This window comes from Scyliorhinus canicula, chromosome 13, assembly GCF_902713615.1.
Source record: "Scyliorhinus canicula chromosome 13, sScyCan1.1, whole genome shotgun sequence".
Taxonomy (NCBI): domain Eukaryota; kingdom Metazoa; phylum Chordata; class Chondrichthyes; order Carcharhiniformes; family Scyliorhinidae; genus Scyliorhinus; species Scyliorhinus canicula.
The window spans coordinates 14,790,539-14,855,068 of NC_052158.1; the positions used below are offsets into that span (position 1 = coordinate 14,790,539).

The following is a 64,530-nucleotide window of genomic DNA, read 5'->3' on the forward strand; positions in this document are numbered from 1 at the left end:
TGTAGTGACTAATTTAAGTCACCCAATCTATATGCAGATTAAAGTCACCCATAATCACAGATGTTCCTTTTCATCTCTGCGTTCCTGTCTAATGTTAATCCCATTGCAATTTGCAATTTTGAGCTCTGTATACCACCCCTACAAATGTTTTTTGCCTCTTGCTGTTCCTTAACTCGATCCAGACAGATTCCACATCATCTGTGATAATATCTTCCCTCAATATTGTATCAGTCAACATAAAATTTTCGATTCACGGATCTTCAAGGAAATAAAATATGGATGGAGGGCCAGGCGATATGTTCCACCTGCACCGTGTGGGAGCTTGTGGACCCCCATTCTGGTTCATAGCGACCATTTCTGTAGGAAACTTTGGTTGATTGCGGAACTTTGGCTCAGAGTTAAAGAGCTGGAGCCTGAGCTTCAGACATTGCGGGAAGGGAAGGGGAGGAGAGTTACCTAGATGTTATGTTTCAGGAGGCAATCACACGCCTTAGATTCAGTTCGTGGTCAGGGGCAGGAAGATGTGACTATGAGTGAGACAGATAGAGGGATGCAAGAGGTAGCAGTGCAGGAGGCACAACCCTTGCCCTTGACCAACAGGTTTGAGATTCTTGCTCCCTGTGTAGACGAAAGTGGGGACTATAGAGAGGATGAAAAAACTGATGTAGCATCATTGTATAGGGAGCCATTCAAGTGGTGGGTGGAGTAAAGAGAAACATAGCCATAGTTGGGGATAATATAGTTAGAGGCATAGACACAGTTCTCTGTCGCAAGTATTGTTGCCTACCTGGTGCCAGGGTTAAGGATATCTCAGTGGGCTGCAAAGGAACCAAGAGTGGGAGGGGAAAGATCCATTTGCAATGGCCCACGTAGGTACCAACAATAAAGACATAGACATAGAACAGTACAGCACAGAACAGGCCCTTCGGCCCTCGATGTTGTGCCGAGCAATGATCACCCTACTTAAACCCACGTAACCCATATCCCAACAATTAACCTTACACTACGGGCAATTTAGCATGGCCAATCCACCTAACCTGCACATCTTTGGACTGTGGGAGGAAACCGGAGCACCCGGAGGAAACCCACGCACACACGGGGAGGACGTGCAGACTCCACACAGACAGTGACCCAGCCGGGAATCGAACCTGGGACCCTGGAGCTGTGAAGCATTGATGCTAACCACCATGCTACCGTGAGGCCCCCAAAGGTAGAACAAGGACAGAGTTCTGTGGAGGGAATAAGAGGAGCTAAATTAAAAAGCAGAACCTAAAAGTGAATCGTCAAGAGATTACTACTTGAGCCACAAGCTAATTGGCATTGGGTCAATAAGATTAACGAGGTAATTGCATGGCTCAGATATTGGTATGGGAGAAATGGGTTTGAATTCATGGAACATTAGCACCATTAGGGAAAGAGAGAGCTGTTCCATTGGGATGGGCTCCACTTGACTCATGCTGGGACTAGTGCCGGCAGTGCCATGCCGGCAGCACGGTAGCATGGTGGTTAGCATAAATGCTTCACAGCTCCAGGGTCCCAGGTTTGGTTCCCGGCTGGGTCACTGTCTGTGCGGAGTCTGCACGTCCTCCCCGTGTGTGCGTGGGTTTCCTCCGGGTGCTCCGGTTTCCTCCCACAGTCCAAAGATGTGCGGGTTAGGTGGATTGGCCATGCTAAATTTCCCGTAGTGTCCTAAAAAAAGTAAGGTTTAAGGGGGAGGGGGGGTTGTTGGGTTACGGGTATAGGGTGGATACTTGGGTTTGAGTAGGGTGATCATTGCTCGGCACAACATCGAGGGCCGAAGGGCCTGTTCTGTGCTGTACTGTTCTATGTTCTAGTGTCCTGGCAAATAACTTGGGCTGTAGATTGGGTTTTAACCTAAATAGCGGGGAGGAGAGTTGAGCTGCATGGAAATTTAAACAATCAAAATGCAAATGCATTAACGATGAGGCTAATTGTTACCTTATAATGAAAGGAAAGGACAGAGCATGTGAACTTCATATCACACCAGGGAATCATACAAGAGTAGGGAACATTGTTAATAGGACCAACTTAAAGGCTTGATATTTGAATGCATGTAGCATTTGGAATAAAATTAATGAGTTAACAGCACAAATTGAGACAGCAGAGTATGATTACTGAGACAAAGTGGAGACCAAATCTGGGAGTTGAAGGATACAGAGAGTTTCAGAAGGGTAGATAGAAAGGAAAAAGGTGGTAAAGGGATCAGTACGTGACTGTGTGGAGTTTTCACATTCTCCTCATGTCTGCGTGGGTTTCCTCTGGGTACTCCCGTTTCCTCCCACAGTCCAAAGATGTGCAGGTTAGGTGGGGTTGCAGAATTACAAGTATAGGGTAGGGTAGTGGGCTAGATAGGGTGTTCTTTCAGAAGATCTGTGTGGGCTTAATGGGCCAAATGGCCTCCTTGTGCACTTTGTGGATTCTATGGTTTTAATATTTATTACACAGTCAAAATCACAATTTAAAAATAAATAATCTGGTCATCGTCAAGATTGCAGTGCGGGAGCTTGCCTTGCGCAAAATGGCTGCTGTGACGATACTTCAAAAGCCTTTTATTGGCTGAGGTTGTGACAGATCCTATACAAACACAAGCCTTTCAGTTGGTATCTTTAAAATAAATGGAAAACACTGCGCTGACCCTGTCTTCATGTTTTTCTCCTTTATTCACAATTCCATTTCCTCCTGTTGTTATTAATGCGTGAAACCTTTATTGAGGCTTTAACTAAAACTCCTTTTCATTTATATAAGGGCCAGAATATGCCATGAGTTTCTCAGGGCCTGGACTACAGGAAAGGCTAGCAATGATGTTCATCTCATTGTAAAATAGATACCAAGGCGACCCACTTGGCATCATAAAGCTTGTGATTGGTCACAGGACAGCCGCACTTTTTTTTAAGGGAATGACAATCCCTCGCTCTTAATTAGTTCCACTGCTGAGTGGATGCATCCGTTGGTGAGTTGATGGAGCACAATTTCATCAGTGGTGACATTCCAACTTGCAGCTCACGCAGGCAACAGTCAATTCAAATCCCTGCCACTAGAGGAGAGGTTGAATGTGTTGGGACTGTGCTCAATGCAGTTTAGAAGAATGAAAAGCGACAATATTGAGACGTATCGGATTCCCAGGGGACTTGACAGAGTAGTTGTTTCCCCTTGTGGGAGAGTCTAGATCCAGAGGGCATAATCTCAGAGTAAGAGGTCGCCCATTTAAATCAGAGATGAGGAGGAATTTCTTCTCCCAGAGAGTAGTGAATCTGTGGAACTCTTTACCATAGAGACTGAGATAGACAGATTTTTAATCAGAGGGAATCAAAGGTTTTGGGGATTGGGCGGGAAACTGGAGTCGAGGATTATATCAAATTAGCCATGATCTCATTGAACTGAGGAGCAGACTGAATGGGCCGAATGGCCTACGTCTGCTTCGACGTCCTATGGAAGCGAGGGTATTGGTCTGAGAATACCAGGCCGCCCTCCTGGTGAGATATCTGCATCCAAAGGGAGTTCCAACCTCTGCACAGCCCACGCTGGTCTCCTAATGACCTGTCCAGATAGAAGTGTACTTTTCATGTGGACATGGCTGGCAGGCCAGCATTTGCCGTCCATAATTGCCCTCAAGATGTGCAGCAGTTTGGTACAACTGAATGGCTTGTGCAGACATTTCAGGAGACAGGAGTCAACCACACCGTCTTGAATCTGGAGTCACGTGTGGGCCAAACCTCAACGGTTATCAGTGACCCAGATGGGTTTTTACAGCTAACGATCTTTATTGCACACCCCCATTGCTTGAATGTGGGTATCAGAAACGTCATGACCATTTGGCTTTATTTTCATGGGATTCTTTTTCAATTTGTTCACGGGTTGAGGGTGCCATCGGCTGGGCCTAGCATTTATTGTCAATCTCGAATAGCCCTTGAACTGATTCGCTTGCTGGGCCATTTCTGAGGCAGTAGTTAAGAGTCAGCCGCATTGCTGTGGATCTGGAGTAACGTGCACGCCAGCCTAGCTAAGGACGGCAGATTTCCTCAGTGGACCAGATGTTTTGTTTTTTCCAATTGATAAGTTTCAGGTCGCCATTACTGAGACTAGCTTTTTTTCTAGACTTTAACTAATATAAAATTCACCAGTTGCCATGCTGGGCGTTTGCCTGGGCCTCTGGATCACTATCCCAGTGACATTATCACTCTCCACCATCGGAGTCAGATTGAGCTTCTGGTTGGGAATACAATGGGGAAAGTGGGCTGTGAGGGAAGAGGAGTGAATTGAGGCAGTGATAACTGATGCAGTGCTGAGTTGCTGACTGCACAATACGGCAGAGGCCCCAACATGTCAGTTTGTGCCCTCGTTTCCACATAGCCCACTGTTACATTTCAGGATGATGGTTTATGGAGTGAATCCGGAACGTTCTATAACTCGTGGATGCTTCCCATGCAGCCTCTTTGGCTGTCCCACTGTCTTTACGCTCGCCTTGCTGTCCCACATTAACAGAGCAAAACAAGCCAATCCCAATCAGAGCCACTTGATGGAATCTATTGGTTAGAAACCAATCCCTGCAGCCTATCACTCAGTGGCATAATGGTTAGCACTGCTGCCTCACAGCGCAATGGACTTGGGTGCAATTCTGACCTTTGGTGAATGTGTGGAGTTTGTACTCTCGCCCTGTAACTGCGGGTTAGTAGATCTGCAGGGTTATGAGGGACTGGCCTAGGTTGTGCGCTCTTTCAGAAGGTTGGTGCCAGCTCGATGGGCTGAAAGGCCACCTTGTGCACAGTAGATACTCTATGAAACCCCAGTCTTTCAGTTAGTAATCAAGCCGACCGGTTAAGGGCTCTCCATTAGTGACTGTAGCCTGGGCCTATTCATTATGAGAGGCCTGGTTCATTGTTTTTAAATTCGACCACGGTAAGTGAACCCATTTATTACCCATCACTAATTTTCCTCGACAAAATGTGGTCCATGATGTGTAAATACAACCACAGTGAGTTGCAGGATTTTGACCGAGCCACAGTGAAGGAACGCCGATATATTTCCAAGTCAGGATGGTGAGTGACTTGGAGTGGAACCTCCAGGTGGTGGGGTTCCCAGGTATCTTCTGCCCTGCTTCCTTCCAGATGGTTTGGGAAGGTGCTGCCAAGGAGCTTTGGTGAGTTTTCACAGGGCATCTTGCATACGGTGCATGCAGCTTTCACAGTGTGTGGAGGGAATGTTGAAGGCAGTGGACGGGAGGCCAATTAAGTGAGGCTGCTTTGGCCTGGATGGTGTTGAGCTTTGCGAGGATTGTTGGGGCTGCACTCATCCAGCCAAGCAGCAGAGTGAATGCGGCAGTGGGCAAGACAACCAGGCCTCACGCTAACGGATGAAGAATTCTGGCAGCCTGTGCAAATCAAGAGTGTGGGGCGGCGGACATGACTAAAATTTGAACTAAGGGTGACGTCAGGAAGCAGTGTGTGGAAATTTGGAACTCCATGTTGAGTCTAGTGGATCAATTGTAAATTCCAAATCTTGTGATGGTATAGATTATCAATACGAAATCAAGGCAGGGTAGAATGAATGAAGACGGAGATCAGCCATGAATCTACTGGAATGGACCAGGAGGTGCCTGAGGGGCCCAATGAACTTCAGTCACTTCCCTATTCCACGCCGCAATTTTGTGTCCCATTGAAAGGAGAAATGCACAGAGACACCAAGTGCTTTGGAAGACTTTACATGTGAAGAGGGAAAAAAGAAAACAGGTAGAGATCTCTCGACATCCAAAGCACAAAGAAATATTGCTTAGAGGAGAGGGGAAAAAATTAAACTCCATTTTACAAAATAAATTTTACACAAACAAAACAAAACCTTTATTTTTATATAATATATCTATATATATATATTTATATATATATGTGTGTATATGTATGCATTTGTGTGTGTGTGTGGGAATTGTGTAGAATTTTGATTTTAAATTACAGAATAGCAAAATAATCTCTCCCCCCCCCCCCCCCCCCCCCCCCCCCCCGGCCCCTCTCCCCAACCCAAAAAAGGACCTTGAGCCATCAGGAAAGCAGGGGCTAGTCCCAGTTCAGTGACTGGGCCCCATCGTGTCAACATTAGGCTTCTAAATACGGATGATATAACTTGGCTTTCCGAACCCATCCTCTTATCAGACAAGCAAAGGGGAGAAAACAAAAAAAACCCACGAGCTCAGGGATGGGGGTAACAGCAACACCACTGCCCGGAGGGAGCTCACCGCATCGCTGAAAGATGAGGTTACACCATCGGCAGAGGATGAACAGGCTGTGGTTTCCTCCGATGGAAAAGAGAAGGTGATGGGGAAACTCCATTATAGTGGCCTTAAAAACTACCAAAGATTTAATCTCTGCGCCCCCCCCCCTTCCTCAATTGGAGCAGGCACAGAGCGTTCCCACTGGTGAGGAGAGACCAGAACTCGGGATCGTAAACATAAGGAAGTCACCAAGGATATCAACAAGGTATTTCAGAATGGACGCCCGTTACCCAGGGAGTGGTGAGAAGGTGGAACCCGCTGCCCAGCACTGAACAGGTGAGCCGAAGTCAGACCAGCAGGCGGGTGAGTGGTAGAAGGAGGAAAGGGAGGTTATGAGTTAGACGAGGATGGGAGGTTGGTTCAAAGCCAGCACAGAGCGTTTGGGCAGAAGGTGCTGCGGGGGAGGGGGAGGTTTGTGGAATCCTATCAGAACCACCACATTCCCTCGTGATCAGGCGTGCCTATCTAATGGTAAAGCAACATGTTGTGACGCCAACTTGCCTAAACAGCTAACAGCCTCCCCTGGCACTGGCTTGTTTGGTGCGTCGGGAGGTCACATGGGCAATGTAAACTCTGTCTAAGAGGAATCTTGCTCTGCGGGTACCACGTTTCCCATCTTGAAAATGGATTAAAACTGTGGGTCTACTGACCTCACCAACAGGACGCGTTCCACTTGCTAAGGCCACTTCCTAAATAGTTGGGGGGGCGGGGGGGAGAATAGCAAGTGACTTAACTCTCCACATCTCTGCCCAGCTTTTACACAAATGAACAGGAAGCTCAAAATGAAGAGGTGAATAAAGCGTGTTGACAAGGAGATGTTCCTTTGGACTTCACCAACAGAGCGTGCAAGGCAGTGAGGGAGAGCGAGCGTGCAAGGCCAGAACGCGCAAGGCAGTGAGAGGGAGAGCGTGCAAGGCAGGGAGAAAGGGAGAACGCGCAAGGCAGTAAGAAAGGGAGAACGCGCAAGGCAGTGAGACAGGGAGAGCACGCAAAGCAGCGAGAGACAGAGAGCGCGCAAGGCAGAGAGGGAGAGCGAGCGTGCAAGGCAGAGAGGGAGAGCGAGCGTGCAAGGCAGAGAGGGAGAGCGAGCGTGCAAGGCAGAGAGGGAGAGCGAGCGTGCAAGGCAGAGAGGGAGAGCGAGCGTGCAAGGCAGTGAGGGAAAGCGAGCGTGCAAGGCAGAGAGGGAGAGCGAGAGTGCAAGGCAGAGAGGGAGAGCGAGCGTGCAAGGCCGAGAGGGAGAGCGAGCGTGCAAGGCCGAGAGGGAGAGCGAGCGTGCAAGGCAGAGAGGGAGAGCAAGTGTGCAAGGCAGAGAGGGAAAGCTAGCTTGCAATGCCAGAACGTGCAAGGAAGTGAGAGGGCGAGCACGCAAGGCAGTGAGAGAGGGAGAGCACGCAAGGCAGCGAGACAGACAGAGTGCACAAGGCAGTGAGAGAGGGAGAGCCGCAAGGCAGCGAGAGAGGGAGAGCACGCAAGGCAGCGAGAGAGGGAGAGCACGCAAGGCAGCGAGACAGACAGAGTGCACAAGGCAGTGAGAGAGGGAGAGCACGCAAGGCAGCGAGACAGACTGAGTGCACAAGGCAGTGAGAGAGGGAGAGCACGCAAGGCAGTGAGAGAGGGAGAGCACGCAAGGCAGTGAGAGAGGGAGAGCACGCAAGGCAGTGAGAGAGGGAGAGCACGCAAGGCAGCGAGAGAGGGAGAGCACGCAAGGCAGTGAGAGAGGGAGAGCACGCAAGGCAGCGAGAGAGGGAGAGCACGCAAGGCAGCGAGAGAGGGAGAGCACGCAAGGCAGCGAGAGAGGGAGAGCACGCAAGGCAGCGAGAGAGGGAGAGCACGCAAGGCAGCGAGAGAGGGAGAGCACGCAAGGCAGTGAGAGAGGGAGAGCACGCAAGGCAGCGAGAGAGGGAGAGCACGCAAGGCAGCGAGAGAGGGAGAGCACGCAAGGCAGTGAGAGAGGGAGAGCACGCAAGGCAGCGAGCGAGGGAGAGCACGCAAGGCAGCGAGACAGACAGAGTGCACAAGGCAGAGAGAGCGCACAAGGCAGAGACAGACAGTGCGCAAGGCTGAGAGAGAGTGCACGCAAGGCAAGGCAGGGAGAGAGAACGAGGCAGAGAGTGAGAGCAAGGCAGGGAGAGAGAGAGCAAGGCAAGAATGAGAGAGACAGACAGACAGAGGGGAAACAAACCATGAGGTAAAGAAAAAGGCAAAAGCATGCAGAGCGAGGAGGTGTTGTGGCACGGGGGAGGGGGAGGGGACAATATCCCTCTGAACCAGCAGCTCTGGGTTCGAGTTCCACCCCAGGACCTGATGGTTAAGGAAGGTTCGTTCATAACGTGGTGAAACTAGTTGAATGTGTCAACCTGTAAAATCTTTGCAAACAGGCCAATGTCTGGTGGTAAGAATGGGGGACTCCTGGTCAGATGGATGTGAACTGCTCGATGTGAAGTGTCGCCCGCTTGTCAAGTTATAAGCCTCTGGTGACAGACGCTCCAGGAGAAAATTCGCTGTGGGAACAGATTAAATTCTATCTTGTGCACCATAGGTGTCGCAAGAGAAACAACAAACTGCACAAAGAGAGAACAACGGGATGGAGAAATACACACAGGGAGAACCTACAGAGCGAGAGGGGGGGGAGGTAGAGATAGAAAGGAAGGACACACATGCGAGAAATAGAGCGGGTCAGTCTGGGAAATAGGGATACGAGTCTCAGACACAGAGAAGGAACAGGGCAGAAGGCAGAACAGGTCAATGGGCAATTGGAGCAGAGCGCAAACATAGAAAGTGAGGATTAATTTACATAGGGGAGAAGAGGGGAGGAGGAAGAGGCAAGCCTTCTACATAATCCCCGTGTGACTCCCATCTCAGCCCGATACACAATCTCAGTCAATGCACTGCCCCATCCCCATTTCACCCCACCATCCCCCACACCACCCCAGTCTGAACCCGCCAGGAACCCTGGCACAGTCTGATTCACATTCCCCCACCCCCGGGCACAGCCTGATCCACATCCCCCAGGACCCCCTGACAGTCTACCCCACCCGAGAATGTCCCCCCACCCCCCCCCCCCCGTGCACAGTCTGACCCACATCCTCCTGGAACCCCAGCACGGTCAGAGACCGATTCACGTTCCACCTTGGTCCATAACTCTGGCTACATAATCAGCCAGCTCCTGTTTAATTCCCCTACGTCCATAACTGTGTTATTGACACGCGCCCAGCCCAGGTTTGCCTCTGTGTGAGAGAACATACTCTAGCTTCCTATGACAGAGAGCACAAGGAATCAAGCCTGTCACAGACTTCCAAAGATTAAAAACAGTTGACGTAAAATCCTGAAACCCTGATGTGCCTGGCCCCGATCAGAAGTCTGATTTGAAAGAAGCTGCTTTTGTTTGGCACTTGTTTCTTTGCCGTCTCCCTCCAATTCCCCGAACTCCTGCCTGCCGGAATCGCCTAGTTTTCTGAGTGCTAAAATATGGAGGAGCCGCCCCACTCCACCAGGTACTGCACTTTGTTGTCCAGCGTCAGTCTGCGGGCAAGGATTCGCACAGTTTCACCCCGCGCCAGTCTGCCCATTGCCCCGAAGTAGCTGTTGACCGACGACCGCAGGTAGGAGAGTGGCAGGTCGTCATCGCTGGAGTCACACGGAGACCGGGTATCCATCGGGTTGTCAGAACCGTCCTCCTCCTCCTCCTCGTCCTCCTCTTCCTCGTCCTCTTGCTCTGTCTCAGCAGGGTCCAGGAGATGCTCATCCACACCCTCCTCTCCATCCGACAGGCGGCCAACAGCCTTCGCCTGATTGCCCGAATTCTCGCTGAGGTGGAAAAGAGAGAAGAAGGGTTAAGTCAATCAGCCATCTGAATGGCTGGCGTCAGTACTGTGAGCAGGAGGGAGAGAGCAAGCATCGCAAGCGAAAGGGAGAGTGTGGAGAGAGTCCCGCAAGCAGGTCGAGAGCATGTGGAGAGTCCCGCAAGCAGGCCGAGAGAGTACAACAAGCGGCAGAGAGAGTGGGTGGAGAGATTACTGAGAGCGTAACACACAGTGTGGTATATAATATATACAGGAGTGTTATACCCTGTAACACACAGTGTGCTATATAATATATACAGGAGTGTTATACCCTGTAACACACAGTGTGCTATATAATATATACAGGAGTGTTATACCCTGTAACACACAGTGTGTTATATAATATATACAGAGTGTTATACCCTGTAACACACAGTGTGCTATATAATATATACAGAGTGTTATACCCTGTAACACACAGTGTGTTATATAATATATACAGGAGTGTTACCAACTGTGTGGCAGTGAAATGCAGGAACATGGGGAGAATTTGAGCCAGAGTTTTTAAGGATAAATTAGTTTGTTCTTGAAGCAGGAAATGTAGCAGGGCTTCAGTGTGGGTGACAGGACAAGGACAGTGAGATTGGTTCGAGGTTTCTTGTGATGGGCAAAAATATCTCCTTCAGAGGGGCCACCAACCAGATTTCAAATGGCTTCTTTATTGCACAGCAAGAAGACCCTACAAAAGGCTGTACGGTGGCACAGTGGTTAGCACTACTGACATGCTGTAGATGGGACCCGAGTTCAATTCCAACCTCGGGTGACTGTGTGGAGTTTCCACATTCTCCCCCCTGTCTGCGTGGGTTTCCTCCGGGTGCTCCGGTTTCCTCCCACAGTCCAAAGAAGTGTTGGTGGGGTGGATTGACCATGATAAAATTGTCCTTTAGCGTTCAAAGATGCGCAGCTTAGGCGGCATTATGGGGTTACAGGGATGGGCCTGTGCTGGGTATTCTTTCAGAGGGTTGTAGAGACCTGATGGGCTGAATGACCTCCTTCTGCACTGTGGGAATTCTAAGATTCTATGGCTAGTGTGTCAGAATATCATGGTGTGGTGTGGGTTGTGGGACTGGGGATGAATGTGGGTAAGAGACAGACGATGAGCGACCAGACGAGGCACTCACCCATATTCAAACGAGGAGGAGGATGATGACTCCAGGCTGCGGACATTGTTGGAGGATGGCTGAATTGACGCGTACATCATCTTTGGAGGTGTTCTATCAAAAGAGGAGGCGAGAGTGAAAGGATTGCCCAGGCTCTCTCTCCCTGCACCACAATCCGCAGGCTTATTTACACATTGAGTTGTCCTAAAACTGATATGCACTGCTTGAACTCAATCGGCCCACTGGGCCTCCTCCTGGCCCTTAATGGCTTAATTGTAACTTTGAAAATGAATGATGCAAATACCTGAAGTGGCACCTTAATGTGAGTTACTCGCCGCAGGATTCCCAGCCTCTGACCTGATCTGATAGCCACAGTATTTATATGGCTGGTCCAGTTCCGTCTCTGCTCAATGGTTAGATTCTCTCTTTCATAGAAAATAGGAGAAAGAAGCCATTCGGCCCTTCGAACCATTCATTATGATCATGGCTGCTCATCCAATTCAATATCCTTATCCCGCTTTCTCTCTACATCCTTTGATCCCCTTTGCCTTAAGTTCTCTATCTAACTGTTTCTTGAAAACATACAGTTTTGGCCTCAACTACTTCCTGTGGTAATGAATTCCACAGTCCGACCACTCTCTGGGTGAAGAAATGTCTCTTCATCTCTGTCCTAAATGGTTTATCCCATATCCTCTGATTGTGACGCCTGGTTCTGACCACCCCTACCATTGGGAACATCGTTTCTCTCATGTTGGGCCTAAAACCAAGGGGGTAAAGACAAAACTCCAGAGCTTCCCCACCACTTGTGCCTCGTTCACTTACCTTTCCGTGCTCTCCCGGATGGAGCACGTATTGGCGCTGCCTCTGCAGCCCTGATAGGACTGGTTGGGGCTGGAAGGATTCGCTACCACGTTCTGCAGGCACAAAAACACCAAAGCATCAGCTCGTACACAGCGCTTACATCACCATCACTAACACCCCCCCCCCCCCCCCCCCCCCCCCTCCATCAGCACAAAAATGGCTGAAGACCAAGTTGTGAGACCTTATCCACAAATCGGTAACATTGACTCTCTCAGCGTGTCTCATGCCAATCACTCAACTAAATAAAACTGCTCAGGTCTGCAGTTCTCAGTAACCAAGGAACCTCGTACAGGCTGGAATGGAAATCTGGAACAACCTCTGCCCCAAAGGGCTATAGATGGTGTGAGTCAATTGGAACTTTCAATATGGAGCTACACAGATTTTGTTGGGCAGGTGTATCGAGGGGTGTGAAGCAAAGATGAGCAAATGGAGATGAGATGCAGAACAGTGGAACGGACTAGAGGGACTGAATGGCCTCTTTCTCTATTCCCTTTGTATGACGCACACACACACGACCACCTGCGTTAACTGCTATGCATGATTCCTCTCTCAATCTTTCCCCCGTTTGCCTATGCGTTGATCTCTTCCCTGACTGAGTATGTTGAGGGTTACACAGTCAAGGTGGGTGAGTGGAGCATTGATAAGTCAATAATTTAAGTCAATGGTAGAACAAACGTGAGGGGCTGATTGGTCTAATCCTCTTCCTATGATCTTCAGGACTTAGAACATAGAACATAGAACAGTACAGCACAGAACAGGCCCTTCGGCCCTCAATGTTGTGCCGAGCCATGATCACCCTACTCAACCCACGTATCCACCCTATACCTGTAACCCAACAACCCACCCCCCCCTTAACCTTACTTTTATTAGGACACTACGGGCAATTTAGCATGGCCAATCCACCTAACCCGCACATCTTTGGACTGTGGGAGGAAACCGGAGTACCCGGAGGAAACCCACGCACACAGGGGGAGGATGTGCAGACTCCACACAGACAGTGACCCAGCCGGGAATCGAACCTGGGACCCTGGAGCTGTGAAGCATTTATGCTAACCACCATGCTACCCTGCTGCCCCCTACTACCCTGCTGCCCCTTCTGGTTGCCTTCTCCTCTCAGTTGGATTTTCAGGCCCTCAGCCTCTCTTCACCCCCTCGCGAATCTCTCCCACCTCCTGCCCACACGCTCTCTCTCTATACAACCCAGCCACCCCCACATCCATCCCAGCAACCCCACCACCCATGGCTGGTTACCTGACTGATGGCTTTCTGCAGTAGCCGACGTGCTCGTCTGGTCTTCAGCTCGTACAGGTCCTGCGGGTCTCTGTGGCGAGGGGTTCTCTTGGCCTTCAGCTTCTTCACCCCCTCGAGCATGGACCTGGAGTGGGAGGGGACAGGGAGGGACGTGGGGGAAGGGAGGGGCACAAATAATGTCAAACCCCTTCAGAATTTGCCCTTCCTAAGAGGTGGTACACAACATGGTGGGCACTGCACTGAGCCAAAAGGATGGGGGGGGGGGGGAAACAGAAGGGCACAATGCAGTTGTACCAGACTCCCCTTAACTCCCTGTTCATACTACCCGCCCGCCCACCAGCCCCAACCTTGGAGTCAGGGTAAACAGCCGCTTCAGGCTGGACCACCTCAAATAAGGCAAGCAGCAGAAATTATTTCGTCTCAACCTTGATCTGGAGTGGTTGTTTTATGGGAATTGACACAAAGGACCCGAGGGGAGATGAGGATTAACAAAACAAAATCTCATATCGCAGCAGTTGCTGTGATCTGCAATGTGCTGGATCAATTGTAACTTCCAGAAGAAAGTTGGATAAGTATTGAAGCTGGTTCATGTGGAGAAATAAAAGAGGGAATGGGACTAATGGATAGATCTTTCAAAGGAGGTGGCACTGGTATGATGGGCTGAATGGTCACCTCCTGTGCTGTATCATTCTATGAAGTGGGGATACTTGCTTTTATTTGCGCAGGGACCTCCCCCCCACCCCGTTTCTAGTTTGCCACTTTAACCTTTCCAGTGTCCGTTAACTAGATATAACCGCTAACCATTTACAGCAATGCGAGTTCCAAGTTGCTGGTTATGGTGTATCAGGTGCTGCCTAAATTCTGGGCAGAAAGGGTTGTGCTGAGTCACTAATTGAACTATCCCATTTCTATCCCCTTTACCCTTACACAATCATTTGTCATTTAATCTTTCTGGCCTGTCTCAAACCGCTCCCTCCGTGACGCCCTGATCCACTCCTCCATCACCACAATACCCCATTGCCTTTCCACGGTGCCTTCCCACGTAATCACAGAAGTTTGAGATATATATATTAGATATATATATTAAAAAATGATATAGAAGGAAATGTGGGGGTGGGGTGGGGGGGGGGGGGGAGTGATAACAGTTTGCAGATGACATGGGATGGTTGACAGTAAAGAAGGAGGTCTTAGATTACAGGAGGATATAGATGGGCAGATAGGTGGCTGATCGATATTAACCCTGAAAAGTGTGAGGTGATGCACTTTGGAAGGAGTAACACGGCACTAGAGTACTCAGTGAATGGCCGGATACTAGGACGCTCAGAGGAACAGAGGAATCTTAGGGTGTTTGTCCACAGATCCCTAATGACGGCAGGACAGGCGAGTAGGGTAAATAAGAAGGCATATTTGCCTTTATCAGTCGTGGCATACATTATAAGAGCAGGGCAGTTATACATAGATACATTCATAGAAGATAGGAGCAGGAGGAACCTTTTGGCCCTTCAAGACTGCTTCGCCATTCATCACGATCATGGCTGGTCATCCAACTCAATAGCCTAATCCTGCTTTCTCCCCATAGCCTTTGATCCCATTCGCCCCAACAACGCAAGCTTATCCAGCCGCCTCTTGAATCTACTCAATGTTTTAGCATCAACTACTTCCTGTGGTAATGAATTCCATTACCACAGGAACATCCTCCCTGCATCTACCCTGTCTAGTCCTGTTAGAATTTTATAAGTCTCTATGAGATCCCAAGCTGTACAGGACTTTGGTGAGGATACTGTGTTCAGTTCTGGTCGCCACACTATAGGAGGATATGATTGCACCAGAGAGGGCGCAGAGGAGATTCACCAGGATGTTGCCTGGGATGGAGCGGGTTAGCTATGAGGAGAGGCTGGATAAGCTTGCGTTGTTTTCTTTGGCGCAGAAAAGCTGAGGGGGGACCTGATTGAGGTGTGTAAAATTATGAGGGGCATAGTGGGTGTTCCCCTGAGTTGGAAGAGTCAATAACAAGGGGGCATAATTTTAAGGTGAAAGGCAGGAGGTGTAGAAGAGATTTGAGGAACACTCTTTTCACCCAGAGGGTGGTGAGAATCTGGGCTGCATTGCCTGAGAGGGTGGTTGAGGCAGGAAACCTCCCAATCTTTAAAAAGTACTTGGATGAGCAACATTCAAAGCTGTGGGCCAAGTGCTGATAAATGGGATTAGTGTAGATGAGTTATTTTGTCGGTCCAGGCTTGATGGGCCGATGGGCCTCTTCTGTACATAGAACATACAGTGCAGAAGGAGGCCATTCGGCCCCTAGAGTCTGCACCAACCCATCTAAGCCCTACTTCCACCCTATCCCCGTAACCCAATAACCCCGCCTAACCTTTTTGGACACTAAGAGCAACTTATCATGGCCAATCCATCTGACCTGCACATCTTTGGGCTGTGGGTGGAAACCGGAGCACCCGGAGGAAGCCCACGCAGACACGGGGAGAATGTGCAGACTCCGCACAGTGACCCAGCGGAGAATCAAACCTGGGACCCTGGCGCTGTGAAGCCACAGTTCTAATCGCTTGTGCCACTGTGCTGCCCACGTACTGTATGATTCTACATTAACACCTGTCCCATTCTCTCCTCACCATCCACGGCCCCAAACATCCCTTTCAGGTTATGCAGTGTTTCACATGCACTTCCTTCAATTTGGTTTATTGGATTTGCTGCTCCCAATGCAGTCTCCCCTATACTGGAGAGACTAAACAGACTGGGTGACTGCTTTGCAGAACACTTTCGCTCAGTTCGCAAGCATGACCCCTACCTTCCTGTCACTTGCCATTTTAACTCATCATTGTGTCCTCATGCCCACATGTCTGCCCTTGGCCTGCTGCAAGGTTCTGGTGAAGCCCAAGGCAAACTGGAGGAACAAGACCTTATCTTCACAGCCTTCCGGACTCAACATTGAGTTCAACAACTTCAGGCCATGATTGCCCTCCATTTTGATTTTTTTTCTCAACCCCCTCCTCCGCATGGCCATCTGTCACTTGTTCTTTAGCTCTGCTTTCATCTTTGCTCTGCTATGAACCCATTCTTCCATCTTACTTGTATGCCACTATTAGCACCCTGTTTAGTCTTTAAACTTCCATCAGCATCCCATTTTTCTTGTGTCCGTGTCATCCTGGTCAATCTCGCCTGAGCTCCAACCTATCACTGACTGCACCAGCCCCTCTTGAACGATCTAAAATCCATCACATTTCTCCTTCTTCCCTATAGGGACTCGAAACGTTAACTTTGCTTCTCCCTTCAAACCTGCCGAGTATTTTCTGCTTTCATTGCAGCCCCTCCCTCTTTTGTTCTTCCTTCCCCCCCCTCCCCTGTGCTGGAGTAAAACCGGTTACATCGCAAACTTGAGTTCTGAGGCAATGTCATTGCCCCGGAATGTTTTTCACTCGCCTCGCAGAGTCTGCCCTGACCTGCTTAGCATTGCTGGCTTCTTCCTCAAGCAAATAACATTTGGTTAATGGTTCATTTATCCCTTGTGCCGTTCAACCTTTCCAAATGTCCTCCAATTGCGTGTTGGAGTTGCAGCTTGCACTGAAAATGATAAATATAAGTAGGGACAACACAGGCTTCAGGCTGAATAACTGGGCGACATCATTTCATTAATCGTGCACGGAGATAGGGCGATAGCCGTTGTCGTATTTTAAGGGCATCGTCTCTTATTTTGGCCGTTTGACCCGTTCCTTAAGGGGTGGTGATTGTCGCTTACTTCTAGGACAGCCTGTGGGGACACTGACCCAAGTTGAGTCTGAGCGATTCCACTGGGACTGCAATGGAGCCGGTCAGCAGAGGGATGATAATGTTGCGACTCAATGAGATAAAGTGGAAGTTTATTTAATTTTAACCCAAACCCCCCCCCCCCTTGCTGCTATGGCCTCAGTCAAACGTCAATCACGACCCCAACTTTTACAATCACCAATAAACACGCCTTCCCCACCCAAACTCTGGTCAAAGCGTCCTTTATATTACTCCACACTGTTGTGCCTGACTATAGTTTTGTGATGTTTTGCTGGGTAAGGGAATATAGTCAGGCACAACTAAAGGGCGGCAGAATCAAACTGGGTAGATGGAAATCATGAGTCAGCCACAATCTCACTAAATAGCAGAATTGCTACTGTTGGGTGACACAGCCGTATAAACATTCACAATCGCTTAAAGCCAGTGTGTAACCGGAAACAGTGGGTTTCTTCACAGGATGCGCGGCACACAGTAACAGCGGCCAGGCAGTAAAAGCGCACATACCGGCCATGTGGGTATGTCACGTTGGTGCAAACATGCCTCCCATACCTGGTGAGTGAAACCCACATCGGCAATGCTGCGCGTCCGCGAAATGTTAGGCTCCCTCCCTGGTCCTGGTCTCTACCAACCTGTTGGGGGTAGGGCTGGTAGAGGTCGCCATCAGCTGGTTCGCTAACTCGCACAGGGTAGCAACGGGCGGAGGCTGTGGCGGGAGCCTCTCCTTCAGGCCGAAGATGCACTTCTTTTTCTTGATCTCTTTCCCGGACACAAATCTTGCGGGGGGAGAGAGAGAGAGATATTAATAAGAGAGAGAGTGAGAAATAAGAGTGAGCAGGAGAAAGAGAGGGAATGAGGAGAGGAGATCGAGGGAAGAGAGGGGAAGGGGGTGAAAGAGTAGAGGAAAGAAGGGGAAAAAGGAGAAAATATAAAGCGAAAGAGTAAAAGAAAAAGTATAAGAGAAATAAATATACACACCAGCATATGCTGCCTATTGCCAACTGTCCTTAGTGGCTTGCTAGGCCATTCAGGGGGCAGTTGTGGGTCTGTGGGCACATGTAGGCCCAGACCAGGTAAGGGTGGTAGATTTCCTTTCCGAGACATCAGTGAACTGGGTGGGTTTTTACAACAGTCAATGGTCATCATTACAGAGAATACTTTTCAAGTTAATTGACTGACTTTTAGCTGCCGTGCTGGGGTTTGAACCCATTTCCCCAGGTTATTAGCCCGGCCCTTGGGGTTATTAGTCATGAGACATAACTACTACGCGCACCATCTCCATGCAAAGGACGAGACAAAGGTGAGGAGACATTTCCTCCCTCAGAGGGTGGTTAGTGTTTGGAATTCTCTTCCCTCAGAGAGCTGTGGAGGCTTGGGGGAAGGGGTGTGTGTGTGTGTGTGTGTGTGTGTGTGTAGGAGGGTGGTCATTGAATATATCCACAGCTGATCTACGACAGATTTCTGATTGTGAAGTGAGTCGAGGCAGGCATACTCAAGGCCACAATCAGATCAGCCATTTTCTTATCAAATGGTGAAGCAAGGCCGGGAACGTGGGCCTGGATTGCATGCTCAGGTTTCTGGAACTCAATCCTGCAGCCTTTGTCATGGGGTAAGGGTTAGGAAGGACTGGTTCTCTTACCTGTTCCTATGACTGTTCAGGGCATTGAGGATCTGCTCATAGCGTTCTGACTTCGAAGCGCTGGACAGCTGCAAATTACAGCAAATTGCAGAGGTCAAATGAGGACAAAAGCAAAATGGCCTCCTAAATTGTGCTGATAACATTTACACCGAGGAATCTCAGCCATGACACAGAAGAGAGAGAGAGTCACCTGAGAACAACATTGTCTCATCTCACTGAGTGAACAGCTGAGCTTTCGTGATCAGGAAGGCCTTGGTGTTTGATCCCCGACCTGTGCTGCTTCACGGGCCTTCTGGGCAGGAGGGGCATGGCAACAGGCCATTGTGTGCCTCAGCTTAGAGAGGGCTGATGAATGTCAGCAACTGGAGGGGGTTTCTTCCTGATCCTATCCCGCCAACCCTTTGGAAAGTGGTATGGTTGTTGTATATACCTTCCCTACCACCCAGAGGGACCATACAGCCAACTGGTAGTCCAGACGCGAAGCATCGGCTGTATAGGGTGGAGGTAGTGCAGTGGTTGTGACTCAGCGAGCAACCCCGAGATTGCGAGTTCAGATCCCGTAGCCAAGTTACGCCACAGTCATTGCATTCAACACACCAGCTGAATCTCAAATGGGGAAGGGAAGCCGGGCCTAACTTACAAATATCTGGAAAAACTTGCCCCCTCTCCTTCTCCTTATGTAGCCCTGAATTCCAGACTCTGCCCTCATTCGAGATCAATGTGCCCTCTCAAATGAGCCGTGAAACACTGGGGAACAATTTCAACCTGAACCACAAGGATTCAAGAGTAGTGATGGTTTCACATTCCATCGGATGTTGACCTTAATAGAGCTGGCATTCTACTCGATCCCACAGAATTCCAGCCCCCCCCCCCCCCACCCCGGCACACCAGAGGGTAACATTCCTCCTCCCCGCTCCCAATTTCCAGGAGTCAGTCTCCCGGAATATTGGGGTCAGGAGAAAAGGGAAGAGAGAGGTTCTGAAAATCGGAAAAATGGTTTCATTATGATTTTTATTTCCCACCCTGACTGCACAGTACTGAGACGGTCGAGAAGGTCGGTCACCTCGAGCTCCTGTCACGCACGTACCTGTCCGACTAGTAGGTTGTCCCAGTTTTCATTGGCAAATGCCAAGATCTCTCGCTCAAAGTCAAAGTACTTCCTCCTGCAACAGGTGCTGAGGTGGTAGAGGATCAGGTGTGCGATGTCGACCCTGAAAACCACACAAGAGGGCCGGCAGGTTACTTTGCCACTTCCTCAGCAAACTCCTCCCACACCCGTCCACCTCTAATCCATAGGGAACTTGGGTACCAAGCGTAACGGCAATTGTGGGGCTAGTGCAGGAAGGCAGAAGTGAGACAGCAGGTCAACTGTGAGCATTTTGAATGACTGAGCAGGATCGAGGGGCCGAATGGCCTCCTCTTGCTCATATTTCTTATGAAACTCAGTGAGCCAAACATCCTGGGGGGGGAATTGGCTGCATCTCCCTGCAGTGTTCACAAACATCTGGAATCGCGCACAATTCTACCTTGTTTGTTGAGTAGCCCAGTCTGTTGCTATCCCGTGATCCTTCTTCTCCGTTTGGGAGGGATGTACTGCTCCAGGAACCTGTAATATAGGCAGCCTGCAAAGCCTGGTGTCTGCTTGAAGGACAGAATGCCTCAAAGATCCCAGCCAAATAAGGAAAGGGGAATGGGTGGATATTAATGTACAGTCTGGGAACATGCTCCCTTCCCTCCTATACTGCTGCCAGCAGTGGAGGGATTAAATAAAGGGGCTATTAGTAGCTCATTGGTACCTGACACAATGCTAGAGGCACAGGCGCCTTGTTGTCCTGTGTCCCGACTTTGATCGAATGGCTAGCTTCTTTACCCAGCATCCTTGCAGGCAGACAAACCCCTCTATCCCCGTGACAGAGTTGTGCGAGCATTCAATCCCAAAGATAGAGCACTTTCTCTGCCACTGTGGATGCTGGGTAAAGAGCTCCCCCATTGCATCCAAAGCCATTTCCGTCACCCTCGCCCTGTCCTGCGTATTCTGTGTTCTGACTTACAGAAGGACTCATTGTCCGTCATTCCCAAGGTGAAGCATTTTTTTAGCGGGTACAATCAGAGCTATTTGGGACGGGATGTAAGTGTCCGAGACTTGCCGTTATTTGTTGGTGGTAAATAGAAACTTAGAATCCCTACGGTGCAGAGGAGGTCATTTGGCCCATCGAGTCTGCACCGACCGTCCGGAAGAGCAGTCTGCCCTAGACCCACTCCCTGCACCTAAGAAGCAATTGAGCACGGCCAATCCACTTAACCTGCACATTTTTGGACACTAAGGGGCAATTTTTACCATGGCAAATCCAGCTAACCTGCACATCTTTGGTTTGTGAGAGGAAACTGGAGGACCTGGAGGAAGCCCATGTAGACACGGCGAGAGCGTACAAACTCTACACAGACATTCAATCTCAGGTCCATGGCACTGTAGTGTTAACCACTATGCCGCCATGGGGCAGGGCCCCATTTCCGTTAGCAGAGAGGTAAATAAGCCAGGGGTAAACCAGTTTAAAATGACTGGTGCAAAGACTAGAGGGGAGTTGAGGAGACATGTGTTCACCCAGAGAGCGGTGTGGGCCTTAATTGCACTGCCAGAAAGGCTGCTGGAGGCACAAACCCATATCCTGCTAAAATAAAATATTTGGATGTGACCGATAGAGCTGCGTACCGAAAACTAGGATTACGGCTGTATTGATGGCCAGTAAGTTTATATGGATTTCAGTGCACTGGGGTAGCCACAAAAGGTTTGTCTGAGGGGCAGCAAGGTGGCACAATGGGTTAGCACTGCGGCCTCACGGCGCCGAGGTCCCAGGTTCGATCCCGGCTCTGGGTCACTGTCCGTGTGGAGTTTGCACATTCTCCCCGTGTCTGCGTGGGTTTCACCCCACAACCCAAATATGTGGAGGGTAGGTGGATTGGCCACAATAAATTGCCCCTTAATTGGAAAAAATGAATTGGGTACTGTAAATTTATAAAAAGGAAAAGTAAACACAAAAGGTTTGGCTCGATACATTAGGGAGGAACATTCAGCGCAGACCTCTGGTCAATAAGAAGGTTATTTTCTCCATGTTCCGTTGGTTATTTAGCGTAGATGCTGTCATGCTAATAACGTACCGATTGTAATCCATTTAGCGCAGTAACTCTTTGGCTGCTGTATCACTGAAACCAGTTAGTCAAATGGTCTTTTTCTCCCGCCCCACCAACCCACCCAAACACTCCCATGTTCCCCCTCACTTGCTGGCCCTTAGGCAGGAGGCTGCTAATATTCCTGACAGCACAGCTGCTTTTTTTAAAGAAGGTACCGCGGGTGTTACAGAGTAATCCAGGAGCAGTTCCATGGCCAGTTAGCTGACCTCGGGGTGGATTTGAGGGAAAATCCAGACCCCTCCCAGTTTACGGTCCGTCACCCACTCTTGCCCAAGGAAGTGCGGAACATCAGGAGAGGGCAGAGGCTGGGGTCGGCTGTGGTGCCTGCCAGAGTCGAGCAGCCCGCAGTCTCTTGCCATCTCATTTTGCGCATCAATAGCATTAAATTGCTCCCTCAGCCATGTATCTATGGGCGGGAGGGGGGGGGGGGGTTGGTTGGTTCTGCACCTTCACAAAAGGGAAGAGGGGAACCGTAACCAATTAAGCTCAAGCACGGAGGGGCAGCACGGTAGCATGGTGGTTAGCATCAATGCTTCACAGCTCCAGGGTCCCAGGTTCGATTCCCGGCTGGGTCACTGTCTGTGCGGAGTCTGCACGTCCTCCCCGTGTGTGCGTGGGTTTCCTCCGGGTGCTCCGGTTTCCTCCCACAGTCCAAAGATGTGCGGGATAGGTGGATTGGCCATGCTAAATTGCCTGTAGTGTCCTAAAAAGTAAGGTTGTTAAGGGGGGGGGGGGGTTGTTGGGTTACAGGTATAGGGTTGATACGTGGGTTTGAGTAGGGTGATCATTGCTCGGCACAACATCGAGGGCCGAAGGGCCTGTTCTGTGCTGTACTGTTCTATGTTCTAAGGTGTTGGAGGTGAACTGGAATGGGCCACTAGGACTCTCAAACCTGCTCCACCGTCGAGTTAGGCACACCTAGCTTCTTTACATAGAAACAAGGAAAATGGGAGCAGGAGGAAGCCATTTTCCCTTCATGTCTGTCATGGCTGATCCTCCATCACAACGCCATACTCCACCGCTCACCCCATACTCCTTGACACCATTAGAGTCCAGAAATTTAGCTATTTCCTTCTTAAATATTTTTCTGTGGTGGAGAATTGCACAGGCTCACCACCATCTGAGTGAAGAGGTTTCTCCTCATCTCAGTCCCACATGGCCTACCCCCTATCCTGAGACTGACCCTCCAGACAGAGCGAGGAACATCCCTGCACCCAGAATTTTATATGCTTCAATGAGATCCTCACTCATCCTTCTAAATTCCAGTGACTACAGGTCCAGTCGGCCAAACCCTCCTCATACTGGCCAGTTTTCTCTGTAAGCCTTAATGCACTACGTATACACGCCATGGGAATGTGAAGGCCGAGGGGGTGACCCGATACGAGGTCTTCAATGAGATGTTAAACAGAGGCCCCATTTGCCTGTTCAGGTGGACGTGCAAGATCACAGGTTACTATTTTTAAAGAGGATGGGGAAGGGGAGGTTTCCCCGCTGTCCTGTATCGCCTATGTTCAGCCATCGACATCACAAAAACAGATCACCTGTATCATCACATCGCTGTTTGTGGGATCTCGCTGTGTGCAAATTAGGTGCCCTGTTGCCAACAGCGTAATGGTGGTCACACTTCCAAAACATTGTGAAGTGCTTGGAGACATTCAGTGGTCAGGAAAAGCGCCACCTAAATGCAAATCTGCCTTTTCTTTAAAACAAAACTTAACAAGGGTTCACAGAGATAGATGCAAGAGGAGCTGTTTTCATTTGCAGACCAGACCAAAGCTAGGCGCCATAAACATATGATGGTCGCCAATAAATTCAATAGGGAATCAGGAAGAACATCTTCACCCAGAGGGTTGTGGAACTCACTACCATAGAGAAGTAGTTAAAGTGATTAATACAATAGTAATTGAGGGGAAACCAGAGGAACACATGGGAGAGAAAGGATGAGAATTATATGTTTGTAGGGCGAGTGTCATAAAGCAGAATTAGTTTTAAGTGATCTATGTTTGTATTGTTGGATGTTAGATACAAGGTATGGATTGAAGTGAATTTAATTTTGTGCTTTTGTATAAGAAAACTGCAACTCTAGTTAGATTCATGTTAAACAAAGATGTTTATGTTATGGGGCTGGTTTAGCTCACTCAGCTAAATCGCTGGCTTTTAAAGCAGACCAAACAGGCCAGCAGCACGGTTCGATTCCCGTACCAGCCTCCCCGGACAGGCGCCGGAATGTGGCGACTAGGGGCTTTTCACAGTAACTTCATTGAAGCCTTCTCGTGACAATAAGCGATTTTCATTTTTCATTTTCATGTATTGCGTGTTTTGGTATGATTCTGAACATTGTGCTCAGAGAGTTTACATCATGAAAGCCCTTGTCCCATCTCGCTTTACACTCTTGGTGAACAAAGAAATGAATCACAAATCTGGCATCAATTGACATTTGCCGACTGTCAAAACCCTGCCACCCTTTGTCCACAGAAGTGTTTCCTCGCTTCAGCCCTGACAGCCTTGGCTATTAAGCTTTAGTCTATACCCCAAACCGAGAGTTTCCGACCAATGGAAGTAGCTTCGCCTAATCTAGCCTCTCTATTCCCCTTCATATCTTGAAAATCACAATTAACATCATTCCTCAACCTTCTAAATTGCAAGAAATACAACCACAGTTCCTTTAATCTCTCCTTGCAACTTAACCCTTGGAATTCATGCATTATTCTGGTAAATCTGCACCGCTCTCCTTCCAAGACCAATCTATTCTTAAGATGCAGGGGTTACCAGTGTATAATCGGATGTTATAAAGAAGCACACAAAATGTAGTTAAGGACACCGTACTTACCATTCTAGGAGTAGTCGCTTCACATACTCTGCGCCACCAGTACAGACACAACACATGAATAAGTAAAACCTAGAAGGTTCAACAGGAGTCCAAATATTAATCAGCAATGGTTTGGACAGTTTGAAAGCAATTTTTAGGCCCAGAGTGCAAAACGTCACATCTATTTACATAATAAGGCAACAACATTGACTTAGAGAGGGCCTGGGATGTGTATCTAACTCTTGACAGTGTATCTAACCTCGATGTTTGATGGGGACAGTGTAGAGGGAGCTTTACTCTGTATCTAACCCCGTGCTGTACCTGTCCTGGGAGTGTTTGATGGGGACAGTGTAGAGGGAGCTTTACTCTGTATCTAACCCCGTGCTGTACCTGTCCTGGGAGTGTTTGATGGGGACAGTGTAGAGGAAGCTTTACTCTGCATCTAACCCGTGCTGTACCTGTCCTGGGAGTGTTTGATGGGTCAGTGCAGAGGGAGCTTTACTCTGTATCTAACCCTGTGCTGTACCTTCCTGGGAGTGTTTGATGGGTCAGTGCAGAGGGAGCTTTACTCTGTATCTAACCCTGTGCTGTACCTTCCTGGGAGTATTTGATGGGGACGGTGTAGAGGGAGCTTTACACTGTAATTAACCCCGTGTTGTACCTGTCCTGGGAGTGTTTGATGGGACAGTGTAGAGGGAGCTTTACACTGTATTTAACCCCGTGATGTACCTGTCCTGGGAGTGTTTGATGGGACAGTGTAGAGGGAGCTTTACTCTGTATCTAACCCCGTGATGTACCTGTCCTGGGAGTGTTTGATGGGACAGTGTAGAGGGAGCTTTACTCTGTATCTAACCCCGCGCTGTACCTGTCCTGGGAGTGTTTGATGGGGACAGTGCAGAGGTGGAATTAAAGATAACCTCAGTAGTCAATGCAGGATTGAGCAAGTAGATGAATCCACATTTTATAGGTTGCTGAATCAAAGATGAATCGCTTGTTGGTTTTATTGATACGGTGAGCAGCTGGTCTATGATCCTCCCCCACAGTTAATCAGCTTACTTTTCAAATCGGCTCACACAACCACAGGGCATTGGAAAGCAATTTGGAGCCATTTAAAATACAGTCATGGTTGTAATGTCGGAAGACTGGCTGCCAGGGAGCACTGCCTAGGTCAAGGTGAAGGCTTACGGATCAGGCATTCAATCGGAATGTGAGAATGACCTGATCATGTGTACTTCTTGTTAAATTCGATTGAGGGATATTTTTGGCCAGGACAGACGCTTCTTCAAAATCGTGCCATCAGCTGAGAAGGAAGACAGGGCCTCGATTCAACGTTCCATCCAAACAGCGGCACCTTTTATTTGAAAAAACATTATCCATTGTCAGATGTGAGCGTCACTGGCAATGTGACCCCGGGAAGGCAGTGGTGAACTGTCTTCTTTAGTGCGGCAAAATGTCTTGCCCGGCCATTTCAGAGACAGATAAGAGTCAACACATTGCTGTGGGTCTGGAGTCACGTGTAGGCCAGACCGGGTAAGGACGGCAGATTTCCTCCCCTAAAGGACATTAGTGAACCAGGTGGGTTTTTTGTTTTAATAGCAATATGGTGGTTTCGCTGTTACAGATACCAGCTGCTTATTCCACATTTATTAAATTCACTGATTTTCGGTGGGGTTTGAACTCATGTCTCATTATTCATTAATTCAATCAAGGCTCTGCAGAATTAGAACCTCAACGTAACCATTCTCAACCTCCAACAGTGCAGCACACAACCAGTGCTGCAGTGGGAGTACATAGTCAGATGCGGCGTGGGAGAATCGCGGGAGGGCTCCCCGACAAAATTCACGCCCCCCTGGCGCCCACCGCCATTCTCCCCCCCCCCCCCCCCCCCACGCTCGGAAGAATGGCCGCTCCCCGTTTTTCACGGCGAACGGAGATTCTCTGACGTCATTAGGCGCGCCGGCCACGTCATTCTCGGCACGACGCCCCCGCGGCCGAGATTTACGGAGCGCCGCCCCTAGCCCCGCCGGGAGGGGAGAATAGGGGGCGAGGAGCGGCCTCCGAGGCCGTCGTGAAACTCGGCCGAGTTCACGACGGCCTTCCCGATTTTTCCCGGGAGCGGAGAATTCCGCCCAGGATCTTGAGTGAGGTTGTGGGTAACCATGGAAACAGACTCCAAACACCCGTGCGCTTTGACAAGGAAAGGGGGGGTCAATGTTCGGGTGATATATTTTTTTTCCTCTTAGAACAATGGAGAATAGAGCAAAGCTTGAAGAACATAGATTTCCACCCAGGGGCAGGAGATTTGGAGGTGATTTGAGGAAAGACTTTTTTACCCAGTGTGGTGGGAATCTGGAAGTCACTGCATGAAAGTTTGGTCGAGGTGGGAACCCTCATAACATAAATGAAGTGTTCAGATGAGCACTTGAAACTCCGTAGCAGACATGGCAACGGACCATGTGTGAGACAATGGGTTTCGAATAGATAGGTGCTTGATGACCGTCGCCGACACGATGGGCCAAAGAGCATCCCTCTGTGCTGTGAAACTCTGATCACTTTGTGACTGGAGGCAATGGTTATACAGGGTAATAGCTACCTCCATAGGTGTGGAAAATGGATCAATTTAGGTTGGAGGGGAAATCAGTTACTAGAGGCGTGAATAATAATCTTTATTAGTTTCACAAGTAGGCTTACATTAACGCTGCAATGAAGTTACTGTGAAAATCCCCAAGCTGCCACATTCTGGCGCCTATTCGCGTAAACAGGGAGAATTCAGAATGTCCAAATTACCTAACAGCACATCTTTCGGGACTTGTGGGAGGAAACCGGAGCACTCGGAGGAAACCCACGCAGACACGGGAAGAACGTGCAGACTCCGCACAGACAGTGGCCCAAGCAGGGAATCGCACCCGGGTCCCTGGTGACGGGACGCAACAGTGCTAACCACTGTGCTACCGTGTCACCCTTAATAAGGTGGGGAATTATTTTGAGTTTTGGTTGGTAATATTTGGGAGTATTTTGGAATAATTCTCACTTTGATTATTCTGTGGGATGGAGCTATTCTGTGGAATGGAGCCTACACAAGTGTCCGAGAGCAGCTGCCTCAGGGTCATCTATGGACGGGTTAAGGGTCCATGACTGTTCCTGAGCTGTTGAAGGAAGGGGTTCCCTCAGGTAGAATCCAGAGATGGGGTACAGTCCATGACTGAGACAGTAAATGGACGGCTACTTGGGCTGAATGGCCAGTGGTCTTCCAGTCTCTGATATCTAGCTCAGTTCAAGGTTTCCCGTCTCAGAGCTGCACAAGATACTGGACAGGATGGGGCAAGTAAACCTGCTTCAAGCAGCGTCGGGAAAAAGAGGACACAGGGTCAGGACTGTAAAGGGAAGCTTTAGAGAGCACCAGAGAGATGGTCAAGAGCAGCCAGCAGCGAGCGACACTATAATGGGAGGGCTGGGTTTTCTAGCAAGAGGGGATCAAATAGGGGGGAGATGCTGGCTATGGCACTGGACTAGTAATCCAGAGGCCCAGCAAATGATGTGGGGTCACGGGTTCAAATCCCACCACGGCAGCTGGGGAGTCTTCAATTTAGTTAATGCGCGTGGAAATAATTAAGCTCGTCTCAGCAGTGGTGACTATGACAACCATCAGTTGTTGCAAAAACCTGTCAGGTTCACTAATCTGCCATCCTTACCCTGATCTGGCCTGCAAGTGAACCCAAACCCACGACAATGTGGTTGACTCTTAACTACCTGGCATCTGGCCTAGTAAGCCACTTATAGCTCAAGGGGCAAATGGGGACCGGGCAGCAAATGCTGGCCTTGCCAGCGATGCCCACATCCCATGAACGAATAAAGGAAAAAATGGGTCAAGGACTTCTCTGTTGGAGATTAACAATGGTCTTGTGTTCCCAGCACTCTTGTGAGTTATCCTCAGTGACAGGGGCGGGAATAAAACAGAGCCGGGCACAGGATGCTCAGCCCCAGCCATCTCACCTGTCTCCGTAGAGAAGAGGCTTGCTCAGGCACTGGGTGCATGCCTCATGGAACCAGTGTTGACATCGGCAACATTGCAGCATCTTCAGATTCCACCTTGAGGAAGGAGATCAAAAAAACTCGGCGTTACATACAGCGCCCGTCACAACCTCTGGACACCCCAAAGTGCTTTGCAACCGACGGGCAGGGAGTGGGGGGTGCTGAACCAAAGAGTTACATCATAAAGAAATTAAACATGTTAGGAATCTATTGCCTGAATGGTCGTCGGCCGAGAGGTGATTCGATCAAGTTTTCAAAACATTAAGGGCAGCCGAGAGGGTAGAGAGAGAGAAACTATTGGTTGGGGGTCTAGGACTAACGGACACAAGTTAATAAAATCTGAGGCAGAGCCCTCAGGATCGAAATTAGGTATCACTTCCACAAAGAGAGTGGTAGAAATTTTTGCAGAGGGGGGGGGGGGGGGAGATCAGTTGGCTAGACAGCTAGTCCATGATGCGGAACAATGGCAACAGCAGGGGCCTAATTCCTGTACCGGCTGACTTTTCATGAAGGCCTCGCCTTCTCAACCTTGTCCCTCCCCACCTGAGTTGTGGTAAAATCACTGCCAGTCAACTCTTTGTTTCTCACAAATGGCAATTGATCAAGATCAATAACTAATTTTAAATTTAAGCTGGATAGATTTTTATTATCCAATGGTTTTTAAGGAATTATGGGTGCAAAGGCAGGTATACAAGGCTGCAAATCAGCTATGTTCTCATCGAACGGCTAAACAGGCTCCAAGGAAGCAAAATGACCACCTCCTGTTTCTGCACACATGGTGACCCCGTCAATGACAGGTCCAAGCCCACACCTCATGAAGGACATACTGGCACTGGAGCGGGTCCAGCGGAGATTCACACGGATGATCCCAGGAATGGTAGGCCTAACATACGATGAACGTCTGAGGATCGTGGGATTATATTCATTGGAATTTAGGAGGTTGAGGGGAGATCTAATAGAAACGTACAAGATAATGAATGGCTTGGATAGGATGGACGTAGGGAAGTTGTTTCCATTAGCAGGGGAGACTAGGATGCGGGGGCACAGCCTTAGAATAAAAGGGAGTCACTTTAGAACAGAGGTGAGGAGAAATTTCTTCAGCCAGAGAGTGGTAGGTCTGTGGAATTCATTGCCACAGAGGGCGGTGGAGGCCGGGACGTTGAGTGTCTTTAAGACAGAAATTGATAAATTCTTGATTTCTCGAGGAATTAAGGGCTATGGGGAGAGAGCGGGTAAATTGAGTTGAAATCAACCATGATTGAATGGTGGAGTGGACTCGATGGGCCGAATGGCCTTACTTCCGCTCCTATGTCTTATGGTCTTATGGGCTTGCTCAATGAGCGAGGCTGCTAGATCCATTGAACTTTGGGAGCACTGGGCTACGATCCCCCAGCTCTATGCATACCAAGCGGGCCCCAGCAAACCCTAGGCAGCTTGCAAGCTCCTGGCAGAACACAGAGTTCAAATGGCAGAACTTTTCTCAGACAGCACACCCCCACCCCCGGCCAAAGAACCATCTTTTGTTTCTTTACTTGTTCCTTTGCCATCCCCTATGGTCTTGCCCCATCATCCCTTCCTTCGCTGCTCCTGCACTCCACATAACCACCTGTACGTTTCCTAACCCCTCGCACCCACCCCTCCCAGCACCATCACCTGTCGCCGTATTTACTTAAAGTCTGTTACATCATTCTTATTTCCCAGTACAGGCACAAGTTGATCGAGTTGAAATGTTTATGCTGTTTCTCCCTCTGCAGCTGTGGCAAGGCCTACAGAGTATTCCCAGCACTTACCCCAGGGACCATTGCTTATCCCTCACTGCAGAGAAGAGCAGTCACCAGATCGCCGTGTTAATGCTCTCGTGGGATATAGAATTGTTCAGTAAAAATTGACAGTGCTATTTTGTCAGGTTTGCTGGACTGACCGTCGGAAACAAATGCCGGAACATATATAGGTTGGGATGCTAATTATGATGTGGAGATGCCGGCGTTGGACTGGGGTGAGCACAGTAAGAAGTCTTACAACACCAGGTTAAAGTCCAACAGGTTTGTTTCAAACACGAGCTTTCGGAGCACGGCTCCTTCTTCAGGTGAATTCACCTGAAGAAGGAGCCGTGCTCCGAAAGCTCGTGTTTGAAACAAACCTGTTGGACTTTAACCTGGTGTTGTAAGACTTCTTACTGGGATGCTAATTGGCACAGAATCTTACAGTCCAGAATGAGGCCATTCAGCCCATCACATTTGTGCCAGCTCTTTGATAGAACTACCCCATTTAGAACCACTCCTCCTACTCTGTCCCCTAACTGCAGCAAAAGATTCCTTTCCCACCGGTTATCCAATTTCCTTCTGAACGTTCTTATTGACTGTTTCTACTGCCCTTTCAGGCAGTGCCTTCCAGATGTTAGTGGTAATGGGTTCAGAAGCCACTGTTTAAGGAGGATTAGACAGCACCTTCCAAACCCACATCCTCCAGCATCTGGAAAGGCACGGGGAGGAGATACCTTAGAACACCACCACCTGGAGGTTTTCCTCCAAGTCACTCACCGTCCTGACTTGGAAATATATCGCCATTCTTTCACTGTCACTGGGTCAAAATTCTGGAACTCTCTCCCTAACACCACTATGGATGTACCTACACCACAGGGACTACAGCGGTTCACAAAGGCAGCTCACCACCACCTTTGTCAAGGGCAGTTAAGGATGGCAACAAATGCTGGCCTGTGACATCCCCATTCCTCCAACCCGCAGTGTGAACATGTAGATACTCTATTTTTGGGAGATTAGATTTGGTGGTGGACCGAGCAAGGTTGCTCTGATAGGCTACGCTTGACAGGCGATGAATGTCGGGTAAAATAATGGGACGTGAGCAGCATTTGGGAGACCATGGCTGCCCAAGGTATCAATGCCTTCAGTGATAATGGGAAGCTGGCGGGAAACTAGGATGGAGATAGAAGATCAGCCAGCAGGCTTGAGGGCCGTCGCGGCTTATTCCTGCTCCAAGTTCTTACACAAGGGGTGAGAGAAAAGCCAGAAGGATGAAGTAGGCATGTGAGATAGACAAAATACTCACTCTCCAGGGCCTCCGCAGTAACAGTAACACTGCTGCTGATTGGAGAGATGCTGGGAGTCCCATTCGAGTGACTTGAGCTGATAGGGGAGCACTCGTTTCATGGCCTGCATGGCTTTGGCATACGGTCCCTTCTTCAACGCACCTCCTTTCTAACGGAAACATTAAGCACATGGGCGCATACAGATTTATAACTTAAGCACACACGGGGTGAGTAGACATCTCACGTACAGCTCTCCGCAGCCAATCTGCTACCTTCCAATCCAATCTCACTCCGAGACCCTGGCAGATGTTAAATTGGTCCCCTCAAGCAGAAATCCCAACGGATTCAATCCCCATCCGTGCGTTCCCATGTACACAGGAAAAGCTCTTCCCATTCTCGTCCAGCAAGAAAAATCCCACTGGGTTAAAACCCCCTCAATTCCATTAATGGGAATCCAAATGGATTCAAACCCCCTCAATTCTCCCCTATTAGTGGTTACTCCCTGCTTCACTCCCTTCAACCAGAGTTCCCATGGACAAAAAACTCTTCTCATTTATTCCTTGGGTGCTATTTCCCGTTCACTCCCATCAAAAACCAAAAAAGAAAAATGCACTGGTCCCAAATCTGGGAAGTCGGGGTTTTTTGATTTGAAGCTTTGGCATGCCTTGTTGGTGTATCAGGATTGCGAGCGAGAATGCACCCCACCCCAGTGACAACTCCTAATCACACCAATGAATGTATATGTGCGCTGTGGAAATCAGGATTGTCACTGAACGGGGCAGCAATGAAGCTACACCAAGCTCAGGGTCACCAGATTAGGTAGTGGCGAGTATCAAGACATATCCAACAAGTCTCTTAAGTCTTGGTACCTGTATGGTGACGACCTGCTGGAAGGTGGGTAGTCAGGCGAGGACTGGTTAGCACTCCACTGTGATCCCCACAATGTTAAACAGCCTATTTACTGTGCTCATGCTCATAGAGGGCTCCCAAGTGCCAGGCACTGGCGAAACCTGAACGCCTGTCGGAGGCAGCTCCGTCAAGAGGACAGGGCACAATAGAAATCCATGAAGCAGTTCACAAACACTGCCACATCTTGATTCAACAGTATGGAGCCCGGCTGCGACTCCAAACATGGGCCAATTATAGGATACAAGGTCATTTCTTAAGATTTTTTCAATGGAGAAATCAAGGTGTTAATCAAATCAAAAGAAGTTGAGAAAATAAAATACACTATGCAGCACTACTGCCAATAACTGGTGAGAAAGACTATACAGAGGCACGGGGATTTGTAAGAACCTTGAATGCCTTACAGCCAAACATCTAGAACGGAAATCAAATGGTTAAAAACAAAATGACCCTCAAAGGAGTTGCATCAATTTATTTTAGCTGTCTTTAAAAGACTTATTAAAAATATGTTTTTGTGGTAACCAATGGGCAATCCCCATCCGTTTCAATGAGCCACAGAGACAAAGTCTGTGTGCAAACAAAGCCGACACACAGAGACATAAGTCAGCCAGGACACAAAGGGTTGAGTTTATCACCAGCTCCCCTTAATGATCGAGGCAAAATTACACTGGATTATGAGTATAATCTTCATCAAATCGATATTTGTTTGAATCTCCAATTATTAATTAAGGTGATTTAGACAAATTCTATAACCATGTTTGATTGGCTATAGCTAACAGTCATTAATAAGGGAATATGGAATGGAATATTTACTTCCCTTTGAATAGCCATTGGGTGGGATTCTCCGGCTCCCTACGGCATATTTTCCAGCGGCGGGGGCAACCCGCCAATGGCTGGCGACGGGATCTTCTGGTCCTACAGATGTCTATGGGGTGTTGCATTTGCTGCACATTCCGCTGCAGGGGAACGTGCCGCAGTGTTGGTGGTGGTGGGGTGGGGAGCACATTGGCAGGACCAGAAGACCCCACCGGTGGGAAGGGAAGGAAGATTTCAGCCACTAACTATAGAAGTGAAGTGACTGTGTTATATTCTATGTTATAGTATCCATTACTATAATGCAAGCTCTAACTGATTCTTATAATCAATATTCATAAGCAAGAATAAAAGAGTTGTAGTCTCGTACCCTCATGAGCCCATATCTTAGAATTCTCAAGTTTGGATTTTAAGTCCTGACATTGGTAAAGTTAAAAAGTTATTTCTGCTGTAATATACCTGTGGATATGTTCCAAGCTGAGATACTTTTGCTGGTTTGAAATCTCCTAGGAGGGATATTTAATTCCAGGATCCAGTCTATAGCTGGTAAAGCTGACTAAGTTCCTTCAATGAACTGAAATTTCCCGTTGTTGAGGTTTTAAGCTAACAATAAGTGTGATTGTGTAGGTTTCCTTTCCTGGGGTTGGGGCAAAGATAGGAGAACCATGAACAAAGGCACTACTGCCTGATCCACTGAAGGGACTTTCATGGCAAGTGTGGTTGATCAGAAACACACTCACCGCAAAGCATTAACCTCCTTTTACTGACAACACCCAGGTTCCGGATCCTCTCCGCCGCTGAGGTTACGGACACCAAACGAGCGTCACTAATCTTACCTTGGTGGCCACAGCAAAGATGCACGAGCGACAAATCCAAGAGGGCGGGACTCCACCATCAGCCTCGATCTTGGGGGCGTGGCACTCCTGGTGGTACCCTTAAGGCATGAAGACAAAGTGGTTCACATCACATCAAACTATTCCGTACCATTGAATCATGGAATCCCTACAGCAAAAGAGGCCATTTGGATCATTGAGACTGCAGCGACCCTTTGAAAGAGCACCTATCTGGGTTCGTTCCCCCGCCCTATCGCTGCAACCCCGTCGCCCCATTTCACATTTGGACACTAAGGGGCAATTTAGCATGACCAATCCACCTAACCTGCACATCTTTGGACTGAGAGGGGAAACTGGAGCACCCGGAGGAAACTCACACAGACACGGGGTGAAAGTGAAAACGCCACACAGTCACCCAAGGTCGCAATTGAACCGGATCTTTGGCGCTGTGATGTAGCAGTGCTAACCACTGTGCCACCATTGCTTGGGGGGGGCAATGCTGTCTTGTGTGAAGAACATTAAACCAGAGCCCTCTCTCAGAAGGCCGCTTTAGGTCCCATGGTACTATTGCGAAGTAAAGGAGTGCCTGGCGTGCTGGTCAATATTTGTCCCTCAATTGACATCACAAAACCAGCCTGGTCACAATCCCACTGCTGTTTGTGGGAGCTTGCTATGCATAAATTAGTGATTTCGCCATTACAACATTTCAAAAAGTACTTAATTGTCTTTGAGATGCCCGAAGGTCGTGAGAGGTGTCACTCTGTCGGTCTACGAACATTACCAATTAGGACTTTCTGTTAAATTCCCTGCATTCTCAGAAGGACAATATCTTCCAGGTCAAAAACAATCAGTACCGCAACCAAACTCACCAAGCGAACACGGATTGGAATGGATTGGACCTCTTATTACTTCCTGGAAGAAATGAATTGGGTACTCTAAATTTATTTTAAAGAAAGATGTTCCCAGCATGAACGGTGACCGATCTGCCGTGCGTTACCAGAACTACTCATAAGCCCAAGGAGCTTCAAAATGAAGAATAGGGCAGCACGGTGGCACCGCCGTTAGCACTGCTGCCTCACAGCACTAGGGACCCGGGTTCGATTCCAGCCTTGGGAGACTGTCTTTGTGTGGAGTTTGCACGTTCGTCCCATATGGGTTTCTTACAGGTGCTCAGGTTTACTCCCACAGTCCAAAGGTGTGCAGGTTAGGCAAATTTGCCCTGCCAAATTGTCCCTTAGTGTCCAGAGACGTGCAGGTTAGGCAGGGATACAGGGATAGGGCAAGGGAATGGGCCGAGATAGGGTGTTCTTTTAGAGGGTTGGTGGAGGCTCAATGAGCCAAACGGCCTCCTTCTGCACTGTTGGGATTCTATGGAATGCTTGTATGAAGTAAACTGCAAACACTGAATGCATGGTCATGGAAAACAGATTTGCTTGAAGCTTTCAACCTTGAATTCTTGGCGGACAACAAAAATTGCCAGGAAATGAGAAAAGAGCAGGAGAATGGCACTATCCGTGCTGCTCACTGAAAGTGTTGGCTCCAACTCAATGGGCCGAGTGGTCTCTTCCCCTGCTGGCCAGTTCCTCGAATCTGGGAAAGGATTCACTGCTTGCTAACAGAGAAAAGGTTTCACTTATTGGTGAAGTCTGGACAAGCAACGGTGGGGGAATCAAGTTCGATGAATCCGACACATCATGGCTCGCATTATTACTTTTGTCACTTAAAATTGAATCTGCAACAAGTTCTACCTTAGGCCCCTCCCTCTCTCCTTCCCCAAGCTCTCGAGCTTCACTCACCCTAGCTCCGACTACCTGTCAGTTCAGTTTCCCCCCATCCCTCCCATGATATCCTCGCTGGGGTCCCATCACTAGTTGGACTGACAGATGGCAAAGAGTTCTTTTTAGTTGTATCTATTCGTTCATGGGATGTGGGCACCCCCCATCCCTAATGGTCTTTTAGGGATTGGTGGTGAGCTGCCTTCTTGAACCGCTGTAATCCCTGTGGTGTCGGTACACCCACAGTGCTGTTAGGCAGGGAGGTCTAGGATTTTGACCCAGCTACAGTGACGAACGGCCGACATATGTTCTAGTCGGGATGGTGAGTGACTTGGAGAGGAACCTCCAGGTAGTGAGGTTCCCAAGTATATGCTGCTCTTGTCCTTCTAGGTGCTGACTAAGGAGCCTTGGTTAGTTGCTACAGTGCATCTTGTAGATGGTATACACGGCTGCCCACTGCACAGAAAGAGCCCACAAGCAGAAACAATGTGGGAGGGCAGCTCACCAGTTTGCAGTCATCCAAGCCAAGAGGGGAAATATCGGCTTCCGGATCTCCTTAGAATACTTGCACGGGGCCTTCAGCATACACAGGAGCAGACAGGCAAGGCCTCGGCTTAACAATTCACGTTAGAGCGCGCAAACATGAGGGAGCCAACGGTGTAACTTCCTGGATGATACACTGAAGCAGTGGAGAGGTACTCGAGAGCGACCACGGGAGCTTTGGTGATACTCGTCACATAATATCAAGACTATTTCTCAGTGATTTTCACCCATTCTTATTGGGGAAATTTTATGTATACGAGCGACAGAACACACAGACTGAGCCAGCAGTGAGACAATGTGACTGGCAATTAGAGTGAAGGGCACGCAGAAATAGATTGACCCAGCGGAAACAATTCTGAGCTTTATAGTCATGAGTGATAGATCATTCCTCCCGCCACACTGCAATCGATTAGACTGAGAGAGCTCTGGGCGGCCGCCCCGTACCTTGCTTGCACTTTGCACAGTTGACAATCTGGTTGCCCTGGCTGGTGGTGGCATCGTTGCAGAGGCAGCAGATGTGTTCTGTCCCAGGCAGGGCGGCTAGAACCAAAACAGAGAGGTGGTTTCAATTAATGGTACGTCGCAACAAGGCGGCACAACAAGATCAGCAAACCGTGCTACAACTAGGAGCGATGCAGTGAGGACAAGCATGTAAACACAGTATGATCCAAATTAGGTACGCTGTGCACCTATGTGACCGCACAGTGTGTGGTAAATAAGGTCTGTGAGCTCCAAGCACAGAAGGCCTGCTGAGAATATGATCTTGTGGTGATAATAGTGCTACACTCTTAGTCGGATGAAGACCTGGAGGATCTTTAAACTTTTTTTTTGGGGGGGGGTGGGAAGATACTAGAATTGGAGGACATAGGTTAAGAATAAGAGGGTTCCATTTTAAGATGGAAATGAGGAGAAAGGTTTTCTCAGAGGGCCGTCAGTCTGGAATTCTCTTGCCCAGTGAGCAGTGATGGCTGGGTCATTGAATTTATTCAAGGCGGTTAGGTAGATTTTTGATAGACAAGAGAGTCGAGGGTTATGGAAGGAAGTGGATGGGGCGTGGTGGGGAAGGAGAGAGAGAGAGAGAGAGACCGAGAGAGAGAGAGATCATGATTCAAAATAAAGCACTGGGCCGGGATGCAAGTTGTTCAGGAACGTACTAAGGAGGGATGCTACAATGCTGGAGAGAGACAGCGAGAGTGTGAGAGAGAGAGAGACAGAGAGCGAGCGAGTGAGCGCACAAGTGAGAGAGAGCGCGCAAGAGAGAGAGCACAAGCGAGCGAGCACAAGCGAGAGAACGCAAGACAGAGAGAACGCAAGACAGAGAGAACGCAAGACAGAGAGAACGCAAGACAGAGATAACGCAAGACAGAGAGAACGCAAGACAGAGAGGGAAGGATGGCCTGGGGGCCAGACCTATGTTTTTTTTTAAATTTAGAGTATCCAATTATAAAGGGGCAATTTAGTGTGGCCAATCCACCTACCCTGCACATCTTTGGGTCATGGGGGTGAGACCCACGCAGACATTGGATAGGCATATGGACGATAAGGGAATAGTGTAGAGGGACTTTAGAGGGGTTTCACAGGACGGCGCAACATCGAGGGCCGAAGGGCCTGTAATGCGCTGTAATGTTCTATGTTCCACATGGGCAGTGAGGGGAAAAGTTTATGAAATGCGTTCAGGGGTGTTTTCTGGTTCAATATCTTTCCAATACAATGAGTGATGTTCTGGGGAATGAGGTGGGTCAAGTGGATCAAGTAGGGGAACATTTTGAAATAATAATTAAAATATAAGCTATAGAATAACATATATAGAACATACAGTGCAGAAGGAGGCCATTTGGCCCATCGGGTCTGCACCGACCCACTTAAGCCCTCACTTCCACCCTATCCCCGTAACCCAATAACCCCATCCTAACCTTTTTGGTCACTAAGGGCAATTCATCATGGCCAATCCACCTAACCTGCACTTCTTTGGACTGTGGGAGGAAACCGGAGCACCCGGAGGAAACCCACGCAGACATGGGGAGAACGTACAGATTCCGCACAGACAGTGATCCAGCGGGGAATCGATCCTGGCAGCCTGGTGCTGTGAAGCCATGGTGTTATCCACTTGTGCTACCGTGCTGCCCACAGTTTGAATTTGAAAAAGGACAAGGGCTAACACTATACTAATACCTGGAATGAGCGGGTTGTCCAATGAGAGAAGGTTGGACATGCTTGGCTTGTATCGTCAAGATCTCCACCACCTCAGGATCTTGTATGTTTCAGTCAAGTTACTCTTCTAAATTCCAGTGGATATAGGCACAACCTGGATCACCTTTTCTCATAAGATAACCCGTCCATTCCTCATATTAGTCCGGTGAACCTTCTCTGCACTGCTCCCAACACATTTAGGTCTTTCCTTAGACAAGGAGACCAATACTGTCGCAATAGCCCAGATGTGGTCTCACCAATGTCCTGTACAACTGAAGTATAACCTCCCTACTTTTATAATCAAAATGAAGACATCAGCAGCGACACAACATCAGCGAATGTACAGGTATAAAACAGAACTGTCCTCAATCGTTTACAGGGCACTTAAAAAGGCAGAACTAGAAACCAAGGATTCCTCTTGTCTAGTTAGGCCATCTCTAGTTGCCCTTGAACTGAGTGGCTCGCTAGGGACATTTCAGAGAGCAGTTAAGAGTGAGCCACATCTGCTCTTGGTAGTACAGAACTTCCAACATTGCCAAAAGGAGATTAGTTGCAGAAACTTTTCATTTCACACTGATCTGGACAAACGCCAAGAATGCCAAATTTTAAACCATCATGACAACTGTAGAAGAATTTAGTTTAGATGGGCAGCATGGTCGGCGCAGGCTTGGAGGGCCGAAGGGCCTGTTCCTGTGCTGTAGTTTGTACTCTTTATACTACAAGAGAAACAGGGTGCTGACTGATTGAAAAGTGGACTGTGGCTGAGGTGTTGTCATGGAGAAAACAATGGAGGACTTTAGGCTTCCCAAACTCCGGTTGGAGAGCCATTCGTTCTCTTCTGTTTCTCCATAATGACACCTTAGTCACAGGGAACTAGAAGCCCTCCTACAGGGAGCTTGGCAACTAGGTTCATTTGTCAATCAATCCTTTTCTCCTGTCATATAAATTGTTGAGGGTTTGAAATTTGGTATTCTTGTGTTTGTCCTGATCGACTGCACAATGAAACGCTTCAGCAACATATCTCTTTCTCTCTTCAGCAACATTCAAAGTCTGTCCTGTAAATTCTACCATCAAGTGAAAGGTTCCACTGTGAACCAGGGAAGGAAGGAAACATAAGAAAATAGGAGCAGGGGATGGCCATTCGGCCCTTCGAGCCTGCTCCAATTTTTATTATGATCATGGCTGATCATCCAACTCAATAGACTAATCCCACTCTCCCCCCCCCCCACCTCTCCCATATCCTTTGATCCCCTTTGCCCTAAATTCTGTATCTAATTGCTTCTTGTAAAATACAATGTTTTGGCCCCAACTATTTCCTGTGGTAACAAATTCCACAGGCCGACCATTCTCTAGGTGAAGAAATTTCTCCTCATCTTTGTCCTAAGTGGTCTACCCTGTATCCTCAGACTGTGACCGCTGGTTCTGGTCACACCCACCATCCTTCTTGTCTAGACCTGTTAGAATTTGATAGGTTATAGGTATAGGATGGTTGACTGATTATTTTTTTATTCATTCGTGGGACGTGGGTTTCACTGACTGGGCCCAGCATTGTTGCCCACCCCTAATTGCCCGGTGCACAAAGTCTCAGCCATTTCAGAGGGCAATTAACAATCAACCACATTGCTGTGGACCATCACAGGTAAGCCAGACCAAGGAAGGACAGCAGATTTCCTTCCCGGAAGGACATCAGTGAACAGGATTTTATTTTACACAAAAATCGACAATAGCCCAGATTTAATTAATTGAATTGAAATTCCACAAGCTGCCACGCTGGAATTTTAACCTGTGTCCCCAGAGCAAAGGTCCAGGCCTCTGGGTTATAGTCCAGTGTCAACATCGCTAAGTCACCACTTCCCATTAACACTGAACGCTCAGGAGAATTTCTTCTCCGAGGGCAGCGAATCTGTGGAATTCTTTACCGCAGAGGGCTAGGCCGTTAAGTAAGTTCAAGGCTGAGACAGGTTTTCAGTCAGCAAAGAGAATCAAGGGCTATGGGGATAAAGTGGGAAAGTGGAGTTGAGGATTATTGTATCAGGTGAGTCATGATCTCACTGAATGACGGAGCAGGCTCGATGGGCTGAATGGCCCACTTCTGCTCCTAGATCTTATGGTCTTATACTCACAGGGATAGATGTCCTTCCACATGACCCAGAACTCAGAGTTGTCCTCAAACCGAACGAGTAGGATCTGCTTCCACCGGTCCACCTAAAAGAATGAGGGAATGTGAAAGGAAGAGAAAGAAAGAGGCCGAGAAGTGGAATCCACAGAGCCTAGGCAGCGCAGCCTGGGTTATCTCCCCCAAATCCTTGAAAAGCCTCCCATCATGGGCCAGGGTGCCAGATTTTCTTCCCTAAAGGATGATATCAGTGAACCAGCTTGATTTTTAAGGCATTCAGTAATAGTTTCATGGGCACCATTAAAAAAAAGACCAGCTTTGCTTAAATTCCACATTTCATTAATTGAATTTAAATTTCACCAGCGGTCGAGGTGGGATTTGAACCCGTGTCCCCACCTGCGCAATAGCCTGGGCCTCTGGATTGCTACTCCAAAGATATCATCGTCGTGCCACCATCTCCCACTACCGTTGCAACATTTACCATGGAAATAGTCTTTCAGATCCCAATCGGTCACTCCTTTGCTTCCTCTTTCCCAGAGAAAGTAGCCTCAACCTGCCAGATAGGGGTAGCCTTCCCATTCTGGTGTCATCACAGTGAACATCTGCTACACCCACCTCCTGAGAGGGGGCTGCCATTTGATCTGAACACCCATGCCCTACCTCCCCAATCCTGGCATTAACCAAATAGTCCCATACCTTCCGGATGTTCCCCAGGTAGAGTAAGCCATCTGTCCACCGGGCCAACACGTCCTGACCTTCCCACAGACGTGGTTTGATACCGGCCCGGCTTTTTCGTGCTTTCGATTTGCTTGCAGACGCACAAGAGCTGCTTCTTTTGACCTTTGAACTTTTCCCCATAGGCCCACCCTCCATGGTGTTTGGTGGGGGCTGGGTGGGGCGGGCCGGGATCTATTGAGAGAACAGAGAGAAACTTCATCGAAAAACAAGGAACAATCTGTTGCAAGAAGAAAACAGGCGGAACATTTAATGAGGGGGAACAGTGGTTTAGACAAGTATAACCAAATCCCTCGCCATTGAATGACTCAAATTATCTCCACCACAGGTCCATATTGGTGATATCTGCACTCCAGGTTCCTCAAAGCAAATCTCCAGCCAATCAGATAAGTGACAAGAGGAGCACCGGGGGGGGTCAGGCGCAGGGTGCGCAGACACACGCCTGTTGCAAGTACCTTGTCCAACCTGCTGGCCTGTGATGGGCTGCACGTATTTCATAGAATTCACAGTGCAGAAGGAGGCCATTCGGCCCATCGAGTCTGCACCGGCTCCTGGAAAGAGCACCCTACCCAAGGTCAACACCTCCACCCTATCCCCAAAACCCAGTAACCCCACCCAACATAAAGGGCAATTTTGGACACTAAGGGCAATTTATCATGGCCAATCCACCGAACCTGCACATCTTTGGACCGTGGGAGGAAACCGGAGCACCCGGAGGAAACCCACGCACACACGGGGAGGATGTGCAGACCCCGCAGACAGTGACCCAAGCTGGAATCGAACCTGGGACCCTGGAGTTGTGAAGCCATTGTGCTATCCACAATGCTACCGTGCTGCCCATTTAATTAGAGGCGACTGAGGAGAATTGTATACCAATCTTATCATTTCTTTTTGGACCTTGCACTATTACAAGTAGAATGAATAATAAATCACTAAATATGTGAAAACACTATTATTTGGCCAGTTACATCCTGTTACCATTTGTTCTCCATTTTGTTCTCTCTTTGCTGAGTAGATTTATTTAGAAAACATTTTATTGAGGCATTTATAATTATTACATTTCAACATATTAACATTCTAAATAACAGAGCAGTCTACACGCAAACACCCCACAGTAACACACCCAACTTTCCCCCCGCCCTAACTCCTAGCTCCCCATACCTTAGATGCCCCGTCCCTATTCTTCACTGCCATTAATCCCCTTTCATCCCACCGCCCTTCTGCTGACGGTCAGTTTTCCTTAAAGAAGTTGATGAATAGGGGGGGGGGGGGCAGCACTAAAGGGGCTGCCGTTCAAACAAGCCCGACATAAATTCCGCTACCTGGGGATCCAAATAGCCCATGACTGGAAAGGGATCCACAAATGGAACCTCACCAGCCTGACGGAGGAAGTTAAAAAGGACCTGCAAGATGGAACACACTCCCGCTCTCCCTCGCGGGGAGAGTTCAGACGATCAAAATGAACGTACTGCCCAGGTTCCTCTTCCTGTTTAGATCCATTCCGATCTACATCCCCAAGGCCTTTTTCAAAGCGCTGGACAAACTCATCATGGCGTTCGTATGGGGGGGTAAAAATGCTAGGATCCCAAAGAAGGTCTTACAAAAAACAAAAACCAGGGGAGGGTTAGCCCTCCCGAATCTACAACTCTACCACTGGGCAGCAACAGCCGAGCGAGTAAGGGGATGGATCCAGGAGCCAGAAGCTGAGTGGGTGCGTGCGGAGGAGGCCTCCTGCATGGGAACCTCCCTCCGGGCCCTCGCCACGGCAGCACTCCCATCCCCACCCAAAAAACACTCCAGCAGCCCAGTGGTGACAGCCACCCTCCAATCCTGGAACCAACTGCGGCAGCAACTTGGCCTGACCAAAATGTCGAACAGGGCTCCCATCTGCAACAACCATAGGTTCAAACCAGCACTGACCGACGCCACCTTCAAAAGGTGGAGGCAGGACGGGGGGACACTGACAGTCAGGGACCTGTACACGGACGACAGGATCGCAACACTGGACGAACTGACAGAGAAATTTCAGCTAGCTGGGGGGAACGAGCTACGGTACCTGCAGCTCAAAAACTTCCTACGAAAGGAGACAAGGACGTACCCACAACCGCCACGACAGACACTACTGGAAGACCTACTGGACGCAAGTATCCTAGAGAAAGGGAACTGTAGTGACATGTATGACCGACTGGTAGATAGGGACGACACCGTACTGGACGCAACAAGGAGGAAATGGGAGGACGACCTGGGGATGGAGATCGGGTGGGGACTCTGGAGCGAAGCACTGCATAGGGTCAACTCCACCTCCACGTGCGCAAGGCTCAGCCTGACGCAACTAAAAGTGGTACATAGAGCCCACTTAACAAGAACCCGTATGAGTAGGTTCTTCCCGGAGGTGGAAGACAGATGTGAACGGTGCCAAAGAGGCCCGGCCAACCACGCCCACATGTTCTGGTCCTGCCCCAGACTCGTGGAGTACTGGACAGCCTTCTTCGAGGTAATGTCCAAAGTGGTGGGAGTGAGGGTGGAGCCATGCCCGATAGTGGCGGTCTTCGGGGTTTCAGAACAGCCAGATCTATTCCTGGGGAGGAGGGCGGATGCCCTTGCCTTTGCCTCCCTGATCGCCCGCCGTAGAATCCTGTTTGGCTGGCGGTCAGCAGCACCGCCCAGAGCTGCGGACTGGCTGTCCGACCTCTCGGAATCTCTCCAAATGGAGAAAATCAAATTTGCCATCCGAGGGTCGGACGACGGCTTCCACAGAACGTGGGAGCCATTCATGCGACTGTTCCGGGACCTATTTGTGGCCAATGTACAAGAGGAAGAATAGTCGGGGGAAGGTAGCGGGAGGGGGGGGGGGGCTACAGGTTCGTTACGGGGGTTCGATGGCTAGCTAAGGCCCAAAACCAAGCTAAATAAACATGTTGAGGGGGGGGGGGGGGGGGGCGCAGTTACTACTACGAAGATGCTTACCTGTAAATATGTGTGTTAATTTTTTGCGTGTTTGTTTTTGTTTGTTTTTTTTTCTCTCTCCTAACAATTTGTAATTTGTTCAATATAAAATACGAAAACTGAATAAAAACATTTATAAAAAAAAAAAGAAGTTGATGAATGGCTGCCACCTCCGAGCGAACCCCTATATTGAAACCCTTACGGCAAACTCAATCTTTCCTGGCCTGAGCAACTCAGCCATGTCGCTGACCCACACCCCTGACTTTGGGGGCTCCGGGTCCCTCCATCCCAGCAAAATCCGTCTCCGGGCCACCAGGGAGGCAAAGGCTAAAACGTCGGCCTTTCTTCCCCACCCCGGGCTCCCGGATCTTCCGACACTCCAAATATTGCCACCTCTGGACTCGGAGTCACCCTCCCTTCCAGGACCTCTTGACGTGACACCTGAGAATCCCTGCCAAAATCCCCTCGGCTTCGGATACGCCCAAAACATATGAATATGATTCGCCGGACCTCCCCTGCACCTTCCACATCTGTCCTCCACCTCCTCAAACAACCTACTAATCCGGGCCACAGTCATTGGAGCCCTGTGGACCACCTTGAACTGGGTCAGGCTCAGCCTGGCACATGACAAGGATGCATTGACTTGGGGATAAAGATTGGGAGACACATGAAACACCCCCACCGAATCCTCACCTGTGTCATTGATCTTTATATATCCCCAAATGGCCTCCCTCCCCCCTCGCATGCCTCCTCCTCCGCTAACAGCCCCACATCTAACCTCCATTGCAGCCTCTGGGTCTTACCTTTGTTGACTTACAGGTCTACCCAGTGGGGGGGTGCAGTCTGACACCACAATTGCTGAATATTCAACATCTACCCCCTCAGCCAGCAGCGTTTTGTCCAACACAAAGGAATACACCTTATGCACATGGGAGTAGAATGAAAACTCCTTACTCCTTGGCCTCCAAAATCTCCATGGATCCCCCCCCATGTGCTCCATAAACCCTCGCAACTCCTTTGCCATAGCTGATACCCCGGACCCCCGCCGATCAACCATAACCTCTCTTAGGCCGGTCTTCGGCCCATGTCCCGCACCTCCTCTGGCCTTCCCTCAGGCAACCAACGTCATCAACCCTCCTCCTCCTCCAATTTGAAAGTCCCCTCCCTGTCAGTAGTCTGGCTCCCCCTCCCCCCTCCTCTCCCCCTCCCAGATCGATCTTCAGCTCATCCCCCACTTTGGTTCCGTGAACTTGCCCTCCCAGCTAGCCTGGCAGCCCCCGCCCATGGCGCCTAGCATCTTACCCCCCCACTGGTTCCTGTCCCCGCACGCTCTTAGTCCAATCGATCGAAAGAAGGCATGAAGCAAAAACAAACAGTCCCTCCCAAGGTCCAAGCACAGAGGCCCACCCCTCCTCCCTTAAAAAATTTCAATATACCAGCCTAACCCCAAACAGAACTGAGCCTGACCCAGTTCAAGGTCCTCCTTCCCCTGTCACTCTATTCTCCTTCCCCTGTCACTCTATTCTCCTTCATATAGCTGGCTGCCTCCTCCGGCGAGCCAAAGTACCACTCCCGGCCCCCGTAGGTCACCCATAGGCGGGTACAGTAGTCCGAACTTTATGCCCTTCTTGTACAGGGCCGACTTGACCTTATTAAAGCTCACCCTCCTCTTCGTGAGCTCTGCCCCCAAGTCTGGGTACACCCAGATCTCGCCCCCTTCCCAACTGCATTGCCTCGTCTGCCTGGTCCACCTCGTAATGCATTCCCTGTCCAGGAACCGATATAATCATACTACCATCGCCCTTGGCGGCTCACCTCCCTGGAGCTTGCGCATCAGTGCCTTGTGGGCCCGACCCACCTCCAGCAGTCGATCAAATGCACCTTCCCCACATTCGCACTCGCATCCGATCCTTCGATTCCCTCCAGCACACCCACGATCCGAATGTTCTGCCTCCAAGAATGATTCTCTGGTGGCCTAGTGGTTAGCACAACTGCCTCACGGCGCTGAGGTCCCAGGTTCGATCCCGGCTCTGGGTCACTGTCCGTGTGGAGTTTGCACATTCTCCCCGTGTCGGCGTGGGTTTCGCCCCCACAACCCAAAAATGTGCAGAGTAGGTGGATTGGCCACGCTAAATTGACCCTTAATTGGAAAAAATAATTGGGTAATCTAAATTTATATAAAAAAAAAGAAAGAATGATTCTCCAACTCCTCCACTTTCTCCAGCAGTCTCTTCTGCTGGTCACGCATCAGCCCAATGTCTGCTGTCATCGTGATGGACTGTTCCTCAAGCTCCCGCCAACCTCTGGATCGTCTGTCCCTGGGCAGCGGTCAACCATCGCCTTGATCGAGTCCACTGCTCGGGCCAAGTCCTCTGAACTCTCCTTCCGCTGTTGGGTGAACTTCTCATTTAAGAAGCTCACCAACTGGTCTATCAACCTCTGAGCTGACGGGGTCTGACCCTGTTCGTCGCCATTCCCAAGTGCATTTTCCGCTGCTCACTCACCACTACCGGCTGATTCGTTCTTTTCTGATGACCCTTGGGCCGCAGCTCGATAAACTGGGGGTCCCTTTCTTCTGTTCTTGCTTCTACACCTTTCCTCTACGGAATTCCTGCAACAATCCGGCACGAAAGCCAGAAAAAGACCACCATGAGCGGGATGTGCGACCGCTCACTCCATGGTCACCACCGGAAGTCTCCTATGCTGAGTGGTTATGCTAAAAAGGGCAGGGGTTGAGTCAGATAAAAATTTGCATCAATAGCATTTTCATAACCCCAGGGTGAATGAAGCACTTTTGAAGTGTAGTGACTCGTAGAAATACAGCAGACTGTTTACACACAGCAAACTTTCACAGACAGCTACGTGTCAATGTCTAGAAAATCTGTTTCGCTTGATGTTGATCGAGGAATCAATATTGGCCAGGACACTGGGTAGAACGTGCATGCCTGCTCGTCTTCAAAATGATGCCACAGTATTATTTACAACCACCCGAAGGGGCAGACTTTCTACACTGTCCCCATCAAACACTCCCAGCACAGGTACAGCACGGGGTTAGATACAGAGTAAAGCTCCCTCTACCCTGTCCCCATCAAACACTCCAAGGACAGGTACAGCACGGGGTTAGATACAGAGTAAAGCTCCTTCTACACTGTCCCATCAAACACTCCCAGGACAGGTACAGCACGGGGTTAGATACAGAGTAAAGCTCCCTCTACACTGCCCCATCAAACACTCCCAGGACAGGTACAGCACGGGGTTAGATACAGAGTAAAGCTCCCTCTACACTGTCCCATCAAACACTCCCAGGACAGGTACAGCCCGGGTTAGATACAGAGTAAAGCTCCCTCTACACTGTCCCCATCAAACACACCCAGGAAAGGTACAGCCCGGGTTAGATACAGAGTAAAGCTCCCTCTACACTGTCCCATCAAACACTCCCAGCACAGGTACAGCACACGAGGAGAAATTCAGCCTCTCTTCACCCCATCCCCAAACCCTGGACCGTTTTCCAACAGTGGGCCAGTTAACCCTATTTCTTTCTGCTGGCATTTCCTATTTACAGAGCTATGTGGCATCATGTCTTGTCGGAGGATAAAGTGGTCGCCCATCTCTTCTCTCCTTTCCAATTGGGAAAGAAGAGTCTGACAGCCACCAAATCCCTTCCACCCCATTCCTACTTGCTGCTTCTGCCAAGCTTTCCTCTTCATTCAGAGAAACATCCCTATACTCACTGCTCTGCAAACGCCTCCTCCAAGCGCCCCTTCCTGCGTCTGAGTGGGTCTCACACCCCACAACCCAAAGATGTGCAGGGTAGGTGGATTCGCCACACTAAAATTGCCCCTAAATTGGAATTTTGTTTTTTTAAATAGGGCCCTTGGTATCTCTGGATGCGAGAACTGACCAATCCCTTCCATCATGTTACTACTACTTTTCAGGGAGGGACATCAAGACCATAAGAAATAGGAGGAGTAGGCCATTCAGCCATTCACGCCTGCTCCACCATTTAATAAGATCATGACTGATCTAACTCTCAGAATCCTACATGGCAGAAGAAGCCCTTCGGCCCATTGAGTCTGCACTAACGAATGAAAGGCCCGGATCTGCCCGCCTAATCCCACTTCGCCCATAGCCTTAAATATTCTGATGTGCCAAGTACTCATCCAGGTACTTTTTAAAGGACGGGAGGCATCCCATAAGACATAGGAGCAGAATTAGGCCACTCGGCCCATGAAGTCTGCTCCGCCATTCAATCACGGCTGATAGTTTTCTCATCTCCATTCTCCTGCCTTCTCCCCATAACTCCGGATACCCTTTTTAATCAAGAACCTATCTATCTCTGTCTTAAAGACACTCAGTAATTCGGCCTCCACATTCTTCTGCAGCAAAGAGTTCCACAGATTCATCACCCTCTGGCTGAAGAAATTCCTCTCATCCCAGTTTTAAAGGATCCTCCCTTCAGTCTAAGGCTGTACCCTCTGGTTCTAGTTTTTCCTACCAGCGTAAACAACTTCCCCACTTCTACGCTAACCCGGCCTCAGTATCCTGTAAGTTTCAATGATCCCCCCATATCCTTCTAAACTCCAACGGGTAGAGATCCAGAGTCCTCAAATGGTCTTGATGTCCCTCCCTGCAAAGTAGTACGAACATGATGGAAGGGATTGGTCAGTTCTCGCATCCACAGATATCAAGGGCCCTATTTAAAAAACAAAATTCCAATTAAGGGGCAATTTTAGTGCGCCAAATCCACATAATGTCTTCATTTGCTCCTTATGACAAGCTGTTCATTCCAGGGATCATTCTTGTGAACCTCCTCTGGACCCTTTCCAAGGCCAGCACATCCTTCCTTAGATATGAGGCCTAAAACTGCTCACAATATTCCAAATGGGGTCTGACCAGAGCCTTAGACAGCCTCAGAAATACATCCCTGTTCTTGTACTCTAGCCCACTCGACATGAGTGCAAACATTACATTTGCCTTCCTATTTGTTGACTGAACCTGCACGTTACCGTGGCAGCACGGTAGCACAAGTGGATAGCACTGTGGCTTCACAGCGCCAGGGTCCCAGGTTCGATTCCCCGCTGGGTCACTGTCTGTGCGGAGTCTGCATGTTCTCCCCGTGTGTGCGTGGGTTTCCTCCGGGTGCTCTGGTTTCCTCCCACAGTCAAAAGACGTGCAGGTTAGGTGGATTGGCCATGATAAATTGCCCTTAGTGATCAAAAAGCTTAGGAGGAGGGGTTATTGTGTTACGGGGATAGGGTGGAAGTGAGAGCTTAAGTGGGTCGGTGCAGACTTGATGGGCTGAATGGCCTCCTTCTGCACTGTGTGTTCTATGTTATCCTGAAGAGAATCTTGAACTGGGACCTCAAAGCCTTTTGATTCTCTGAGCATTTCCCCATTTAGAACATAGTCCATGCCTCCATTATTCCTACCAAAGGGCATAACCTCACATTTTTCCACATTGTATTCCATCTGCCACTTTAAAAAAAAATCTTTTGATTGGCATTTCTTATATTTATTGACAGTTGTAAATATATATATATATATACACGCACACACGTCACATTTTTCTCGCCCGCGCTAATTTCCTTTATTACACAGAGAGGTTTATTTTGTCCTTCGTTGAACTGACTCTATGTGCATTTTGTTGCCCTCTGGATCAGTCTATGGTTCCCCCCCCCCCCCCCCCCCCCACTTTGTGCTGCATTAGGCTTAGCCTTGCGCAGCAAGAGGTGGAGATAGCCCTGCTCAGTGCTTCGCTCCAGAGTCCCCACCCTACCTCTGTCCCCAGTTCGTCCTCCCATTTTTGTTTAGTCTCGTCCAGTGGAGTCCAAACTCTGTCCAGTAGCTGTCCGTATATTTTCCCACAGAGCCCCCTCTTCTCACTGCTTGTGCCTATCAGGTCCTCTAGTAGTGTGCTTTCTGGGGCCCCGGGGTCCCCTACTGTCTCCTTGCGGAGGAAGTGCTTTATTTGGAGGTGTCTCATTTCCTGTCCTTTTGCTACTTTCCATCTGCCACTTCTTTGCCCACTCTCCTAGCCTGTCCAAGTCCTTCTGCGGCCCCCCTGCTTTCTCAATACTCCCTCACCCTCTGCATATATTTGTATCATCTACAAACTTAGCAACAGTGCATTCAGTTCCTTCTTCCAGATCATTAATGTATATTGTGAAAGGTTGTGGTCCCAACACCAACCCCAGAGGCACACCACTAGTCACCCCCTGCATTCCTGAAAAAGACCCCTTTATCCCCACTCTCTGCCTTCTGCCAGTCAGCCAATCCTCTGCCCATGTCAGGATCTTACCCGTAACTTATTTAACAGCCTCCTATACAGCGCTTGTCAAAGGCCTTCTGGAAATCTAAATAAATCACATCCACAGGGTCTCCTTTGTCCAACATCCTTGTTACCTCTACCATCCTCCCAACAGTGTGTTCCAGGCAGTCACCACCCTCTGGATAAAAAGGTTTTCCTCAAATCCCCACTAGACCTCCCACCCACTCACTTTGAACTTGGTGTCGCCTCGTAACTGACCCATCAACTGAGGGGAACAACCTGTCCATGCCCCTCATAATCTTGTACACCTCAATCAGGTCGCCTCTCAGTCTTCTCTGTTCCAGAGAACACAACCTAAGCCTATCCAACCTCTCTTTATAACTCAAATGTTCCAGCCCAGGCAACATCCTGGTGAATCTTCTCTGCACCCCCTCCAGTGCAATCACATCCTTCCTATAATGTGGCGACCAGAATTGCACAGTACTCCAGCTGTGGCCTCAACAAAGTTCTGTCCAACTCCAACACAACCTCCCTGCTTTTGTAATCTACGCCCCGATTGATAAAAGTGAGTAACCCATATGCCTTTTTCACCAGCCTGTTAACCTGCCCTCCCGCCTTCAGAGATCTACGGACAAACACGCCAAGATCCCTTTGTTCTTCGGAACTTCCCAGTGCCAGACCTTTTATCGTACACCTCCTTGTGAAATTACTCCTTCCAAAGTACATCACCTCACACTTTTCAGGGTTCAATTCCATATCGCCACTTAGCCGCCCATTTGACCATCCCGTCTATATCTTCCTGTAACCCAAGACACTCAACCTCACAGTTAATCACCCGGCTAATCTTTGTATCATCCGTAAACTTACTCATCCTACCCACCACATAGTCATTTATACAAGTGACAAACAACATGGGCCCAGCACATATCCCTGTGGTACGCCACTGGTCACTGGCTTCCAGACACTAAAGCAGCCGTCTGTCATCAACCTCTGTCTCCTACTGCTAAGCTAACTATGAATCCACCTTATCAAAACACCCTGTATCCCATGTGCATTTGCACTAAGTCAGCATTCCTCTCTTATCTCCATAACCCTTAATTCTCCAACTGATTAAAAACCTATCGATCTCAGCCCTGTAAATGTTCAGGGACTCGGCCGCCACAGCTTCCTGGGGTAAAGAATTCCAAAGATTCACCACACTATGAGAGAAGAAATTCTTCCACAAATCCGTCTTAAATGAGCGCCCCACTATTCAGCGACTATGCCCTCTGGTCCTGCACTCTCCCATGAGTGGAATCATCCTCCCAACATTTACCCTGTCTCACTCCTGTTATGGGCCAGGGTTTAGAGAACCCCAAAGTGTATCATGGAGATCACCTGATCCACAACTTTTAATAGATTGTGGTATGGGGAGCACACGGTCCACTCTACAGGTGTGGTACAGCAGAAATGGAAAAAGTATTTTTTTTAAAGAAAAACAATGTTTATTCTATGAACTCGAGTTAACATTTTTAAAACAGTGAACATCTTAGCAACCATCAATTCAAATACAACCCCCAAAGAATACAACACTAAGTAATCCTTAATTACTTCCCAAACAACATCCGGAAGACAGAAGAAACACCTTTCAACAGAAGCACATTAGGTTTACATTCACTACTGAGAACATTCATAATTCTGAATTCACCAAATGATCACGAGATAGTCTTTTGATGGCAGAGAGAACAGCAGTACACCTGCTTGGTCTGGCTTCAGCTCCAACACTGAAAATTAAACTAAAACACACCCTGCAGAAAACAGCTTAAAACGAAAGTAAAAAGCTGACAGACACCGCAGCACCACCCACACTCTGACATCACTGATAAACACCCATTTCTTAAATGTACATTTCCTAAACACCCATTTCTTAAAGGTACATTTCTTAAAAACCCATTTCTCACATGACACCCCCTCCCAGAATCTGGTATGTTTCAATCATATCATCTCTCATTCTGCTGATGTCCAAGGAGTTCAGACCCAACTTGTTTAATCATTCCTCGTCTGGCAGTCCCTCCATACCCGGTAATATCCTACTAAACCTCCTCTGTACTGCCTCCAATAATATATCTCTCCTTAAATAAGGGACCAAAGCTGTTCACCGTATTCTAAATGTGGACTCACTCGTACCTTGTACAGTTGCAGCAACACCTCGTCACTTTGCTTCTTCAGCCCCCCTTGAAAGAAAAAACAACAATCCATTTGCCTTCCCCATTACCTTCCCCACCTGTATGCTTGCTTTCTGGGTTTCATGAACAAAGACCAAGTCCCTTTATGCTACAGCTTTCTGCAGTCTCCCTCCATTTAAATAATAATCCACCTTCTCATTCTTCCAAAATGAACAATCTCACATTTTCCCCACGTTGAATCCCGTTTGCCGGTTTCCTGCCCACTCACTGAGTGAGCCTGTCAATGCCTTGGAGATGGTGGAGGGTAAATCTACTGGAATGGTGCCAGGACGAGGGGCCTCAGTTCATGTGGAGTGACCAGAGAAGCCGGTGGTTGTTCTCCCAACAGCAGAGGAGGTCAAGAGGAGACGCGATGGAGGTGTTGAAAATTTCAAAGGGTTGTGATTCAGTAGATGCAGAGAAACTGTGACAGGAAGGTCAATAACCAGGGTGGCACAGATCTGTATAAGTGCCGGGGGGGAGGGGAGACTCTTTTCCCTCAGTGAGTTGTGGAGAGCTTTGTCCAGAAACAGATTCAATGGTTATTTCCACGTCAGATAAATGTTGGAAATGGGTGATAGGGAAAGAGAGGCTGGTGGGGGGGGGCATTCGGCCCATTGAGTCTGCACCTACACTCCGCAAGAGCACTCTACCACTTTCCCCGTCCATCCCCTAACCTGCACATCCCTAAGGGGCAATTTATCATGGCCTATCCACCTAACCCGCACATCCCAGAGGAAACCCACACAGGCACGGGGAGAGAGTGCAAAGACCACACAGATGGTCACCCGAGGCTGGAATTGAACCCAGGTCCCTGGTGTTGTGAGGCAGCAGTACTAACCACTGTGCTACCACTACACTGGTGGTTCTGTTGAAGAGTGGAGCATGGGCAGGGTAAGGCACAATTGGCCTTGTGTGCTGTATGGTTGTACAGTGCGCCATATCGGCGTCTAACATTCATTCAATTACATAACCTGCCCGGGAACAGCAGACAGAGAGCACTTACACTTAGGTGGGATTCCACCGGGTTAGAAGAGAGAGTGCGCTGGAGGTCTGAAGATGTCCTGTCTCCCCTCAGGTTGGCATCTAGCGGTGAGTTCCCTGCACAGGACGCAGTGCTGACCCTGGCACGGTGAGTACATTACGCGGTGCAGACAGGGCGCTCCCAATGCTCAAAGCTGTGGAGAGTAAACAAATTGGCACAAACAATCGGGGAAGGCAGCACAAGAGAAACAAGACAGTGGTGTCCCCAATACATCCCAGCCCATGCCCCAACTCTGCAGCTCGCGTGTTTTAGAAGAACTAAGTTAACCCAAGCTCTCGTCTCTTTGGAGAAGCATTGGAGAAGATGCATGAAAGATTTACAAAGGATGGCACCACAACTGCTGGGCTATAACTACCAGGAAAGGCAGAACGAGCTGGTGCGCTTTCCACGAGAAGCCTAAATGGTGGCACAATAGGAGGGCTTTAATATTATGAGGTCAGAGGCTAGGGATCCTGCGGCGAGTAACTCACCTCCCGACTCCCCAAAGAACGTCCATCATCTACAAGTTACTAGTCAAGTGGGGGTTTGTGATACAGAGCCCAGACCACAGCGCGGGTTCAATCCCTACCTTCTCAACCTTGCCCCTTGCCTGAGGTGCGGTGACCCTCAGGTTAAATCACCACCAGTCAGCTCTCCCCCCTCAAAGGGGAAAGCAGCCTAGGGTCATCTAGTAATATGGCGACTTTACCGTTACAAGTCAGGAGTACTCTCCACTTGCCTGGATGAGTGCAGCTGCCAACAAACTTGAGAGGCTTTACACCATTCAGGACAAAGCAGCCCACTCCCACCACCACTGAAGCACAGAAGCAGCCATATGTACCATCTACAAACTGCACTGCACCTCGAGCAGTACCTCCGAAATCCACAACCTCTACAATGTAGAAAGGCAAGGGCAGCAGAGGGCTGGGTGCCCCATCACCTCCGAGCTACACACCACCCTGACTTGGAAATATATCGGCCGTTCCTTCGCTGTCACTGGGTCAAAATCCTGGAACACCCTCCCTAACAGCACTGTGGGTATATCTACACCGCAGTGGTTTAAGAAGGCAGCTCATCACCACCTTCTGAAGGGCAATCAGGGATTGACAATAAATACTGAGCTAGCCCACATCCCATAAATAATTTTTTAAAATGAAAGGATTTGACAGGTTAGACATGGAAAATATGTTTCCACTTGTGGGGCAAGCCCAAGACCAGGCAACATAAATCGAAGCGAGTCACTATGAAAACCACGGAGGAACTTAAACTTCGGAGAGTGGCGAGAACGTGGAACTCGCTAACCACAGGGAGTGGCTGAGGCAGGTAACTGAGAAGCATTTAAGCCGAGACTGGATAAGGCCTCAAACGCTGATGGAGCGAAGGTGAAGAGTCGTGTGGAAACTTAAAACACCGGGATGGACCAGTCTGACAAAAGGCCTGAGTTGACGGTGTACAATTCTCAGCAAAGGAGGCGGTTTCTGGGGTGCCAGAGATTAAGGAGCGCGTTGGTCCTGCTGACTGACAGAAAATACAAGCAGGTTATATGGCGAGGCACTTACTGCAGCAGGAAATCCCCCAGGGCTTGCCTTGAACTCCAACCAGCCTAGACGCACAGGTTGCCGAGCTGTGGGAGTTCACTGATGCATCTAAATGGGATAATATCAGATGACTTGCTCTGAACCTATCAACTGCGACACTGCCATTACATGATCTTTGTGCCGCACACACACTGCACCACCAGTAGGTGGCGACGCTTCACCACACTCGCACCATGCAGACCGGAACGTGGTGTGGCTTTAAGTGGAATGCTGATTCTGAAAGATGGTCCGTCACTGTCCACCGGGGTGGTTGGTGGGTCACTTCGAGGTGCACGTCGATGACCCGCAATGCCACGGCGGACACCATACAAGGGAGGAGGCCAGAACTCTCATCCCGACTGCTCACACAATCAGAACAGCTACCACTGACTTCCCAGCCTGAGCCCCTTGCGCAGTACCAGTCGTCATCAAGTGGTAATTTCACAGAGGGCATCGGTTCACACACCAGCAACTAATAAATCTGGAATATACAGATTCAGCCTTGGTAATGGTGACTGTGAAACCATCGGCGATTGTCATGAAAACACATCTGGTTCACCAGGGGCAGCACGGTAGCATTGTGGATAGCACAATTGCTTCACAGCCCCAGGGTCCCAGGTTCGATTCCGGCTTGGGTCACTGTCTGTGTGGTCCGCACATCCTCCCCGTGTGTGCGTGGGTTTCCTCCGGGTGCTCCGGTTTCCTCCCACAGTCCAAAGATGTGCAGGTTAGGTGGATTGGCCAGGATAAATTGCCCTTAGTGCCCAAAATTGCCCTTAGTGTTGGGTGGGGTTACTGGGTTATGGGGATACGGTGGTGGTGTTGACTTTGGGTATGGTGCTCTTTCCAAGAGCCGGTGCAGACTCGATGGGTCGAATGGCCTCCTTCTGCACTGTAAATTCTATGATCTATGATCACCGATGTCCCTTTAGCGACAGAAATTTGGCCCTTAAAATTTTTTTTTAGAGTATCCAATTCCTTTTTCCAATTAGGGGCAATTTTAGCATGGCCAATCCACCTATCCTGGGCACGTTTTTGGGTTGTGGGGGTGAGACCCACGCAGACATGTGAAGAATGTGCAAACTCGACACAGACAGACAGTGACCCGCGGCCGGGATCGACTCTGGGTCCTCAGAGCCGTGATGGAATCTGGCACCCCTACCCGGTCTGACATACATGTGACTCCAGACCGACAGCGATGAGATTGACAACTCTTTAGCTGCTCTTTGAAATGGCCCAACAAGCTCCATAGTTCGAGGGACGGGCTTGACATTAAATAATTATTTCTTTTCTTTTAAACTGCAAGCTACAACAATTCAGATTCCGAACAAGACTGAAGTTACCAATGATTCTGTTCAATTAGCATAGGTTTGAAGACAATATTTTTTTCTCAAAAGAATGGTCATCAAGGAGATTTTATATTAGAATGCTGCAAAAAAACGCTGGGCGACACGATGGTGCGGTAGTTAGCACTGCTGCCTCATGGTGCCAGGGACCCGGCTTCGATCCCAACCACGGGTCACTCTCCATTTCTGCATGGGTCTCATGCCCACAACCCAAAGAGGTGCTGGGTAGGTGGATTGGCCACACTAAATTGCCCTTTAATTGGAAAAATGATTGGGTGAGCGTGTTCCCTTGTAAGCAAGAACATGAGAATTAGGAGTAACAGCCGGCCACTCTGTCCCTCGAGCCTCTTCCGCTATTCAAAAAAGATCATGTCCGATCACATCACCACCATGTTCCAGTAGCTACAACACCGGCAACTACCCGGCAATGTGGAAAATTGTCCAGCTCTCGTGGACACAGGACAAATCCAACCCAGTTAATTACCACCCTATCAGTCTGCTCTCAATCATCAGTAATATGATGGACGGGGTCATCAACAGTATCAGCAATAACCAGCTTACTGATGCTGTTTGGATTCTGCCAGGGTCCCTCAGCTCATTACAGCCTTGGTTCAAACATAGACAAAAGAGCTGAACTCCAAAGGTGAGGTGAGAATGACTGCCCCTTGACATCAGGGCAGCATTTGACCGAGTGTGGCATCTAGGGGTCCGAGCTAAACTGGAGTCCAGGGAATCAGGGGGGAAACTCTCCACTGGTTGGAGTCATACCCGGCACATAGGAAGATGGTTGTGGTGGTTGGAGGCCACTCATCCGAGCTCCAGGATATCACTGCAGGAGTTCCTCAGAGAAGTGTCCATGGTCCAACCATCTTCAGCTGCTCCATCAGTCACCTCCCTTCCGTCAGAAATGGGGATGTTCGCTGACGACTGCACAATGTTCAGCACCATTTGCAACTCCTCAGACACGGAGGAGCAAGACCTGGACAATATCCAGATTTGGGCTGACAAGTGGCAACTTACATTCACGCCACACAAGTGCCGGGCAGTGACCATCTTCAACAATCTTGGTTGGGGGGGGGGGGGGGGGGGTCGACTATTGACCACAAACCTAAGTGGACCGGCCATATAAATACTGTGGCTACAAGGATATTTCAGAAGCTGGGAATTCTGTGTCAAGTAACTCACCTCCTGACTCCCCAAAGCCTGTCCAGCATCTGCAAGGCACAAGTCAGGAGTGCGATGTAACTCTCTCCACTTGGCCTGGATGAGTGCAGCTCCAACAAAAGGAGCTGGTAACTCTGTAACTTTAAAGCTGCACACAGAACTCTGGGTGCTTTCTCAGGAAGACCCTGTACATTTGTAACAAGACTTCCCTACTTTTACACTTCAACTCTCTTGCAATAAAGGCCAGCTCCCCATTTCTCTTCCTTAATCCCTTGCTACTGCATTCTGACAATTTTGATCAAGTGTACAGGGCACCCAGATCACTCTGCACCTCAGCAATCTAGTCTCTCTCCATTTATATAATAATATACTTTCAAATACGTCCTACAGTGGTTATTAATTCTTATTGTGTGAAAACATCTATGTTTATGTCTTTGGCATGAATGAATAATTTCATGATATTTAATAGATCAGATTAATGCTTATAAATCGCTCCCCTTTAGTAGTGAAAAAGCAGTGATGTATTTATTATTTGCACAGGTTCCAACTGATGGACATGTTTTGGTTTTGTGTGCCCCCCCCCCCACCCCCATCCCTGCAAAAGTGGTCAACTTCATGAATTTATAGCTGAGACAGCACAGCAAGATCCAACAACAGCTACATTATGGAGGGCAGATGATTTCGGGAGGGTAATTGTTGACGGGCAGACATTGCCCAGAGCACCGGTGGGGAGAAGTCCCCTGCACTTCCTCGAAATAGCTCCACAGGATTGTTCACGCTCATCCGAGGGGGGCAGGTTGTGGCTTCGTTTTAACCCCCGCCACTCCTCCGGGCCCGTGAACCCACTGCGTACTGTCAGAGAGGCGAGAGGGCTACCCTTCGAGGGCGGTCAGCTGGAAACATCGTCAAAGCTAGTGCGGGCATGGCAAAACCCAGCGAGTGCTGGGACCCAGCCCAGGCATACCTGTGTACACAGAAACATCTCAGATGGTTGAGATGGCAGCGCGAGGCAAGGAGGTTTGTTGCCATCCTGGCGACATTGACCACACAAAAGGAAAAGAGGAGTAAAACGCGGAAAGAAAAGGTGCCAGTAACATATCCCCAGCTCTTCTTTCATAGCTGAAAATGGAATTCCAGTCCGACTTATTCCTACTGGGATTTGCACATTTGGAACTGGTTCCTCTTCCTTCTTCAAATCAGAGATGCTCCAGTCCTCAATTCTCCTGCAGATGCCGCACCGTTCCCCCCTCTGCTCCTCCCCACACTTTTTCTCCCTCTCTCTCTCTCCATCTTCTGTCCTCACCAATTCTCAGCTTTCATTCAAGTCAGGAGGTGTTTTAAAATTAGAGCTGGAAATAAAGAAACTCACAGAACCTATTGGAACAAGTCTGAGGTAGACGGTAAATGCTACAGACACAGTGATAGAGGCTGCCCTGCACACGGACACACTGTCACACACACACTGCCCCACACGCACACTCCCCGCGCGGACGCACGGCCCCCCCCGCGCGGACGCACGGCCCCCCCCCGCGCGGACGCACGGACCCCCCGCGCGGACCCCCCCCCCCCCGCGCGGACGCACGGACCCCCCCCCCCCCGCGCGGACGCAACGCCCCCCCCCCCCCCCCCCGCGCGGACGCACGGACCCCCCCCCCCGTGCGGACACACGGACCCCCCCCGCGCGGACACACGGACCCCCCCCGCGCGGACACACGGACCCCCCCCCCCCCCGGCGCGGACACACGGACCCCCCCCCCGCGCGGACACACGGACCCCCCCCGCGCGGACACACGGACCCCCCCCCCCCCCGCGCGGACACACGGGACACCCCCCGCGCGGACACACGGACCCCCCCGCGCGGACACACGGACCCCCCCCGCGCAGACACACGGACCCCCCCGCGCGGACACACGGACCCCCCCCGCGCGGACACACGGACCCCCCCCGCGCGGACACACGGACCCCCGCCGCGCGGACACACGGAGCCCCCGCGCGGACACACGGACCCCCCCCGCGCGGACACACGGACCCCCCCGCGCGGACACACGGACCCCCCCGCGCGGACACACGGACCCCCCCGCGCGGACACACGGACCCCCCCCCGCGCGGACACACGGACCCCCCCCGCGCGGACACACGGACCCCCCCGCGCGGACACACGGGACCCCCCCGCGCGGACACACGGCCCCCCCCGCGCGGACACACGGACCCCCCCGCGCGGACACACGGACCCCCCCCGCGCGGACACACGGACCCTCCGCGCGGACACACGGCCCCCCCCCGCGCGGACACACTGCCCACACAGCCCCCCGTGGACACACAGCCCCCCGTGGACACACTACCCCCCACGTACTTCCCCCCACTCACACACACACACACACTGCCCCCCCACCCACACATTGCTCCCCCACCACCCACACACTGCTCCCACCCCCACACTGCCCCCCCACCCACACACTGCTCCCCCCCACCACCCACACATTGCTCCCCCACCACCCACACACTGCTCCCACCCCCACACTGCCCCCCACATACTTCCCCCCACTCACACACACACACACATAAAGCCACAATAATACCATTTCACTGGGTGCAATGCTCAACAGGGAACCTTCATGAGGAATACGGACAACCCTTTAAGGCAGTTAGGATTTCCACCATTCACACTTGTTGCAAAGAGGATTGTGTGTGTATGTGTCTGTGTACATCTGCCTGTCTGTGTGTCTCTGTCTGTGCGTGTCCGTGTGTGTGTCTGTCCGTGTGTCTGTGCGTGTGTCTGTGTACATCTGCCTGTCTGTGTCTGTCTGTCTGTGTGTCTCTGTCTGTGTGTGTCTGTGTCTGTGCGTGTGTCTGTCCGTGTGTGTGTCTGTCTGTCTGCGTGTGTGTCTGTGTGTATCTGTCTGTGTGTGTCTGGCTGTGTGTGTCTGGCTGTGAGTGTCTGTGTCTGTGCGTGTGTCTGTGCGTGTCCGTGTGTGTGTGTCTGTCTGTCTGTGTGGGCAGGAGGCTGTGAGGCGTGCCTTTTTTTAAAATGTGTCTGTCCCTCAGTGGGTATGCTGGTGTCTGTCCCTCAGTGGGTATGCTGGTGTCTGTCCCTCAGTGGGTATGCTGGTGTCTGCCCCTCAGTGGGTATGCTGGTGTCTGTCCCTCAGTGGGTATGCTGGTGTCTGTCCCTCAGTGGGTATGCTGGTGTCTGTCCCTCAGTGGGTATGCTGGTGTCTGTCCCTCAGTGGGTATGCTGGTCTCTGTCCCTCAGTGGGTATGCTGGTGTCTGTCCCTCAGTGGTATGCTGGTGTCTGTCCCTCAGTGGGTATGCTGGTGTCTGTCCCTCAGTGGGTATGCTGGTGTCTGTCCCTCAGTGGGTATGCTGGTGTCTGTCCCTCAGTGGGTATGCTGGTGTCTGTCCCTCAGTGGGTATGCTGGTGTCTATCCCTCAGTGGGTATGCTGGTGTCTGTCCCTCAGTGGGTATGCTGGTGTCTGTCCCTCAGTGGGTATGCTGGTGTCTGTCCCTCAGTGGGTATGCTGGTGTCTGTCCCTCAGTGGGTATGCTGGTGTCTGTCCCTCAGTGGGTATGCTGGTGTCTGTCCCTCAGTGGGTATGCTGGTGTCTGTCCCTCAGTGGGTATGCTGGTGTCTGTCCCTCAGTGGGTATGCTGGTGTCTGTCCCTCAGTGGGTATGCTGGTGTCTGTCCCTCAGTGGGTATGCTGGTGTCTGTCCCTCAGTGGGTATGCTGGTGTCTGTCCCTCAGTGGGTATGCTGGTGAATGTCCCTCAGTGGGTATGCTGGTGTCTGTCCCTCAGTGGGTATGCTGGTGTCTGTCCCTCAGTGGGTATGCTGGTGTCTGTCCCTCAGTGGGTATGCTGGTGTCTGTCCCTCAGTGGGTATGCTGGTGTCTGTCCCTCAGTGGGTATGCTGGCGTCTGTCCCTCAGTGGGTATGCTGGCGTCTGTCCCTCAGTGGGTATGCTGGTGTCTGTCCCTCAGTGGGTATGCTGGTGTCTATCCCTCAGTGGGTATGCTGGTGTCTGTCCCTCAGTGGGTAGGCTGGTGTCTGTCCCTCAGTGGGTATGCTGGTGTCTGTCCCTCAGTGGGTATGCTGGTGTCTGTCCCTCAGTGGGTATGCTGGTGTCTGTCCCTCAGTGGGTATGCTGGTGTCTGTCCCTCAGTGGGTATGCTGGTGTCTGTCCCTCAGTGGGTATGCTGGGTTCTGTCCCTCAGTGGGTATGCTGGTCTCTGTCCCTCAGTGGGTACGCTGGTGTCTGTCCCTCAGTGGGTATGCTGGTGTCTGTCCCTCAGTGGGTATGCTGGTGTCTGTCCCTCAGTGGGTATGCTGGTGTCTGTCCCTCAGTGGGTATGCTGGTGTCTGTCCCTCAGTGGGTATGCTGGTGTCTGTCCCTCAGTGGGTAGGCTGGTGTCTGTCCCTCAGTGGGTATGCTGGTGTCTATCCCTCAGTGGGTATGCTGGTGTCTGTCCCTCAGTGGGTATGCTGGTGTCTGTCCCTCAGTGGGTATGCTGGTGTCTGTCCCTCAGTGGGTATGCTGGTGTCTGTCCCTCAGTGGGTATGCTGGTGTCTGTCCAAGTCCAGCCTGTTGGGTCGTCTAAATGCAACAAAAGGAGAATATGCTGCGCTGGCTGGTGACAAATTCACCACCTCACAGCAACAGCCCCAAAACAAAAACTCCAACTGAAAAGCAGTAAATGAAGAGGGCGTTTCTTACAGAATACCAAAAAGGTTAGAGAGCCAGATTTACGAGCAGCCGGAGCAGTTGAGACAGGAAACTCATTTAAACCCGCAGGGAAACCGTGTTTTCTTGCACAAGATGTCAAAGGCCTCGTAATTTATAACAACAAAAGAAGCCCAGTCATCGTGAAGGGAGCAACCCTCAAACAAGGCAGTTCAGAGGGAAACAATTTAACCCACTCCCTGCCGAGCTGTAACCGAGCAGTGAATAACCCACACTGAACAAGCTGGCCAGGGTTGTCATGGGAACTCAAGACATGGAAGGGAGGGGGGGGGGGGGGAAGCAAAAACATGGGAGGGCTGCTGCAGAGAGGTATTAGATCACAACGGCAGCAGGCTGTGGAAACCATTCGTAGGACTGGCCCACTATCTCAAGTTTGTCAATGTGGTCTGTCCTCAAAGTTAACCTGGCCACAAAGGCCTCAGGCTCCATCCCTTGCCTGCTCTCAGTCCAGACTCCGCACTTTCACTATCGGGGGCGGGGGCGGGGGGGCCCGACTCCGTAACCTCAGATGAATCAGGCTAAAATGGTGGGATATGAGAGGATGGTGGCTGTAGCAATGGAACATCATGCATACACCCCCTCCCCACCCCCCACAGATTCTGCCTCCTCAGGTGTCCCTCGAGTAGCCCACTGTAGGTTAGGCCCAGCATTTATTGGCTATTCCTGGTTCCTCTCGAGAAGGTGGTGGTGAGCTTGACCCGTTGCAGTCCCTGTGGGGTACTGTTACGAGAGTAAGTTCCCAGATTTTGAGCCAGCGACAGTGAAGGAACGGTGATATATTTCCAAATCAGCTTGGAGAGTGATTTGGGGGGGGGACCCTCCAGGTATCTGCTGCTCTTGTCCTTCTAGACGGTAGTGGTCGTGGGTTTGGAAGGTGCTGCCTGAGGAACCTTGGTGAGTTACAGCAGTACGTCTTGTAGATGGTACACACGGCTGCCACTGTTTATCGGTGGTGGAGAGAGTGAATGTTTGTGGGCCTGATGCCAATCAAGCGGGGCTGCTTGGTCCTCAATGGTGTTGGGCTTCTTCAGTGTAACTGACCCTAAATCATACCTCAACTAAATGGTAAACAGACGGTACCTCAATGGCTGGTCTGAGAGCAGAGTGGTTAGGTTACTGGACTAGTAATGCGGAGCCACGAGTTCACATCCTACAATGGCAGCCAGGGAATTTATATCCAATTATATAAATTCTAGAAATTTAGTAACTGTAATGGTGGCCATCTGGATTGCCATCATCGCATCCACTCCTGCCTTTTTCCGGAAAGGAATTCTGCCATCCTGTCCCATGGATCATGGCCAAGACTTTGGACTTGCTCACATCTTAACTTCCTTCACCATTGTGCTCAGGGCAGTGGCTCACCACTATCCTCTCAAATACAGGCTTGTTTGGCCGGCGACACTCGAATCGAGCTTCCATCTTCAGTGGCAGTGCTCTGTTCAGCACGGGTCAAACAACCCTGTCCACAGCCAATCCGGGTTAAATAAGATCAGTGTCGCTGGCAAGACAACCATCTATTTGCC

At 49.8% G+C, this 64,530-nt stretch overlaps 1 protein-coding gene across 3 annotated transcripts; it reads right to left on the reverse strand.

Annotated features, from left to right (window-relative positions):
- Window positions 1-9,322: 9,322 nt before the first annotated feature.
- LOC119975971 (PHD finger protein 1-like) lies at window positions 9,323-58,307 on the reverse strand. Of its 3 annotated transcripts, none has more exons than XM_038815969.1 (16): window positions 58,288-58,307; window positions 54,162-54,333; window positions 41,699-41,911; window positions 41,010-41,091; window positions 37,141-37,236; window positions 34,382-34,479; window positions 31,847-31,995; window positions 28,742-28,837; window positions 24,770-24,838; window positions 19,838-19,961; window positions 18,751-18,818; window positions 17,744-17,887; window positions 13,335-13,458; window positions 12,045-12,136; window positions 11,244-11,336; window positions 9,323-10,087 (listed from the first exon to the last, which is right to left on the reverse strand). In XM_038815969.1, exons 3-16 carry the CDS (start codon window positions 41,873-41,875, stop codon window positions 9,742-9,744), a joined length of 1,758 nt encoding a protein of 585 aa, XP_038671897.1. In that variant the 5' UTR covers window positions 41,876-41,911; window positions 54,162-54,333; window positions 58,288-58,307; the 3' UTR covers window positions 9,323-9,741. The 3 variants fall into 3 exon arrangements, with proteins under 3 accessions (XP_038671897.1, XP_038671898.1, XP_038671899.1); XM_038815970.1 differs by lacking the exon at window positions 58,288-58,307 and adding an exon at window positions 55,739-55,759; XM_038815971.1 differs by lacking the exons at window positions 31,847-31,995; window positions 54,162-54,333; window positions 58,288-58,307 and having other exon boundaries at window positions 41,699-41,862.
- Window positions 58,308-64,530: the final 6,223 nt, after the last annotated feature.

What these genes read in the sequence shown, in the direction of transcription:
- LOC119975971 (XM_038815969.1), bottom strand. Translation starts at nt 41,875, where the DNA reads ATGGAGGGTGGGCCTATGGGGAAAAGTTCAAAGGTCAAAAGAAGCAGC. An exon ending in AAGCGACTACTCCTAGAATG is followed by an intron (nt 19,962 to 24,769) that starts GTAAGTACGGTG and finishes TGTGGTTTTCAG; the next exon opens with GGTCGACATCGCACACCTGA. An exon ending in TCCTCCTCGTTTGAATATGG is followed by an intron (nt 10,088 to 11,243) that starts GTGAGTGCCTCG and finishes TTTCCACCTCAG; the next exon opens with CGAGAATTCGGGCAATCAGG.